The sequence below is a fragment of the Ctenopharyngodon idella genome, chromosome 14, assembly GCF_019924925.1.
Source record: "Ctenopharyngodon idella isolate HZGC_01 chromosome 14, HZGC01, whole genome shotgun sequence".
NCBI lineage: Eukaryota > Metazoa > Chordata > Actinopteri > Cypriniformes > Xenocyprididae > Ctenopharyngodon > Ctenopharyngodon idella.
In genome coordinates, this window is record NC_067233.1 from 31,266,018 (window position 1) to 31,338,106 (window position 72,089).

The following is a 72,089-nucleotide window of genomic DNA, read 5'->3' on the forward strand; positions in this document are numbered from 1 at the left end:
TGTAAACAAAATTCAGCAATGCACAGTAGCACAGATGCTGCATGAAGTGACATAGCATTTATGCATTTGCACTTCAATTACAATTGCATAAATAATGTTATGAGATTAATGTTTTAAATATAAAAATCTGAATATAGAAATATAAATGTTGGGAAGAAAAAAAAAAAAAAAGATAGAATAGGCCTTCTTCTAGATGGGAGACTAAAGTCACCAGTAGGTGGCAGCAAATATTAATGATTAAGTCACCGAATCCTTCAACCTATTCGTTCAAAACGGCTGATTCATTGGGAAAACAATAAAACATTGAAACATTGGGAAACAATAAAGCGCTAATTCTACACAGCATTTACTACACACAGCACAGCAGTCAGGCAATGGCAGTCTCTTGTAATGATTTTGCAGGCATGCGTGTTCAAACGAAGTGTACCTGCCTCACATACAACATTCCTTATGGTACCGTAACGACAATACTACCATTTAAAAAAAAAAAAAAATAATAATAATAAAAATTTTATAATGGCATCGCCAGTATTTTTAAGCTTTAGTATCGCAATACTACCGTAGTACCGGTACTGTGCAACCGAACTTAAGTAAGTTCAGTATTGATTCATTCCATCGTAAAAGCCATTAGTTATTCATATAGTTCATTTATCTATACAACAGCTCTGGAGGAAACAGTGACGTCATCGTCCAGGTCAGTTTAGTTTGCATATAATGGTGTCAATGAAGGCAGATAAAAACATTTTTGAATATCCCCAACTAAGCAAGCCAGAGGCGACAGCGGCAAGGAACCACAGCTGCCCCAAAAGGCCTCTCCCAGCATCAGATTCAAACACTCTGGTTGCTGGCCATCAGAGGCTTTTAGGATCTATATCCAATCCAATCGCTTCCATGTTAAAGAAGCTCAACGAACCCTTACCAGACAAATTCTCTCAATCAATCCTACAAGCTCACCATATCCACCTTAATTAACACCATCAATCCACTAAAATAGTGAAAATAATCTACCTCACTGCTGCTGCAGCAGCGTCTTCTCACCTGATCCCACAGGAGCTCTATCTCTGGCTAACCTTGCCTTCACGGCCGCAGTAGTGCTATCTTCATGCTCCCGCAGGAGCTCAGTTTGTTTGGCTGACCTTTCCACTGCAGCAGCAATGATGTCCCCTCTGCTCCCATAGGAGCCCAGTTCTATAGCTAAATTTGTCCACTGCCACAGCAGTAATGTCCCCTCTGCTTCCGCTGAAGCTCAGTTTTCTGGAGAGGGAGCCTTGGTCTCCCATCTGACACCGCGAAAGCCTCCCGGTCAGTGCTTCCTTCCTCATCCGGCGAGGTTTACCCATCCGAGGCCTTGAGCATTGGTCTCCTGTAGCCTTGGTCTCCCGTCGGACACCGCGAGAGCCTCCCGGTCATTCTTCTGTGCTTTACTTTCTGCCTGTCCACCAGTGAGGCTTACCCGTCTGATGTCATGAGCATTGGTCTCCTGGAGCCTTGGTCTCCCACCAGACACCGCGAGAGCCTCCTGGTCCGTGTTTCTTTCCTTGTCCGGCAAGGCTTACCCGTCCAAGGCCTTGAGCATTGGTCTCCTGGAGCCTTGGTCTCCCGTCGGACGCTGCGAGAGCCTCCCGGTTGAGCCTCTGCACTTTACTTTCCCGCCTGTGTGCTAGCGAGGCTTACCCATCCGATGCCATGAGCATTGGTCTCCTGGAGCCTTGGTCTCCCATCGGACACTGCGAGAGCTCTCCTGGCTGTGCATTCCAATTCTTTTCATCCTGCCATTGGCCAATGGGACTCACTCACCTGTTGCTGGGAGATGCTCCCGACGGAAGCTAAATGTGGGCCCCTTTTGGTTGGTCATTCCTAAACCACGCTGCCCCTCGTCTTTTGGTCAGTAGGACTTGCCCGTTCGATGCCGTGAGCATTGGTCTCCCGTCGGACGTAACCAGAGCCCTCCCGATTGGGTGCTCCAAATCACACGCTCCCCGTCAATCGGAAGGTTTAACTCATACTGCTCCTCATTTATCGGCCGGTAGGGTTTTACCCGTCCGATACCACGAGCCTTGGTCTCCTGAAGCATTGGTCTCCCATCGGATGTCGCGAGAGCCCTCCCAATCAGTCGTTCCAAATTTCAGCTACTCCTCATTTGTCGGCCAGTAGGGCCCCATCCGCCTGGTGCAGTGATACGCTCCTGTCAGTGGCAACATGGGCTCTCCTGGTCAAGTGACCAGGCTTCTTGAAACGCCAGCCCACCAATTCTCTGCGTCTTCTGGGGGATCTTTAGTCTGGTGGCTGTCCTTTGCTTTTTGGGGGGAGTACTCTGGGTTCAGGCCAAAATTCCGAGCTCTGAGCCCTCTCCACGGACAGCACGCCAAATACACATAACTTTACTCTATTTAATTATATGGATATGTGAACTTGTGAAATTATGTTTTATTAACAAAGTTTGGGAGGAGCAGGTTCAGATAATTAACCTAATTAACACAGGTGGAGAGCATTCAGTTAATCAACTCAACCAATGACAAGAGGTATACATTCAGCAGACTTACCTCTGTTCATATGAGAGATTATCAGCATCCCTTCTCCACCCCATCTCCTCACTTCTAGTTCTATCTACTTTCAGTTGAGTTTTACTGTTTTCGAATCCATTCACCCGATCTCCGGGTCTGGCGGTAGCACTTTTAGCTGCAGCTTAGCATAGATCGTTGAATCTGATTAGACCGTTAGCATCTCGCTCAAAAATGACCAAAGAGTTTTGATATTTTTCCTATTTAAAACTTGACTCTTCTGTAGTTACATTGTGTACTAAGACCGACGGAAAATGAAAAGTTTTTCTAGGCCGATATGGCTAGGAACTATACTCTCATTCCAGCGTAATAATCAAGGAACTTTGCTGCCGTACCATGGGTGCAGCAGGCACAATGATATTACACAATGATATTGATGTTTGGTGATGTTTTGTATATTTATATTATTATATTTTTTGTTTCTGTTTCGTTTCCCTTTTTTTAAAAATCTATATTATTAGTATTTAATACCTTTAATAATGTCTCAATAATGCTTTTATTGTAGGATGATATTTTTGTATGTCGGTTGTGCAGCTCTTTGGTCAGCACTCAAGTTGCTTTTAAGGTGCTATATAAATAAACGTGACCTTGACCCAATCCCTAAATAGTGCATGGCATTTGAGTGCACTATATCAGCAAGGAGTGAAAGAAATGAAGCGAGGAATTCAGATACTGATGTTTTACAGTGCAAGAGGAGCTGTTGCCGAAACAAAGCTTATTTTGGAAATAAATAACAGTCATAGTAACTTTAGTTTATAATTATACATATACATCTGTGCCAGCTTTTTAGAGTAATTGATGTTATATTAATGCAATAAATATAAATTTGGATTTCCATGTTAACCTAATTTGTGTACATAACCATTAAACTAACCATAATACATCAATAAGTGTACATTATTGTATGTATTTTTGTATTTATTTTTAGCATCTTTTACTCTCCTGCCCAAGCTGCTTTTTGCATCCAAACAAGAGATGTTCATTTAGCGTTAAGCAACATCACCCAACCATTATAAGAAATTAATTAATTAAAAAATACATTACCTTCTTTCTCATTTATTTAATTCTGGCATTATATTCCACCACGGCTGTTTCTTGTGATGTTTACCTCTGTAAAATTAGGTATTGGCAACAGTAGGTATTGACATTGATAGGCTTATCATTTCAAGGTATAATGTCATTGCTAAATTCAACTAATTTGTTCAGTCACACTAAACGGCTCCTGACGACCGGATGGGGCGACGACGACGGGGTCTACCTCGACCCCGGGGAGCAGGGCGGTCCGGATGTTCAACATGGAATTGCGTGAGGAGCGAGGGGTCAAGGATGTCATGACGGTTGACCCAGAAATGTTCTTCTGGGCCATAGTCCTCCCAGTCGACAAGGTATTCAATCTGGGGACCCTGTCGTAGGGAGTCGAGGATCGCCGAAGCTTGAAACGGCAGGGGATGTCGATGGTCGGATGAAACGTTGATTTAATGCCTCCTGAACATACTCCTCCATGGCCTTCTGCTCTGGGATGGACAATAGGTAAACCCTACCCTTGTGTAGAGTAGCCCCAGGCAGCAGGTCAATAGTGCAGTCCCATGGCCGATGAGGTGGTAGTTGCATTGCCAACCGCTTGCTGAACACATCCTGGAACGCCTGGTATTCAGGAGGAATTTCTACTTTGAGGTTAGTTTCAGGACTTTCAATGTAGGTCGAGAGGATAGGAAGGACGTTGGAGTCGGCGGAAGAAGATTGGAGATTCGAAGAAGACTTTCTGATAGGAGATTAACAGTTCTGGAAACATTCATCACTCCACTTGAGGATCTCACCCGTGTTCTACTGGATGTCCGGTTGATGTTGTGTGAGCCAGGGGCATCCCAGGATTATGTCCACGGTGGATCCTTCCAGCACCATAAATGTGATCTCCTCCGTGTGAAGACAGCCGATGCAGAGCGTCAGTGTGGGGGAGAAGTACCGAATGTGACCACGGCCCAGCGGTTTTCCCTGGATAGTTTGAATACGGAGATCCTGTTGGCAGCGTTTACGACGTACGTTTAGTTTCCGGAGAATCTGGTTGCTGATTAAGTTCCCTGCGGAGCCGAAGTAGATGAGGGCTTGCGCTGAAGCACAGGCGTGAGAGTTAAGGATTTGTACAGTGGTTCTGGTGAGAGGTGCAATACGAGCGGGCAATTGGATTGTACTCACCGCTGGGCGTGGTGGTCAGATGGGACAGACCGCGATGACATGGTACTCTCCCCCACAGTAAAAACAGAGATGTTGTTGAATTCTTCTTGAACGCTCTGCACGAGTCAGGCGATAGGAATCAATCTGCATTGATTCTGGTGCTGGAAGGGCGACCGATGGTGTGGTAGGCAGAGGATTGGCAGTGGGTTTGTGGAGCGCACATGCTGAATAGTGCTGGGCAACGCGTATGGTTTTTTGGATCAGGTTTTCCAGCCCTATAGTATCATCGTACATGACCATTAACTGTTTTACGTGAGGATTCAAGCCCTGGCAAAAGGCTGTTATCAGGGCCGTTTCGTTCCAGTCACTAGAGGCCGCTAGTGTACGAAATCAAAGGGGAAACATACTCAAAGATTCATCACCTTGACGTAAATTGAAGATTTGGTTGTGTATAGAAAGTTCGGCGGTACCCGGAAGTGATCCGAGGTGCTCTGCATTTAGTCTGGTCTTTTGTCAGGACACAGACGGAGGCAGAGGGATAAGTTTACACAGATATTTATTTGACAGAGGCACGAACACAGGTAAACGGTGGATGCAGGTGAGTCAATGAACAAGCACTTTCACTTTTCTTAACAGATGTTTGTCTTTGCAGGTGAAGTAATAGACGTGGAACGGAGAACTGGAGATGGAAGACGACAGGATGGAGCCACGGGAAACTCAGGTGAGTAGCAGGTAAGGAGTCCAGATAAGTATGACGAGACCAGACAATGATGTGAGGGAAGTGAGAGGAGAATCTTTATAGTGTCCTAGATGATAATGTGCAGGTGCAGGTGATTAGTACTCGGGAGACTGTGAGCGAGTGGGTGGAGCGTGATCTGGTGACGATGCGTTGGTGTTGGTGGGTGTTGGCTGTGACTCCGTGACAGGTAGGGGTCGGGAGTCAGAGTCAACTCCAAAAAACTGGAATCAAACACCCCTAGTAGAGAAGCTCATTATAGCATGTGGTCGCATTTTAGCGTCTTTGTTTTCATAGCAACGGAGTCTTGAGATCATGCACCATAAACCTGCATGTTTTTTGCTGCATTCATGGCATGTCGTAATTACCGTAGTCTCGAGATGACAACATGATGTTCTATTCCGAGCTGTTCACTTCATTGGAATTATGCATTTCTATGGAAACACTATCAACGCCTAAATGAATCTGCAGTGGTCAGGTGGTACAGCAGTCACATGTTACAAGTTGGAGCTCTCAGAAAATTCCAGTCTTACAAGCTGTAATTACGAGCTTGAAAGTAAATGACCTTTATTTAATTACAAAATGTTGTCAACACACTTTTTATATGCATGTTAAGCTAGAATCAATGGCTCTGTCCAGTAACTAATGATGAATGTGATATGAACTGCACAGTTTGCTGAAAAGCATTTTCAATTGCTGACGGTGGACTGTGCAGCTAAAGGGTATGTATATTTTTTTTTTAATTTGGATAATCTCTTAATATCTAATAAGGGTGTCCCTTATTTTGCCAGGTGACAACCCTACCTACTAATGTCACGGATTCAGGCTACGTCCACACGAAGCCAGAGCTTACCCAATCTGATCTTTTTTTTTTCCTCGTCTCAAGAAATATCTGCGTCCACACAAAACCACTGAAATGACTCAAAATGATGTAGTATATATGCCAGACCAGTATGTGGTGCTGTAATTCTGCCACAGAGATACACTTAAAACAGAGAATAAGACTTGGAGCATGCACATAAACCTTGCACGCTGTATACAAACTATAGTAAAGCTTAGAAATAACGCTTTATTTTGGCTCAGTAGCTTCTGCAGCATGAACACAAGCATCTAGAGTCTGCTATTGTTGTTGCTGTGGCTGTTTTGTGCTGTTAGCAGCGTCTGACTAGGGTCGACACGTGGGGTGATGACATCATCATTTCACAAAATATACGGATAGGCTGTCCACACGAAAACGCGAAGACGGCGTTTTCAGATTTATCCACTCTGGGACCCGGTTTCAAAAAATAGCGGTTTCACCTTCCGAAAACGCCGGATCCGTGTGGACGAAACGCCTATCCGATACAAAATTTGTGCGTTTTCACAGAAACGCGTCTCCGTGTGGACGGGGCCTCAGTCACCACACCAATCACACCAGCAACACCAGATCCGCCCACTCATTCGCAATCACCAGAATACTGATCACCTGCCCCTGCACCTCGTCACCAGTCACGCTTTATAAGCTGACCATTCCCTCACTTCCATGTCTGGTTTCGTCTATGTCAAGAGTCAAGACTCAACTGGATTACTTACCTGCCATCCTATTCCCACATCTGCCTTTGTCTTCAGCCTGTCATCCTGTTCCACTGTTAATACGCTTAACCAGTTTTCAAGCTACCTGCTACTCATCTGCAACAAACAAAGACATTCATTACCTTCGACTAAAGTAACCTGTGACTGTTTGACTCCCCTGCACTGCACTGTTGACTCCGTTATACCTGCAACCTGTGTAAATATACTTTTTTTACTTACCTCATCTGCCTTTGTCTGTGTCTGACAACTAACCTATCAACAAAAGAATAAAAATTAACAACAAAACTCTTACTTTACTTCTCTGGCTAGCACAAAAACTGAGGAAAAAGTAAAAGTGACCCCACACCCTACAGCTACAACCCCATTTCCAAAACAAATGTGGGACATTTTGTAAAATACAATAAAATTAAGAATCTGTGATTTGTTAATTTTCTTTAACCTTTATTTAACTGACAAAAGTACAAAGAAAAGATTTTCAGTTATTCAAGTAGAATCAGACAACAACGAGTCCGACCACAGACTGCAGAGCAGCTGTCTTGAATCAGGTGAGATTGGGCAAAAATTCCACTTGCAAAAATGCAACAATTAGTATCCTCAATACCCAAAAGATTAAAAAGTGTAATTAAAAGGAAAAGTTGTGACACAGTGGTAAACATGCCTCTTTCCCAACTTTTTTGGAGTGTGTTGCAGCAAAAAAAAAAAAAAAAATCTAAATTTGTTTATATTTACAAAATACCATTAATTTTTAAATAAAGTTTCAAGAGATTTAACAAATCACAGATTTTTGATTTTATAGCATTTTACAAAATGTCCCAACTTTTCTGGAAATGGGTTTGTATTAATAAATACTTACCCAACAACAAAAAAATGTGGTACAGTGCTGCTTATCAAAAGAAATGTTTAACATTTTAAGGTGAACAAAAAAGCAACAAGGGAAGGGTGCAACAACGAGCCAACTCACAACATCTGGACCTAAGAGGAGTGAGGGATGTCCAGTGCATAATATGACAGGATCTCTCAGCACCAAACACATGGTGTAGCAGAGACCAGGGTGGTTGTAACACTGGTTAGTTGTAACACTTCCAATTTCTCCAATCAGGAACAAGTTACAAATTACCTGATTCACTTCACACATGCTTGGTTTAGTCCTTATTCCACATGCGGGAAAGTAGAGCCCTGTGGCAGACACAGCAGATTTTAGAGGAGAGAAACTAATTTTAATGTAAGAAAGTAACTTTTTTTTTTTTTTTTTTTTTTTTTTTTTACTTCATTTATTTTTGTTATGGCAATTCCTGCTTTGTATTTAAACTCAATGAAGTTAAATTATGTTTAATGTGTGTCTGTGTAGATATTTTTCATGCAGGTTGTTAGTGCCAATGTTTTTTGGCTGTTAGCTAGTTCATGGCTACAAGACTCTGGGTTAGTTATAACATCAATGAAGCATGTTACAGGCTACCCCAAGTACATTTTTAGTTGTATTTATGCTTTATTATTATTATTATTATTTCAGTATGCCTAGGTCAGGGGTGTCTAAACTCGGTCCTGGGGGGCCACTGTCCTGCATTTTATTCATTTTTGTTACACACAAGCACACACACCAATTATGTTAAAAAGTCTAAGTTGAATAAAAAGCTTTCAAAACTGATTTTTTTTTTTTTTTTTTTTTTTAATCCTTATTTCATATTGTTACATCTCACCCCGGTGGATATCATAATGTTACATCTCTCACCCCAGGGTCTGTTACAACTAACCCAGACTATGGGATGAATTGTAACATTTCACTCCCTGTGTTTAAAACTAAACCACACATTTTCTGTTTGTGCTGCAAAGATAACAGCTATGTCATTTAATAACTGAAACTTGTAACTAGTTATTAATCACATTTTGAACGCACTGGCCTAAAAGAACTCCAATATACAGACAAAAATGTTACGACCATCCCCGATCTCCCCTAAGCACTCCCTCTTGAATGTCAGGTCTCTGCTTTTAACTGTCAGCCAGAGCACAGCCACCAATGAGCACTCTCGCTGGTAATCAGGCACAGCTGATTATGATGTTGACACATAAAATAAATACACACAAGTAAACACTGAACATAATGAATAGCCTACACAAGTGGTGGAGTAACACATTACAAGTAACACAAGTTACGTAATCAGATTACATTAGCCTACATAACTGTAAAGTATTGCTTTACTTTTCAATTTACAACAAAATGTCCGAATTACTTTTTCAAATAAGTAAAGTAAGTTACTTTGTTTTCCCATTTATTGACTGATACCTTTCCTGTCCCCATGTTGAGGGAAATTGGGAGTAAGTGCAGAGCTATTCTTGCAGGATTAGTGACCATCTCATTAGCCTGATTCGAATTTGCCATACGGGACAGGAAAACTAGAGGCATTTTACCATAGCACAGGTAGAACTTAAAATTTTGCAGTGCCAACAAAAAGGCTAGAGCTTCCTTTTCGAAGGTGGTAGAGGCTATTTGGCATCTGTTGAACTTTTTCAAAAAGAAGCACACTGGGTGTTGGTTTTTTTTGTTTGTTTTTTGTTTTAAGTTGCCAGCCAGTGCCAGTAAAAAAAAAAATAATAAAAATCATGGCCCCGCAGAATAATGTTACTGGAATATCTGAACATGCAGTATATATCAAAATAAAGAACAGAGCCAACAACATCAAAAAATGTTTTATTCTAGCTTAATGCACTATTTTTTTATCAACACTTGAATGTGGTTAAATTTCACAAAAAAAGCAACATTTTAAGCAAAAAAAGAAAACAAAGAGAGGAGAGAGAGAGAGAGAGAGAGCGCGCTTTTTTTTTTTTTTTTTTTTTTTTTTTTTTTGGTCAAAGACTAGATTCAGAACGATCAAAACATAAAGTAGATGGAGTTGATCGAGTCTATCAACACCCCCAAAGCTTGCACAGTCCTTCCTCATCCAGGAAACCGGGAAACATCTAATTTAGATTAAAAACCTCTTACAAGAGCGTTCTGTGAAAAATGCTCAATTCCTGGTACACAAACGGTTAGTAGATCTGAGTCCCGCCTCCTGAACTCGTCGCTAAATAACTGATTGGCTTCTTCTTCTTTAATTTAATTGCGGACTGGTGTCATGAGCCCATGCCACCACCTACTGTTCAATTTAATTCATTATATTCTATGCCTTTCTCTTAATCCCTTAAAAAACAAACAAAACACACACACACACACAAAAACGCTGGCGCTGCATGTTCAGCTGCTCCAGCTTCCACCCTCAACTCTAAATCCCTCTAGACCCAAACTGACACCTTACAACATAAATCTTTTTTTAATACTTTGCAAACTTTGCAGACATTCTTTACAACTTAAAAGTACTTACTCTGCTCAGTAATACAGTAACTTAAATAAGCACAAGTCATCCTGCCATACCAAATAAGACCACAGGGAGATACCAAAGGACTGAATTTAAGAAATATGCGGATCCATTCAAAATTATTGACATATAACACACACCACTGATCCTCTCAAACTTCTCCAAAACACGCTAGTTCGGAAAACATCCGTTATAAAACACTCACAGTACATTAATTTTGACAACTACGCGAATACATTGAACTGTGTTCATGCAGAAATACGATGTTATAGCGATCAGTGAGTCGAGAGCAAACATGCACGTTTTAAGCATCAATAATTGCGGACTCGCGCATGCCTATACGACTCCTGTATGTCACTGTAATCGTCTTTACCTTCATTACAATCGTCATCCATCAAAACCTTTTTAGCGACACAGGTTTTCTTTTTCCAACTGAGAGAGTTTGCGTTTTGAGCCACCGTTCAGTCTGTATTTCACAGCAACACGATGAGAAACAGACTGGGCTGAACCGAAACAATCGAAGAATAGCCTACGTACGAGAGAGGTGGTGCCTTGTTTTAAATGTATTTTTTAATTAATTTAATTTATTAAATGTAACGTATTAATAATTAAATCAATGAATTATATTAATATATTTAAATTAATTTTAATTTATCTCGCGGCCCACCTGGAGGATCACTGAAGCCCCCTAGTGAGCCGCGGCCCACAGGTTGGGAACCACTGTCCTAATCTCTATTAACCTCTATTCAATAGATATTCCGCATGTAAAAACACGAGGACCAATGAAATATTAAAAACTGATTATGTTGTAGTCAGTGTGTGTGTTTTTTTTTTTGTTTTTTTTTTTCTGAGCTTTTTTGTTTTTCTGAAACCTGTAGCTGTAGTTTGGCTTTTCTGCCAAAAATTTTGTCAGATAAATACATTTGCTTAGTTTAATATTTTATTTTTCCCTCATATTTTATTAATCCATTAGGCTATATTCAATTATGTTTTATTAATGCCAATTAATGCTCTACTGGTGGAGGCAAATGAAATGCCACTGAAGTTGCGTAGACTCTACGCCGTAAAGTTATACTGATATACTGGAAATATATGAAGAGTTATATTGGAAATCACATTAATACTGAAGTATTAAATAATTGATTGGAATATGTAAACAAAAAAGAAAGGGGATTTTCCAGAGGTTGAAAATGATCTGGAAATATTAGTAAAGATAAGGGATTGGGAGGAAATGGGCATGATAAAAACTGTTAAAAAACATATTCAGGGAAAATTTTTATTAAAGTCTACAAATATATAGGCTACAGATGGATCAAAAGATCCAACTACAGGAAATACAGGAATATGAGTGTATATTCCAGTATTAAGTGTAAATGTCAAAAAGATCAACAGCTAATTTATCCATACTCTCTAAAGTTAACAGCCATGGAGGAAATAAGACCTGATAGTTATGTTCTGATGCAGCGTCAGTACGTCATTAGCTATCAAAAGATCATCCAGAGAAGATTTGATTAATGAAATATTCATGCTCCTGTATCGTATTCAAAGGAAAGGAGGGAGAGTCGGACTCTGTTGGGTATCATCACATAAAGGGATTCATGGAAATGAAGCTGCTGATGAGTTAGCGAAAAAGGCTTTAACAAGAAATGAAGAGGATATTAGAGTACCACTAGGTAAGGGGGAAATAAAATAAGAAAGATATTAAGAAAGAGTGGCAAGAAATATGGGATAAGCTAAGAAGGGAAGACATTTATATAAAATAAAATAAAAAAACAGGTAGAAACAAATAAAAAAATATATATGACAGAAACAGGAAGGAAGAGGTTCATAATTTCTTTGTATGACAGCCTGGCCAAAAATAATGTCTGCACAATTTCAGGTTTCATTTCATTGTCACACATGAAACAATTGATTTTAAGCACAGCTACGCGATATGATTACATCTTTTAACACATTTTTAAAAATATTTGAATTAAGGTTGAAGATTGGCCACTACTCTATTCTTTTATGTCAACTGTGGGCTTTGCTGGAGTTGTTGGAGCCATTGATGGAACATTGATTCACAATTGCTCCAATTGTAAATACTAAAGCATTTCAGTGTCTTTTTATATATATATATATATATAATAACATTAAATTTATCAAATAACATTTGCAGACTCGCTATTGGCTGATTCAGACGTTGAGGTTGGCCATTTTGAGTTAACATCATTGTAGTCCTTAGTTTACAGCACTTATTCACCCAAAAATGAAAATTCTGTCACCATTTACTCACCCTCAAGTAGTTCCAAACCTGTATGAATTTCTTTGTTCTGCTGAACACAAAGGAAGATATTTGGAAGAATGTCAGTGATATCTCACCCCCCATTGACTACCATAGTATGTATTTTTCCTATATGGTAGTAAATGGGGGGCGAGATCTGTTTGGTTAAGGCGGGTGTACACGGTGCGAATTCTGATGGTCGGAAGATCGTCACGAGTGAGTTTATCTGAAAATCGTATGGACGCAGTGCTATACGACACGATTTTACGACCTGCCGATTTCCGTGCTCGTAAGGTACTCTGCTTGGCTCGTAATTCATCACACACGATATGAGCCGCGACCATATGAGCATCAACGATTTCCACACGATTGAAAAAAATCACCTGTGAGCCCGTACGACAGCAAAAATCGCACCGTGTATGCCCGCCTTTACTGACATTCTTCCAAATATCTTTCTTTGTGTTCAGCAGAAGAAAGAAATTCATACAGGTTTGGAACTACTTGAGGGTGAGCAAATGATGAAACTTTTTTTTTTTTTTTTGGGTAAACTATCTCCTTAATGCCTGTTTCACACAGTGCATATGTGGTGTGTGTGGCTACTCTACTCTAGTACTACTTTTTACTAAGAATTTTTTAACACTTAAGTCAAAGCTAAAGACTAAAGACTGCTCAGAGTAAAATTTTAGTCTTAAGTGTGTCAAAATTCTAAGAATGACATAATTTTACTCTTATTCTTAGACTTAAGAATAAGTATGATTCATAAATGTTCCTAAGTGTCAAGACTAGGTCTCAGCTCCTAAATTATTTAAGAGAGCTGTAGAGGTCTCTTAACCTAGTTAAGAGTAACAAGATGGCAGCAAAGAAGAGGAGACACGCGCATTCCAATGAAGATATGATGTATTGGAGTTATATGATGACATGGAGTTGATAAAATGATATAAACTTGATTGTCAATTCTTTTTGTAACTGACCTAATAAGAAATATAATAACTTTAAAAAAATGTAATAAATTTAATTAATATGTTTAATGCATTTTAATACATTTAAAGGTTCTGTATGCGATTTCTCAAATTTGTTGTTGAACACTGTTGATATTTGAAATCAACCCAAACAAACACACCCCTCTCTTCATTGCTCCGCCTCCAAAACTCACACTCCAATACTAACCACCCTGCTCCAAGTCGGTCTCGAACTCCGGCCCGATCACTGCTGTCATGCAAGGCGAATGCACTGACAATGATGCTAAGCACCTCATTCTCTAGCTGTTGCCAGTGTGCAGTAGTTTACCTGCAAAACTCTCACTATCTGGCCACTGTTACACACACAATGCGAGTGCATGTCTGTTTATCACAGCTGACACACAACAAAACGCTTCACGAATAATAAAGCGCAAATGATGAACGAATGACAAGAAAGCACAAAAAATGAACGTACTGTACACAACAGTACAAAAAATGAACGTAAATACAAACAAGAGTTTGTTGTTAATCGCCAACAGCACAGCAGCTCCAGACAATCAAAACCCAGTGTTACTTACATGAGAAGGAATCAAAGCAGCCTCCGTGTCTGTTTTCAGACCTTCCCTCTTAGCTCTCTCCAGCGCTGGAAAGCTTATCTAATATAAACGCGGTCCTAAAGCGCTTGCCCAGTCATAAACCTTCATTGCAGTGATATTCTTTTGAGCTCTTTAGTATTGTGTAAACTTACTACACCAAACATAGCGGCCAAAATTGATGTGCAAAGGTTTTTTTTTTTTTTTTAAATGACCCTACAAATTTTGCTTAAATCATCAAAATATGAGGAAAATATTTTTATTTTAATGTTTATATCATTTAAGTGTTTTAAAATATGACAATGACTACAACATAATCAGTTTTTAATATTTCATTGGTTCTCTCTTGTTTTTGCATGTGTTTATAATCACTTTGGATGACAGCCTGTCCAAAAATAATTTGAAATCATTTGAAATTACTTTTTATTATCACACATGAAACAATTGACTCTAAGCACAGCTACACGATATACTTACATCTTTTAACACATTTTTTAAAATATTTGAATTAAGGTTGAAGATGTCAATTTTCATATGGCTGGACATCACATTTGGCCACTACTCTATGGCACTTCATTGACTTTCCAACTGACCATCAAACCATGCGACAAAAGCAAGCCACTTTTATGTTGATAGTGGGCTTCCCTGGAGTTGTCGGAGCCGATGATGAACTCGTGTTCACATCATCGCTCCAACTGTAAATGAGGAGACACATATCAATAGAAAAAGATTCCACACCATCAATACTAATTTGTGATCATTTTGCACAATGCAATGCAATTTTTAAAAATAAATTAAAATATTAAAATGTTTCAGTGTCTTTTTAAAAAAATTTTTTTTATATATAATAACATTAAATTATTGGTGTTGTGCTGCTGTGACTTCACCCTTGCAGACTCGCTATTGGCTGATTCAGAGGTTAAGGGCGGCCATTTTGAGTTGACATCATTGTAGTCCTTAGTTCACAACACTTAAGTCAGCACTTAAGAATCAGTCTTATACTTTACTAAAAGTTGCTTTTAGCTTCTTTATAAAAGTATCTTACTCTTAGAAAAGTCCTACTCTTTACTAAGAATTTTTTGACACTTAAGTCAAAACGTAAGACTATTCTTAAGAGCATTTCTGAGAAGTTTTATACATACAGGCCCATTTCTGAGATGAAAAGCCGCTCAGAGTAAAATTTTAGTCTTAAGTGTGTCAAAATTCTAAGAATGACATAATTTTACTCTTATTCCTAGACTTAGGAACCTTTATGAATCATACTTATTCTTAAGTGTCAAGACTAGGTCTTAGCTCCTAAATTATTTAGGAGAGCTGGAGAGGTCACCTAACCTGGTAAGGAGTAACAAGATGGCAGCAAAGAAGAGGAGACACATGCTTTCCAGTGAAGATATGATGTATTGGAGTTATATGATGACATGGAGTTGATAAAATGATATGAACTTGATTGTCAATTCTTTTTGTAACTGACCTAATAAGAAATATAACTTTAAATAAATGTAATAAATATTACTTAAACAATAATTAATATGTTTAATGCATTTTAATACATGTAACGCCTTTGAATAAACTTTTTATAACTTTAAATGTAACAACTTCTCCCACTCTACAAATCAATGCTCTGACTGTAGAAATGAAATAGTAATTACCTTTTTTGGTGAATGGAAAAATGCAGCAGTGCACCAGTGATGACTCTGACCCATCAGTCCATAGTAAGCAAGCTCTTAAATAGTACTATTGATAAACTTACCACAAACATAGTGGCCAAAATTGATGTGCAAAAGTTTTTTTAAATTTTTTTTTTTTTAATGACCCTACAATTTTGCTTAAACCATCAAAATATGAGGAAAATATTTTTTATTTTTATATTATTTAAATGTTTTAAAATATAAGGGAAGAATAAAACACTAAATTAAGCTAATTTAATATTTTTTTAATATTTCATGGTTCTCTCGTTTTTACACGTGCTCATAATTTCTTTGCATGACAGCCTGGCCAAAACTAATTTGAAATAATTTTAAATTTCATTTCATTATCACACATGAAACAATTGACTCCAAGCACAGCTACACGATATGATTACATCTTTTAACACATTTGTAAAAATATTTGAATTAAGGTTGAAGATGTCAATTTTCATATGGCTGGACATCACATTTGGCCACTACTCTATGGCACTTCATTGACTTTCCAACTGACCATCAATACATGCGACAAAAGCAAGCCATGTTATGTTGATAGTGGGCTTCCCTGGAGTTGTTGGAGCCATTGATGGAACTTGTGTTCACATCATCGCTCCAATTGTAAATGAGGAGACATATATCAAGTTGACATCATTGTAGTCCTTAGTTTACAACACTTAAGTCAGCACTTAAGAATCAGTCTTAGACTTTACTAAAAGTTGCTTTTAGCTTCTTTATAAAAGTCTCCTACTCTTAGAAAAGTCCTACTCTTTACTAAGAACTTTTTTGACACTTAAGTCAAAAATTAAGACTATTATTAAGAGTATTTCTGAGAAGTTTTATACATACAGGCCCTGGTATTTGTGGTAATGTCCAAACTTTCTTCCAGGGAATGTCACATAGGCCTACAAGCCCATTTCAGTAAGAAATTACATAGGCTATGGCATAGAAACAGACTCCTCCTGAAACAAGACTCTAATTTTCTTCTTATTTTTTTTTTTTTTTTTTAGATGAAGAAAGGCACTGTTTACCTACAAATGTCTTACACAGATCCACTGAGTGACAAAAAGATTAAAAAGAAAACCCTTTAAAAAGCATAAGAACTCCTTGTGGCACTGCATCAGCCACAATTGCAAATTCTTTTGGAGTAACAGGAATTCCATGCTTTACTAAGAACTCAGAATAATCACAAATTGAGCAATTCTGATTGAAAAGTTGAGATACAAAAACATTTTTCATTTTAAACCAACTATCAAAGAAGAGATTTATGTTTATAGGTCCCATTATTCCAAATTATATATGAGGTCTAAAATTGTGTTTAAAGATGAGGGACCAAGCTTAACATTTGCCTATGAAAAAGGGATAATTTGATAGGGATTTTCATTATGTTATAATTATAGGTTAATAAAAATTTTAAACCTTGTTGGGAAAAAATAACATTAGGGATCAGATTCCATTTATATGCAGGCTTATTAATAAAGTTCTTTATCCAATTTTTTTTTAAAGCTGTTGTTTAAATAGGTAAAATCAAGAAGGTTTAAACCCCCCTTTTCAATGGTGTTCATAAGTAGGCCTACAGATTTTCTGACAAAATGAGTTTTATTCTTCCAAACAATGTTGAGGAGCCAGCGCAAACTGGCTGCACGAGCGCTGATGACGACATAGCTGTTTCACGATTGGCTGAATTCACCGCATGACAACAATCACGTGTGTTTCGTGTTTATTCTGAAACCTTCAGTTACTAATGCGCACAAATCTGTATTTTTATAACAGGTAAAGCTCTTTTCATGTAGTCTCAATGTTATATTTTGTCATGTTTATCAAAATATAACAGATAAAAACGTAGACCCCACTTCTTTGATATTTAAATAGTATATGCTTATGTTGAACTTTATTCTTGTACAGACACTGTAAGCAATACATAAAGTATTGAATGAAAATGCTTCTGAAACATCTGTGTATTTGACAAACATTGCATTTATTTCACTTCAGCTGTGACATAATATGCAAACGTCACTACGGGAAGCAGAAAGTGTCCTACTTCACGTCTCAGTTTTCAGCTCCTCCCCTACTGCACCGATAGGCTTGTTGTTCGAGATGCATCGGCGCTGCGCAGACTGATCGGCGTGTGACATCAAAGTGACATCGCGAGAGCGTTTGGAGAGCGTAGGACTCGTTATGCTTTTGAATCGCTCTCGCGGTACTATGATGTCATACGCCGATCGGTCTGCGCAGTGCCGATGCATCTCGAATAAGCCTATCACGAGACAGCAGCAATTAGTCACGTGCTCATAGTCACCGTTCGGGAACAAGAGACAAACACCGATGGGGAGTTTAATCAGGTATGTGATTATTTGCCAACATTATCCACATTTACAGCAATCGTCTCTTTTGTTTTGACTCTTCTGTCGTATTTAGCAAAGCGCTAGTGTAGAGCTACCGATTTCAGCAGAGGAAAAATAAGAGCTATCTTCATTTTTTCATATGGTATTTGAGATCTGAATAAGTCATAAGCGGGAAGTGCCAAACAAAAACGAAATCTTACAAAGCCACAGTGTGTCTCTGCCCTCAGAATTAATTTGGACACTTAAGACACACAAATGTTTACGACTGTCTTTGTATTGTACAAAAGTTCAAACCAAGTAGCATGTAGCATGAACGATGGCTTACATTTCACAAAATGAAGTTGGGTAGGTTACACATTAGAAAACAAAATTAAGGCAAAAGAATTACGGCACTCCGTTGTTGTCAAACGTTACTGTCTAAACAATTTTATGATGATGATGATGATGATGATGTACTTGACCTGTTGTTAGTCTGATTGACACCCGTGTGTGAACCTGGGGAAAAATGACCATTTACATCCACTAGAAATCGCCACTGTGCTTAATGTGCAAAATGTCTCAAAGTTAGTTCTAGGAAAGTCTCAAGCATAATTTGTTTATCTGTCTGCCTATCTAAAGAATTTATTATTATTATTTTTTTTTTTTTGTAGTACTAAAGTTTCTAATAGTGCCAGTAAATTTCTAACTGTGTCTGGTGAAAATAACAATTCAAAGCGAATTTTAGTGCTTAAATCTAGCAACTTTTGTCACATGTAATTTCACTGACATCATTATAGGACAGAGACAAAACAAGAGGACAATTAGTCCTATATTAAACATCACTGAATCAACCTACACATGAGGTTACAGTGATGCAATTAAATTTAAGGGTTAGATCATGTAGAAATAGCTCCCTAAGATAACAATTGCAGGTTACCACTTTTAAATAATGTACCTGTACCATAGATTTTATCATGTTTTTTTTTGTTTTTTTCCCCATCACACTCATTTTCAGTAGCCCCTCACTGCAGAACACACAAGATCCAGGAGGCGGAGACGGGTAGGTTAAGGGATATGTAAAGTGGGAGGAATTGGATCCAGATCCAGGGGGTGGAGATGGGGGTAGGTTTAGATCCAGGTGTCGGAGACGGGTAGGATTAGGGATTATGTAAAGTGGGGTCTCGTGTTCTGCAGTGAGGACCATCTCCTCATTTTGGTCACTTGCAGCCACTCTCTTTTGAGGCAGTGCCAGAGCCTGGCCTCCCATTTAAAATACTCTACACGTGCTCCTGTTTGGGGCAACTGTATGTGTATAAGTGGATTATTCAGTGATAAATTGCATTTGAGTTGCGATCACTTTAATTTTAGGCTCACTGAAAGTGACATGAATCAGTTTTAATAAATTATTACATTTAAACGTCATACTTAAAGCAACACTATGTAGTTTTTCAACCTTAAAATAATGTCTCTAAAATTATTTCAGTGGTAGAACAACTCTTAACCAGACGAATTCTACTGCCACTGCTACCTGAACAGCCTCCTAGCAGCTAAAGTCACACTGTAAGTTTCGTGTTTAGGGTGGAGTTAGCCAACAGCTAAACGATCTAATATGCAAGTATAAAAACCATGCGGACAACATTTTATTCTATTATACAAATTACACCCATTGCAAACAATGCTACATATGAACTATGCAAGCAAAAAAAAATAGGCTAACATACTACCGTTCTTTTTGTCATTGTACTTTTCAATTCTGGAGTAACAATAAATAAAACTATGTAATGATATTTGTATAACATAATGTAACATGGGCTACTTTACCTGGTTGGTGGACATGGTTTCCAAATGAGGATTCTGCATTCGCCGGTTCCATCAGCTTAGTCAACAAATTCATGTGTATTGCACTGCCCACAGGGAAGCTTATATAGTGACAGTATTTCAGACACTGGTAACAGACAATTGCACTTATCAACCACATGGGGGAACCGTGAGCAATTGTTCCATGGTGTTGCTTTAAAGGGTTAGTTCACCCAAAAATGAAATTTCTGTCATTAAGTACTCACCCTCATGTCGCACATCCGTAAGACCTTCGTTCATCTTTAGAACACAAATTAAGATATTTTTGATGAAATCTGAGGGTATCTGATCCACACATAGGCAGCAATGTCATTGCACCTTTTGACGTCCAGAAAGGTAGTTGAAAACATGGTTAAAATAGTCAACATGACTGCAGTGGTTCAACCTTAATGTTATTAAGCGTCGAGAATACTTTTTGTGCACAAAAACAAAACAAAAATAACGACTTTATTCAACAATTTGAACCCTTGTCATATGCAGTGAACTCAGTGCAGGCTTCCTTGTTTACGTCCAAATGCCGGCTCATTATTGGACGGATCCTGTGTCAGCTTCACATGCATGCGTCGTGCTGCTCGCGTATTCAGCTTCAGCCAATACTGAGTTGGCGTTCGGATGTAAACAAGGAAGCCTGCACTGAGTTCACTACGTATAACAACGGTTCAAATAGTTGAATAAAATCGTTATTTTTGTTTTATTTTTTGAAAAAAGATTGAAAAAATTCCAAGGTACCATTTTGTTTTTTTGAGAATATATTACATCTAATATAATACATTCACAATAAAGAAAGCAAACGCTGCGCAAGCGTCACTACAGGAAGCAATGTCCGACTCAACTTAGCTCCATTTCCAGTTCCTCTGTTTGCAAATGGCAAATCTAACTGATCACATTTGAAGTTGAACAAACCTTAGGATGTTTGTGAGGCCATTGCCTGGTGTAAATGGGTCTTGATATAGGCCACATTTAAAAGGTCATGTGAACAGTCTCAACAAAAAAACTACCAGAATCTGCAGAAAATCAGATTTGGGTGAGAGAAACAACTCCATCCTTTTTGATTGAGTAGCTATGCTTTTTAATTCTTCTCATTTCGTCAGTTATGTAGAATAAAATTATTCACATCAGAATACTGCTGAATGAGAAGCCCTACAGTGATAAATGTGACTGATGAAAATTTTAGAACGCAACCTATAGAGTTTTAAATGAATACAGTCCTGAGAGCAGAGTTGTCAAAAGTACCGACTTCGTTCCCTAGTCAGTACTGAAATTTTAAAAATGTGACGCTTTGAGCACTGTTGAGCGGATTTGTAAACACCTCTTATTGGCCATTGTGTTCACGGCTCATCGGATATGTCGATGATTGGCTTCAATGATCAACGCTGTAAAAACGTTGTAAATAGTCATCAAAGAAGCGTTTGAAAGCAGGCCAGTTCACTGATAGACGCCTGCATTCAAACGCTCCTGCTTTCAAAACGCCTTAAAATTCAAACACTTCCATGTGCTTTCAAATGCTGCTGTGCGTTGATCACTGTAGCCAATCACAGACATACCCGATGAGCACGTCAACACAATGGCCAATAAGAGGTGTTTACGAATCCGCTCAACAGCGCTCAAAGCGTCACATTTTTAAAATTTCAGTACTTTTGACAACTCTACCTGAGTCCTGATTGATACTAAGCCAGAGAGAAGAGTAACGATTTGTGTATTATGGTCTTGTTGCAGGTGTTGAATCTCTTCATATTACAGCGGTTTACAGTGGTAAAGTGAAGTTGAGCAGGGAAATGTCCAGCACAGCCATGAAGAAGAAGGTGAGTTTAACCACACTGTTATATAACACTGACTGTTGATGTTTCACTTTAAGTTGTTATACAACTTTTAACGTGTGCACTGTCTATTAGGGCCGGGTGATATGGCCAAAAAAATCGTATCTTGGTTTGTTTGTTTGTCTAACATTGTAATATTAGAATCTAAAAATAAAAATAATGTTTTTAATATAATAATATAATAAATAATAATTTAAGCAGAAGTTAAATTCACTGAACTAAAAATAAAAATAAATAAAAACAAAAGCACAGACTAATTATATTGGGCTGTTTTGATTTCCCCATTACAATAATCACTTTAGAGTTACGGCTCTCACAAAAAATACACTTATAAATTTAAAATTCTTCATATGGCATTTTTATTATTCAACAAATATTTTAGTAAAATGGCACAAATATTTTAGTAAAATTATGGCGCTCATATTCTATTGCACTCCGTCTGTTAGACGTGAATTTGCGTGGCAGTGCTCGTTCACTGAAGTGTGAACTGTGAAGTTTAGTGGAAATTAACTCGCTTGCCTTAGGCTCGTCCACTCCTGACAGCAAAATGGAAATATTTGCATGACTTTGGCCAGATTTACTAAACGGGGCAAATTAGCATGAGTGCAATTCCACAAATTCGACGATGGGAGTGGCAAGTTTTGCACGTGATCTACTGCTGACATGCAAATTAAAGAACACAGACGCAGTCAAAACATTTACATAATGACCAACACAATCTACTAAGAGCAGAGCAAATTAGCGTTGGGTCGCAAATAAGCAGAGCTGATGCTCAACAGGTGCAGGTCGACACAGGTGCAACTTGTGACGTAATCTGACAAACACGTACGTGTGTGTGTGTGTGTATATATATATATATATATATAAAAATAAATAAATATACAGGATCTCACAGAAGTGAGTACACCCCTCACATTTTTGTAAATATTTTATTATATCTTTTCATGTGACAACACTTAAGAAATGACACTTTGCTACTATGTAAAGTAGTGAGTGTACAGCTTGTATAACAGTGTAAATTTGCTGTCCCCGCAAAATAACTCAACACACAGCCATTAATGTCTAAACCGCTGGCCACAAAAGTGAGTTTGATACGCACTCCAAACCACTGAATTGAATACAAAATATTGTATTGTACAATATTTTTTTTTCAGGATTCTTTGATGAATAGAAAGTTCAAAAGAAAAGCGTTTATTTGAAATAATCTTTTGTAACATTTTAAATGTCTTTACTGTTACTTGTGATCGATTTAATGCATCCTTGCTGAATAAAAGTATTAATTTATTTAATTTCTTTTAAAAAAAAAATAAAAAATTCTTACTGACCCCAAACTTTTGAACGGTAGTGTATAATGTTACAAAAGCTTTGTATTTCAGATAAATGTAATAGTAATAGGGCTGAAACTAATGATTATTTTTTGTTGATTAATCGAATAATCTAACAATTATTTTTATCTCCCAGTTAATCTATTGATTATTTTCTGAATAGTTGATCATTTGGTTAATTTACCAATAAATAACCAATAATTTACCAATAAATAAAAACTGTAACTAGTCTATGATATGAACTTTTACCTAATGATATTATTTATCACAAAAGATGTGGTTTATGCAGTGTAGGCCTAATTAGGAAAGGTGTTTACAATGGCTGCTTTCACAGTCACTTTTACAGCAGCAACTGCTTACAAGTGTGAATCCTGAAATGTTTTGTTCAGCTGAAGTTACAACCACATTCTAAAATATAGTCGCAAGCGGCATTCATCGGGGTCCAAGCATAAATGGCCCATGTGGATGATAGTTTGGGTTTGATGAAGCAAGTTAGCAATACATGCTGGTGTCAAAAGGGACTTCCAAAGGAAATTACTTATTCAGCCTGCAAAAATTATTTTAATAATTTAATATATTTCTGCCTGTGGCCCGAGATGTTGGGATGCACACCATGATACTACAGAGGATAAATTGTTTGAAGAATAAATTAATGGAGCCATAGATATAACAAATAAAATGGCATTAATTTTAAATTGACAGCAATATAATTAATCATGTCTGTTTGCTTGACATATTTTCAGTATTATTAGGATATATAAATCTCACGAGTCAGTGACAGAAGAGAGGAAAACATGATGCTTTGATAAAAATACAGCAGTCCTTTTACTCGACACAATAAAAAAATCTTTGGCACAGGAAGGCTCAGGAAAAACCACAGGAGCACTACACACCAACCATTCAATAGGCAACACCAAAGATCTGAACTAAACTGGGTATAAATACAAAATGAGGCACTAAACTAGAAACATCAATTAACTAATCAGAAACCATGTTGACAAACAAGGGCATACTCATAAACTATGACAACCAACATAAACATTAAATGATCTATAAGCATTACACAGTTTTGAGCTTTGTTAAACTTTATGAATCTATAATGAATTTATATGCATTTAGTCAAATCAATATATTGAACCATTTACACAGACTTTAAACTGAGATCTAAAAGGATTTGTTATCCTGTGGCTTCCTCTGGTGGACAATATTAGTATTATGGCCTAGTATCATGTGTATGAAGTTCTGTGAGATTTGGATTCATACATTCAAACTGAAAAAAATAGATGTCTTATCCTGTGGTTTCCTCTAGTGGACAACGTTATTACAACATGTAGTCCATTGGCCATTTTGAGTTGGCAAAAATTTCTCTTTCTAACTCCTCCTACCTGACTGATGAATACGAAATTTTGCATGTATCCTCTACAGACACTTGTGACAAAAAGTTATCAAAAGAATTTTAATTAGTTAAACCGTTTAGAAGATAAAAGCCCATTCATTTTGTAGCCATGGCTCCATACACTTATTAAATTATATCTTCAAAACCATTTGATGAATCCAAATTCATTTGACAGCTTTTTATCGTCAGGGTCTCTAGATGATACATACAAAATTTGGTGTTAATTGGACAAATGGTGTCCAAGAAAGAGAAGGAGTTTTAAAAATTGTTTATCAAAAAGTTAAAAATGGCAGAATAATTTTATGCATGGCAAAAATTTGAGATATATGTTTTGTTCAGCTTGAATCGGAGGAAAAAAAGAGTTTTGATTGTAACCTGTATGGTTGTGGAGATATAAGCAAAAACGTAAAAATACTTATTATAGCGCCACCTATGGTGAGTGTGTGCACCTGAGTAGTGGGGGGCATTTGGGACCATCCTGCCAAATTTGGTGTTTCTAGGACTTACGGTTTTGGTTGGCCAGACACTTTTAGGGCAGAAAAAGATTAATAATAAGAAGAAAATCAGTAAAAATACAGTAGGGTTCCGGCACCTTTGGTGCTTGGACCCCTAATAACTAACCATGTGGTAATAGCAACAGTATCAAACATGACCGTGTCCATAAAACCATTAAGTTTTACCACAATTGACAGCGTGTAGTTAAATAAATGATTCCTGCTGTCCACTCGTGAATGTGGTGCAGAAATGACCGTCTGCTCTTTTTGCAGGTGCTGTTGATGGGTAAAAGTGGATCAGGAAAGACCAGTATGAGGTCAATTATATTTGCCAATTACATCGCCAGAGACACTCGCCGCCTTGGAGCCACAAGTATGACATTTACAAGAAACAGTTAAAAAAATGCAAATCCTGTCATGTTTGATTCAAAGTAATTTTGTTCCAAGCCTGCATGACACCTCAAGATACATTAATTTTTGCTTTAGTGACACCATACTCTGTTTGACCTTGCGTGTTTTATGATCAGAGCTTTATGTTTAGCAGAAATGCAAATGAGATTTGAGAGCTGCAGAGGAGGAGAAAATTTCCCAAAACATTAAAACATTTACTGGTCATATGCTGATTATTACAGACAGACTGACTGACTGACTAAAAAAATCCTATTTTAGGACAGTTTTCTGCATTGGCTATTCTGCTCAGTGGCTTAAATCATAATTTGTGGTACTTCTTTTAAATTATACTGTATACTTACATAAGATATTAAATAATTTTCAAGACTTGGAGAGTTGCAGATGTTAATATGTCAACATACATTATCTTTCATGACACATGTTGTGCCTGGATCGTAGATCAAATGTTTAAACAAATCAGTATCATTGAAGTGTTTATTGATCAGTGAAAGGTCAAAATGAATGCAGCCGTATTAAGCAAAAAAATATGAGACTGACAACCGTCGAGTCTAGTGCTGTGTAAAACTTCACTGCAGTAATCCAAATACTTACATTGCCGTCTCATCGTTTTGAGATACGAAAGCCCTGGGATGTTTTCTTTTCAGATGCTCTTGCATATGTTTAACCAAATCAATATCATTGATGTGTTTATTGATCAGTGAAAGGTTAAAATCAGCTGTGTTTTTCTCATTTCAGTTGATGTGGAGCACTCTCATGTGCGATTTCTGGGCAATCTGGTGCTGAACCTATGGGACTGCGGTGGGTGAGTGTCATGAGACCCCCTGTACGAAAGAGCTTTGTTGGATGGCTTTTGTGAAGATGCTTACTTTTTTCGCTTCATCTATAAATGTGAATTGTACAGACAGGACACTTTCATGGAAAACTACTTCACGAGTCAGAGAGATAACATCTTTCGCAATGTAGAGGTGTTGATCTACGTTTTTGATGTGGAGAGCCGAGAGCTGGAGAAAGATATGCATTACTACCAGTCGTGTCTGGAAGCTATCCTGCAGAACTCGCCTGACGCAAAGATCTTCTGCCTGGTACACAAGATGGACCTCGTCCAGGAGGATCAGAGAGATCTGGTATGACATTAGCATGAATTTCCTTTTTTCCTTGTTTATCCCTTGACTGTTAATTTCAAGAAATGACATGTCCGGGTCACACTGAATCCCAAAAATGGCCCCATTTTATATTTAATGTCTGTAACTACGGTGTACTAAGATTAAAATGAATCATTTCATACAATGCAGTTATTATGTGCTTATATTTTACTTATGTTTGTACTTATTTTAAAAATCTCTGCATATAATTACAGCTCTAATTAATTTTTGTAATTACATCTAAAATTACACTGTAAGTTCATCACAAATTACACACTGTTTAACCCAAACTTAATCCTAGCCATACCTCCAAACCTGTCCCTATCCTTACCCGTATCCAACTCAATAGCAACAAGTGTTTTGCAATACGACATCAATACAATAAGTACATTGTACCTACATTTTTTTTTATGTAAGTACATAGTAGTTAAAGACACCACCTAATAAAGTGGCTTCCCAGGAATCAATAGAAAAAAAAAAATTAGAATATATATTTTGCTTGCATTAAACCAAGCCTGTTTTAGGACCATTAAAGTATTTTCTTACATAACAAAAGCATGTTCCCCTCAAATTCTCATTACTGAAATGAAATGCACCCCTCCATTATTGTAATGAGTCCGAAGCAAGTCCATGCAGACTGTCTTCAGACTAGTAAAATACATTGAAATTGACACAAACCATGTTAATTAATGTCTTTTATTTTATTTAGATATTTAAAGAGCGTGAGGAGGACCTGAAAAGATTGTCTCGCCCACTGGCCTGCACCTGCTTTAGAACGTCCATTTGGGATGAGACGCTGTATAAAGTAAGACCATGTGCATTTCTCTGCACCTGCTCATTAATATTAATATCCAAAGTATTGTATCTAACAGATGAAGTTTAAGATCAGAGTATTTATAAGATATAAGACATTTGCAGAATGCAGTGAGAGGAAAAAGAGAAGCAGCAGCGGAAGTCCTGAGTCTATTTTATATGCTGTGCCTACTATATGTAACTGGAAGGGACAAGGAAAAGTACCTATTGAAGTTCTTTGTACTTCTCTTACAACCATTTAATGATGCACTCAAGACAGGTCTTTTTAGGTCACCATGGTCCTTGTAAGGCACACGGAATAAGCAATTGTGGTTTTAATATCTTTAAGAGAATATCGCAGGTCTTGCATTCTCATGTCTGCAGAGAGGGTAATAGACATATTTTGATACCAAGGTACATCACGTAATTAATTCTGAAGGAAATCGTCCACTTGATCTTACAGCACAGAAGGAGCTTGCATTTGAAAATAATCAAACATATCAGGGTATATGGTAGAAATCAATAACTTGTAAATGAATATTCATGCAACATAAGGAATATAACAATTAATGATGACAATTAATAACTAGAATTCATAAAGAAAAGATAAGATTCATAAAAAGGAAAAATAAAGAATACAATTGAATAAATTAGAATATGAGTAATTTCACATACACACAGACAGTCAGAAAGTTCAGTATGATGATATCTGTGTTTGTGTCTGCAGGCATGGTCCAGTATCGTCTATCAGCTCATTCCTAATGTACAGCAGCTTGAGTGCAATCTGCGCAACTTTGCTCAGATAATTGAGGCAGATGAAGTCTTGCTTTTTGAAAGAGCTACTTTCCTGGTTTGTACCAAACTGAAACACTATGCTTACACACGCACACAATACTTGCATATATTCAAACTTATGCTGCACAATTTGGGCCTGACCTCATGTTGTGATTATATTGCCCTTTTTTTTTTTTTTGCCCAGTTTTACATGGGCAAAAATAAATAAACTAAAAATCTTGTTTTAAATGTATTTGTCAACTCTATAAAACTAAATTGTAGGGCTACTACAACTAAACTAAAGGCAACTGAAGTGACAACGGAGTCAATTCAGTACAGACTCATCGGCGCTCGGCCTGTGATTTACATGAAGACGTCCAAAAGGTTAAAAGCTTTCCTGAAGATTAGAGCGGAACCGATCATTGTGAGTCAGTCTAGACCAGTGGTTCCCAAACCTGTCCTGGAGGACCCCCAGCCCTGCATCTTAAACGCCAAGCACCAAATGTCTGAAACTGTAGTTCTTTGGATAGTGAGCAGGTTATTTCTGTGGTCATTTTTCTGACACCTTTATCTTAAATAACAATTACTGTTTGACAGGTGTACGGCTTCAGTCAAACACTGCAAACAAAACAAAAAAACAAAAGGGAAAAGCAAAGTGAACATGAACAAAACTTACTGTGTGAAGCTGCTTTACACCGATTGCCTCTGAGTTATTTGACATGTATGCTTGTCTTGTCAGGTGATCTCTCATTATCAGTGTAAGGAACAACGTGATGCTCATCGCTTCGAGAAGATCAGTAACATCATCAAGCAATTCAAGCTGAGCTGCAGGTCAGTCAGATTCCATTCATGTAGTTGTAAGCGCTGAACACAGCATCATGGTAATTTTGACCTTTCTTACTGTCCCACAGCAAGTTGGCGGCCTCTTTCCAAAGCATGGAAGTGCGCAACTCTAACTTTGCTGCCTTTATTGACGTATTCACTTCCAACACTTACGTCATGGTGATCATGTCAGACCCGTCTATACGTAAGCATCAGCATGCAGGAATGGCAATGGTTTTTGCCACCAAATAATCTCACATTACACTCAACTGTGGTTTTACATGTGGGGAAAACATTTATTTTTGCCAAATATTATCTAAATTAAGTTGGGTAATACTAGTCACGTTCATTAAATAAGTAATTGATTAGTATGTTTCAACTAAGTAGGGCTGAGCGATTTTTCAGATTTTTTTCGATTAATTTAAATTTAATGTTTTGTCTTGATTTTATTATTTTTAAATTGAGAAATTGCAATTTTGAATAAAAATGTTAGCAAATGTTACAATTAGACATGTTGACAATACAGCGTTAAGAGAAGAAAATGATCTGACCACAAGATGACGGGCCTGATTAACTGCTCTCGTATGAACTTAGAACATATCACTAGTCTAAGCGGCTGTTCACTCAGAAATGCGTTATTGCATTGAGGAAAAAAAACAAAAAAAAAAAAAACAAGACACGGGCAGTGGAAAGGGGAAAAAGCAAAGTTGCTAAACGCAAGTTGAACTTTTTTTTTTTTTTTTTTTATATATACTTGAGCGCTGCATTTTGACTATGCTGTGAAACAGCCAAACAAGTCCACCAAACATAAAAACAATAAGAAAAAATAGCGCAATCAAATGAAAAAAAAAAAACTGTAAAGAACTACTTTTGTATGTTTGATATTTAATGTTTGCATGATGGTGACGGGCAGAAAGCTGCTGGTTTTTTCTGGTTTTACAAAACATTTTCTGTTAATAATAGCCTATTACTGGTGTTATTTATTGCTATTACTTTTTGATTAAGAAATATTTAGCTTTTTTCCTATTTTATATTATTTCTGAGCATGTAGGATGTTTAAAATAAGTTTGTACAACATTTGCCTTCATATTTCATGCATATTTTCTGCAAAGATATTTAACAAATAAGTTATTTGTTTTACATTTACACCATGTTGATCACTTCAGGCATGGTGCACTTGGAATAGAAGAGAATGTTATCTGAATCATATTGTAGTTAAGTTTTTAAGTTGGCTAGTTAAACATTAAAAAAATCGAAATCGTTGGTCAATTGGTCAATCGTTCTGAAAAAATCGAGATTTTATTTTTTTTGCCATATCGCCCAGCCCTAATTGTAAGGAAAATTATTTATTAATAGTACTTGAATTGTGTTCTAAATCTACTTGAGAGGCAGACAGTGCTCAGAGTAAGACCATGAAATGGCCCTCCATGTTTGGCTAATCAATTCTGTAGTTGGCAGTGGGCATTTGTCAGCAAATGATATGAAACATGATATGATCACATTTTCTGGGTCCTGTTAAGTTTCTGCATTTTGAAGAAACTGAAGCTTGATTATGGTGACTAGGACATTAAGCCATTAATTACAATAATCTAGTATTGAGGACAGGAATGCATGAACTAACTTTTCTGCATCAAAACAGACAGCATGTTTCGTTACTTAGCAATATTTAGCTATTATATTTGTAGGAATTTGGTTTTCAAAATACAAATTCCTGGGTCTTTGAAGGGCAGTGAAACCATGAAACACATTTTTGAGATGTTAACATATATATTCCATTATTTTGAATATTAAGGGTCAAGTGGTTAATTTTCCATGTTTTCAACTATTTAAAAGTTGAAGCCATGTTACAGTGTGCATTATATTAACATGGTAACACCCTCCGATTGATCTCCATTCCATCTCATCACTGTCATGTTTGATACATTAGCATATTCCATTTGTATCTTCTGCCATTTTTTTTTTTTTTTTTTTTTTTTTTTTTTTTTTTCTTCTTCTATTTTACTTTTATTCAAATGGCATTGATGAAGTGGTATGTCTGATCATTGACACAGTGGTTTATTTGAATAAAGAGAAGACAAGAATGAAAGCTGATAAAATGGACAAAGAATAGACAAAAAAAAAAAGTATAGTAAGCCTTTATTCTCCTGCTTCAAGTATTTCAAAAATGCTTGTAAAAAATGACAAAAGTGAATGACCATAATGAAAAAATCAGAACAATATGGGACCTAAGATTGTGGTGTTTCATACTTAACTTGTGTTGGATTTGACAGTTTCTCATTTACAAAGATTTGGCAGCTTTCAGAGCCTGCATGTAACTAGAAACTATCCTTCCTTGCATTTCAAAACCCCTCCAAATTGTTCTTTCTCCATCTGCACTGCAAATGAGGTTTGAGAAAAGCGCATTGTGACCCAGAGTAAAGCCTCTTACTCTCTTCCAGCTTCAGCTGCTACCCTCATCAACATCCGGAATGCCAGGAGACATTTTGAGAAGCTTGAGCGTGTGGACGGGCCCAAACACAGTCTACACATGCGTATGCGCTAGACTGCCAGCGTGGAGAGTGTGAGTGTCTGGACCAGTCCTCACGTTTCACTGATTTGCCTTAATTGTTTCTTTAAATCAGTTTACATTTGTTTGGCACAACATGGCGAGAGGAAAAAAAGTCTTTTAAAACTTGGCAGTTTTAAGGCCTATAAAATCAAGGGTAAAAATTGTATATTGAATATTTAAATTGATCATGTAGTGACTTACTATAGAATTCTGTGCTTTTAAACTGTGATTAGAATGTTTGGAAACATTTGAATAACAACAGGATTAAAGATAACCAAAAAGTTTGGTGGCTGCTGTTTTACTGACATGTTCATACTTTTTCTTATGTACAGGGTGGTGAGTGAACTGCTGGGAATCATCAAGAAGAATTCCTCCTGTTTTGCTGACTTCACATGCATCTAGTGTTTTCTGCCAAGGAACTAATTCATCTGATATTAAAAGGCACTCACTAATCACTTTCCTCACTAATGTTGCAAAGGAACTTTAGTTCTTAATATATGATTTGTGCCATAAGGTGGCTTGCAAGTTACTGATAGCCAGGAAAACTAGATCATGAAGTCAGCATTCTTTGCCTGTCTTTTATATATTGTCTTATATTAAGCATTATCGGCTTGCTGTACTGTTTCCAAATGTCGAGCAGTAATCTGTGTGACTAAAATTGGTCTAACTTATAAATTAACAACTTGATCTACAAAATCATCTATTATAAATATTCTCAATAAATACAGATTGTTCTGTAATAAATGTCTTTCTCTACAACGAAACCAGTTAGTTAATACATTTCAATGAATCTGTGTTTTGTTTTGTTTTTTTGTTTGTTTGTGTGTTTTTTGAAAACATTTGAGAAAATGTGTAGAAACGGTGGCTTCATATAACCCTGTCTGAAAGTTTAAAATGGCTTAAAAGGCATAACATTTTTATAATGGTTTACAGGTCTTACATTTGCTAAAAAGCTTTTTATGGGAAAAGTCAGAGTTCAGAACAGGTTAAATGTCTGTACTGCAAAGTTTGTTGGGTATAGCTTGAAAGTTCTTGGATGGGTTAAGGTCAAAAGTTTTGGTATTAGAAGAAAAAGCAAAAAAAAAACTGTTAGAATTATTTATATATATATAAAAAAAAATATATATATAAATAAATAAATAAATAAATAAATAAATATATGTATGTATGTATGTATGTATATATGTGTAATTTTTGCAATTCTCTATTGAATAATTTAACCGCAGTTGGCACAAAAGAATTTTTGTAGCAATTTGATTTGCACATCAAAATCCTCAATCCTCTCCCTGAGTAACATGTAAAAATTCTCATGTAAAATGTGTCATCAGCAACAATTTTCTTAGCAATTGTCTTAAAATAGATGCCTCATATAGCTCCTGTATAGGTCGATTTTCTTCCCACTCTACAATTTTTAGAGCAGTATGTACAATGTGAAATTTGTTTAGACAAAAATTGATGTTGGTGGCTTGTGAAAACTTTTAAAGTTAGATAAAAAGCTTGAAGTCTTAAAGGCACACTGTAGTGCCTTGGAACACGCAGCTTTATTCACTGTGTTGATGTAATTTCCAATGAAACAGGTAGACCGGGTGGGGTATATCTAGAAGCTCCTCCCCTTTTTTTCAAAATAGCCAATAGTGTTTCGCCTAAATCACAGCTTGGCCAGAGTTGTTGAGCTCGTAATACCCAATTTTGCTCATAATCTCTAATCGTTTCTCTTCCATATTGCTTTAAAATATAGCATTGTTTGTAGAATTCAAATGTGTCCGAACATTTTATGGTCTGTGCCAACTCGCGCATATGATCTGCTCTGTGCTCTCGTGTCTCTGGACCGGAGCAGACTGTGTTCGTGCTGCGGTGGTTCACGTGACACTAACGCGAAGACGGACTTCATTTGTGTCAATGGAAAGCATATTTACACTGAATCATTCCCTATTCTCTATGTAGTGCACTATGTGCCATTCATCATATAGAAACTAGTAAAGTGTCTGTTTATAGTGTATAAGGGGTGGGACTTCAGATTCTAGAGAGCATTTGATTGGACAGAAGATTTGATGAGAAGCTGAAGTCCGCGGTGATGTCATGAAAATCCGTGATCCATTTTAGCGGAAGTGAGAGACTGTAAGTTTTGAATGCTTATATCTCCTAAATGCGAATTTTTTTCATTGTTTTGGAACACACAGCTTATTCATAACCTTAAGGCTAATATATTCATACTAAAAGCTAAAAAACTTAAGTTTTGATTTCAGGAGGACTTGGTAAGGTTGGTAAGACAAATAGACATGAATACCATCAGATGCCTCAAAATGTGTCTTTTTCTCCCTATAGCACAATCTGTGCAGTCTCAAGCCTAATGACTTCTTGGCCACTGAAGCGGCTCAACCTTTCAACAATTTCACAAGGTGGGACAGAGTGCGTTTTGATTTTCTTAGTTAGGGGCCTAGCCCTTGTTGTAATTGTTAGTCGTCTGTCTATGGCAACCCTATCAACGGAACGTGAGAAAATGATGATTGAATACTATTGATGAATAGTAACTGGACCAATTTTTGAATCTCTATGACCAACTCTATAGCGCCACCATCAGTTCAAATATTCACTTTTATAAAGGTTATAACTTTTGAACTTTTGGACTGAGCCACATATAAATGACTGAACAGTTTTTTTTTGTTTGTTTGTTTGTTTTATTCATCTTTGTACAAAAGATGTCACAAACTTTACAAGGTCGACCCAAAATTAGTTCAGAGACTGTATCTCAGCCAAACTTTGAGCAATTGAAACGAAAATTTGGAAACAGCACCACCTACAGGTTATGAGATCTGACAAATGGCTATTTTGGCTCATAACTTTTAAACAGTTTGTCAGAAAATCATAATCTCAGTGGATTCCTTGTGTCATGCCGAGTCCGAGGATACTGAATTTGCCAGGATCGGATGAACCATCCCACCATTTTGAATTTTGTCATAAATTGCAATATCTTTTAAAAATTTGACATATTACCACAACAATTAGTATATATCATCATCAGAAAGCCCTGAAGGTACCTGAGAAGTTTGAACACAGCGCCACCTAGTGTTCCAGAGATGTAAGGAATTTTGCAAAAATGCTTATAACTTTTGTAGACATTGTCAAATTTTTTCTGTTGTTTTGTTCCCTGGTTTATGCCGATTCTGACAATGTTTCTTTTGTCATTTTACTTAAATGTGACTGTCCACCGTATTAAAGTAAATTAAAAAGTTTTTTCACTACTACTCCTACAAATTTTGCCCAATTTTGTCTAAAATCAGCTCAGATGGTCTTTGGACCAAGCCGCACAGAAATGACTTAACAGATTTTTGATATTTGCTACCGTTCCCAAGATATTCATCTCCGATTGTGATCTTGTCTGTGTTTGTTACCTTGTTAGTTAGCTTGCAATGCTTTTGATGTGCTCATTCTCACACTGAAAGCTGTCCTCAGCAGCCTAGTGAACGTGCATCCTCAATGTCTGAAGCCAGAGGCCTGACGAGCACCTTACCCAAAGATTGTGGGTTTGAATTCAGGGTGGAGCAGTTTTATGAAATTGTGTGTAATGTTGTGTTGTTTTGATTCCTTTATTATCCAGGTCAGCATTGTACGGATCTTTATTCCTTTTGGATTAGAAATAAAAGTTTTTTTCATTTTTATTTAAACTTCTATACATTGAGTTGAAATCCTTTGTGCTCTTCCTGCTCCATATTGTGCTACAGCCCCTTCAGGGGCTTGGCCCCTTATTGCTGCTTGCAGCTATATTTACAAAAGTCTTGATTTTTGTACTTTTTTTATTTTTTTATTTTTATTATTAAACCTATTTTTTTTTAACCGAGTTTCATACAGTATGGATTGTTCATATTCAATGGTACCCATCTTTGAACACATGTCCAGTGCTGGGACAGAAACTGTGAAACCAGGGGCCTGATGTATAAACGCTGCATACACAAAAAAGGCATTGAAATGGCAAGCACATATTGGGAATTGTGTGTGTATGTGTGTGTATATATATATATATATATATATATATATATATATATATATATATATATGTATATGTATATATGTGTGTGTGTGTGTGTGTGTGTGTATATATATATATATATATATATATATAAAAAACAGCGTAAATATGTGCACGCCGTACGGACACTCTAGACCATGCATACACACTCTTTTATTGAAGTGAGCGAAGTAGCCTAATGAAGTAAACAACTATTTTAAATCTGTTTTCCATTTGAACATTTCCATTTCTACATTTAGATTAAATATGCCACTCTCATTAAGCACTGAAATTACATGAAATCATTATCCAGAAGTTACAACATTTTTATATAATTTAAATGTACATGTAGTGGACTGCTTTTGAACAGTTCCTCTGGCATGCTGTATTTTAATGTTTAAACTAGCGAAGATTGCTTGGCGCATGATAATTCTGCTTTAATTTCTTTAATTTCACTTCACTCAGTCTAAGCAGATGGCGTAGCAACATAATGGCATAATGACACTCGCTTGGTGATTGAACAGTCCATTGGCCGGTTTGAATAAGTCCGATGACAGTATGTACAACCTCTGCTGCACATACTGTACAGACAGACAGTCTAATGACTCGTGGTCTTTCCAATATCATAAAAAAATACCATCATTTGAAGGATAGAGTTTGAAGGAAACAGTAAGATACACGTTTTATTTTTAAAATGTTTTGTCAGTGATGAGTTAGTCAATAATTTACCATGCAAAAATAAGGCCTATTTGTTTCTATTAAAAAAATATAAACATCCTAACATATATGTTTACCTTATAGGCAAAATTGCATAAATTTGATTTGTTTAGAACAATTAAAAATACTATTTGTAACCCTGGACCACAAAACTAGTCATACGTCGTACAGGTATATTTGTAGCAAAAGCCAACAATAGATTGTATGGGTCAAAATTATCGATTTTTCTTTTATGCCAAAAATCATTAGGATATTAAGTAAAGATTATGTTCCATGAAGATATTTTGTAAATTTTACCGTAAATATATAAAAAAATTATTTTTGTGAGTAGATATGCATTGCTAAGAACTTCATTTGGACAACTTTGAAGGCGATTTTCTCAATATTTGGATTTTTTTTTTTTTTTTTTGCACCCTCAGATTCCAGATTTTCAAATAGTTGTATCTCGGCCAAATATAGTCCTATCCTAACAAACCATACATCAATGGAAAGCTTGGAAATCTTAATTTCAAAAAATGGACCCTTATGACTGGTTTTGTGGTCCAGGGTCACATTTGGCCAGTGGAAAAGAATGAGAATAACCATTCTCTAAAAACTTTCTATGAACAGTATTTTATACAATTAATGATTTATTTGATTTAGCTATTTATTCTAAAACAAGGTTACTGAATGATTTTTAGTAATGTAATGTGATGGCACAAATGGCATTTAGACTCATATTTTCTTAATATCGTTAAACGGTATCACGTGGATGGGACTGAAATGAAATGCAGATGACGTTATGCATAGTAAATCTAGGCGTTGTAAGCTCCATATATGGTTATTTCGGGGAGGAGATGGGGTGGAGATGCATGTACGCATAATCATTCTCTGACTGAGTTTTAAAAAAGGAATTTTGTGCAGGTTGTGGCGTAAGCGTGGTTTTATAAAACTAAAAATGTGCGCAGATTGTGCATACGCAAAATCCGGCCTTTGTGCGTATGCACACTTTTAGGATGAAATCTATGGAAAGTTTTATACATGAGGCCCCAGTTGTGTATGGCTCATTCACACTGAAAACAGGCCCAAAAAACAATGATTTGCGCTATCTTTGTGTGAGCAATGACATAAAATGATCATGTTCAAAGTTTTCCTATTCATTCTGAGGGTTAAATTTGGTTCAGAACATGCTCAAATGTAGTCCAAACACCCCCACTTATAAGCTACTGAAAGTGAGAGTCGTTTGCCAATGAGAAAATCCTGAGCTGATTCAAGAGCAGTGCTAGTAAAGACATGGTTTAAAAAAACAAACAAAAAAAAAACACTCTGTTATGACAGTTTAAAAAAAAGTAGCCTACACATATCATGACTGACCTGAATAATGTAAAGCATTTCTATCCCTTTCCTAATATTTGGGCTGTGCAGAAAACAACTGTGATCACACATTTCATTTGTACAATCAGTACAGTTGGTAAAGTCTTTAAAATAGATTTATTTATATTTGTTTATTTTTAAATAATTAACCCCTTTACCGGAATCATGAAATCATTGGAATACATGGACATTGAGAAGTTAAAATGGTCGTATTAAATGTACAATATAATGCATTTCTTTTAATGACAAAGTTGATATAACAAGCAAAAAGCTGCATCAAGGATTTGCAAGCATCAAGTCCTGCAAAGAAAATTATTTCCTAATGATTGTATGACTCATGAAAGGTGTGTTAGATAAGGCTGTGATAGCTAGTTTAACTTTACATTGTGAGACTAAGAAGCATTTAGAATCAAATAAATATGATGCAGCTTCAAGTCTATTTGTTTGGTCTTTTCAACAAATATGTGCTTGCAAAGTTTTGCAAGACAGACAAGATTAAGAAAATGCCCTTTAAATAAACATCTAACTAAAATAAAACTACAAATGGAAAAATTGAATGAAATATTCTACATTTTCAGACCACCATTTTCACAAATCATTTAAATTTCACAAGAAAATAAAAGAAACTACTAAAAATGTAAAGTGGCAATTTGATTAAATTTTAAGCCAAAAATCTATGCACATTTGTATTTCAAACATAAAGATAAACACAATCAAAAATGTCTATTTTGTCAATATGGCATTCTTAAGGGGGTGGGGGGTCTAATATACTACACAGTATATTAGACAGTCAAAATATCAGTTATAGCGTGCTTCTATAATTATCCCTCTGCTCAATTATGCTGACCGCTACTCTAGGATTTCTGTTTTCATCCATTCATCCATATTTTTTTCAGCTGCTTGTCCTAGGTAGAGTCGAGGGGTACTGTTATCAATAAATAATACATTTTAAATAACATAATAAAAATAGTATTACATACAATCTACTCCGCTTTCATACAACACAGTGAGCCTTGCAAGTTTATGTGAATGGAATCTGGGGCCTCATTTATAAAATGTGAGTATGCACAGATTTGAACTTAGAGTGTTAGCAAAAATCCATGCCAACGTTCAGATTTATAAAAATGGTCTTCGACATGGAAAAGTGCTTAATGCCGCATCAGGGTCTAAGCAGACATACGCGCTTTTCCTTTTGGTAGAGAGTCGGTATACTGCAGGTATTTGGAAATCTAAGCAATTCTTGCTGCTCACCATTCTCAAGTAAAGGATTTGGACGTTGACTGATGCTATTTTATATGTTAATGACATTAATTAGGCGCCATTTACAAGGCAAAGATCTGAAGCCATTCATCTGCGCACAATTGTGACCGCCCTGTTAGTCCTCCCATCTCTTTTGCTTTTTGGGAAAAGATGTATACTTGTAATATTTCAGTTCTCCAGCATATATTTCCCCATGATCACTTCTCACATGTAGAGGGGCCACTAAAACGGGGGTTTTCAACTCTGGCCCTCGAGGTGCATTTTCCTGCACAGTTCAGCTTAAACCTTGATTAAGCTCACCTGCCTGTAGCTTTCTAGTGATCCTGAAGAACTTGATTAGCTGGTTCAGGTGAGTTTGATTAGGGTTGGAGCTAAACTCTGCAGAAAAGTGGACCTTGAGGACCAGAGTTGAGAAGCCATGCACTAAACACACAGAGCAAAAGTAAATCAATCAGAATATATTAATATGATTATAGACATTCCCATTTCATTAATTACTGATAGTTGGATGAAACCTCTGAGGCTGACAACAGTTTAGAAAGCAGAGCAGCGCTCATTCTTTTCTGTGGGAGGTTTCCGTCCAACATTGAATCTAGGCTTGATTGAGTGCTCTGATATCAGCTGATTTATTTCATTCTGCTTGTAGGTTCCCAGTTTTTGAGTGAGCCAAGGTCCTTTAGGTTGACTTACAGCTCCTTGAAAATATTTGATACATGCCCGACCTATTAAATACATAACCTCTGCAATGTTCAGCAAGACACAAACTCCAGACACTGTCAGCATGAAGATAGTAAAAATGGTTTTCTCTGTAGGACGGGACACAAAACAGTCCACTGTATTGGGACAGGGGTAGGAGTCACACTTCACAAGACGAACCATCTTGATATCTGGATAGATTAAGTAAAAAATGTACAAGAAAACCACCTCAAAAATGATGCGGAAAATGATGCTTATCATGTAAGTCCACCACAGAGCACCAGAGATCTTAAACTTCTGGATCTTTATGGTCTGAAATTCCTTTTCACTTCCCCGACCGGACATCTTGAGGATCTTTTTCTCTATGTGCCGCCGATGTGCGACATGCATGGCGACCAGCAAGGCTGGTGTGGACACCAGAATGAGCTGCAGAGCCCAGAGACGGATGTGAGAAATGGGGAAGAACTGGTCGTAGCACACGCTGTTGCAACCAGGCTGCTGAGTGTTGCAGGTAAATCCAGACTTCTCGTCTCCCCACACGCTTTCAGCTGCCACTACCAGCACCATGATACGGAAGATGAAGATGACGGACAGCCAGATGCGTCCAATACCTGTCGAATGCCGGTTCACACCACTGATCACAGCATAAAACGAAGCCCAATTCATGGTTGGTTTGAAGACTAAAGAGAAAAGAATCCAAAGCACAATGACTTTTATATGGTTCTTGACAGATTCAGAGAGATCAAAACACTCCCCACCTCTGAATTGAGTTCTTCTTAAACTAGCCAGAAAGTTGGTTGAGTGAATATGCCTAGAGTGCAGAGCTGAAGAAGCTCAAATATAAGATAGTTTTGATTTAACACTTTTTAGTCACTACATTATCTCATTTCTCCATTTTTGTTATTTCAGTTTCAATGCATTTACACTCTTAAAAATAAAGGTTCTTTATTGGCATCTACGGTTCCATGAAGAACCTTTAACATAACCTTTAACCATCTTTCCATTGGACAAAAGGTTCTTTATAGTGAAAAAAAGTTCTGTAGTCTGTATGTTCTTCACACTAAGAATTATTTTAAGATCTGTTCCCTGAAAGGTTGGGGACCAAAAATTGTTCTACTATGACAACACTGGGAAAAACAAAAATTCTTTTAGAACTTTAATTTTATGAGTGTACCTAAAATGTAGAAAATAGTCATAATAAAGGATTACTCCAACTTTTGACTGGTAGTGTAATTAACATATTCAGATGTCATACACAACAGCTTTAATCACTTCAGCTTATAAACTGCCAATTACACAACATTAAAGATTAATAGTTAACACTTTAGTATAAGGAACACATATTCACTATTAGCTGCGACTTTTCCCTCAATAAACTCCTAATTTACTGCTTATTAATAGTTAGTAAGTCAGTTGTTAAGTTTAGGTATTGGGTAGGATTAAGAATGTAGAATAAAATCATGCAGAATAAGGCATTAATATGTGCTTAATAAGTAGTAATAAGCAGCCAATATTCTAGTAATATGCATGATAATAAGCACCTAGTTAAAAGACCCTAAAATAAAGTGTTAACAATTAATGAAATCCTAACAATCAATGCAAAATAATGCTAAACCAAAAATTTTTCCTGCCACAAAATTCTGAATCTGAACAAAAAATTTACCAGGTTCAGCGTGCGAGAAAGCAGCTTATGCTGTACCAGGTTCAAATATGAAGAACAACAGACTATATTCTTGGCATTTAGATACGGTTGACAAAAATACAAATATGTTCTGGTCATTTTGGAGCTGGTTAAGAGCTTGGGCGGTGGTCTAGCACCAAATATCGTCACCTGACACGAGACAACCTGGCCAATAGCAAGCTTACAGTCGACCCACACAATAACCTCCACATACACAAGTACAGGATATTTGCTGTGGTCAAAGCAATTAATCTCTTCAAACTACATAAAAAAATCTAAATTCCCACTTGCAAAAAGGATTTCAATTTTATGTAGTCCAAAATTGCTAAATGAGTACTGAGCAGTCAAATGAACATATTTGATAATGGTATATGAAAAAATCTATAAAGCAGTTTACCTTCAGCTGAAATAATAAAGAGACATTTCCAGGAAACAGCTAATGGCCTCACTAATGATCACCATGCCCTTTTGCAAATGCAATGAACTAACACGCTACTAGCCACAACCCTGCACTGTGGCTGTCATATGCACTTATATAACCCATTTATACACAATGCTGCTCTTCATGGAGGCTAACAAGACTCTTCAGAATTCAGATCAAACGCCTTGATTTCCGCCCACCCAGGGCAAAAGAAAGAATCTGTGTGGACACAATGAGCAGCAACATTATTCATTGTGCCTGGCAGGGAGAGGAAATGAGGGGCGTTTCTGACCCGCTCTCACTTTATCAAACACAGCACAATTTATCAAAGAAGGTTGAGTTGTTAAGAAATAACACTGTCAGGCTTTTGTGTATATTTCTAGGTTCAAACTGTGGTGAAATCATTCATTTTATGTAAATGACAGATTTTAGACAGAATTTTATAGAAGAAAAAAAAAATGCCAGTGCGTTATGCCAGAGTTATCTGAAGATAAGATCACAAGATCTGAAGATGGGACACCAGTAAAATAATTATTTGTAGATTTCTGCATTTTGTTGAATAGCTCTAACTTTGGCATACAAGTTCCCGATCTCTAGGGAAAACAACTATTTTACAAGTTGGCAATTTCAGATAAATTCATACGATGCAAATTGTATGAAAACAAATTTTTTAGAAAAAAAGTAAGCATAAAGGTCCACCTTAAACAATCACTTGGGCGTAAGCAGACAAAAATGTACAAATTCATATGGATTAGCCAGCAGTTTGCAAAAAAGTAAAATAATTGCCAGGAGATTGTCTGGTTGTTGTGACATGAAAAGTCCTGACATTCATTGTATAACTGCCATCATGTTTGGCAAGTATATCAAAGTTCATCTGATCAGTTTGACAAGCAGAACAACATTTGAGGCATAAAAAGAAAACCAGCTTTTTATTGGTTGCTTATCCAAATTAAACTTTAGAACACAATCAATCATATTTTTAAAAACCAAAAGACAATGCAAAAACAGTATGTTCAACAGGCACCTCTTAAATGTGCTTCAGTTTAAAAAGGCTGATATAAATTTAAACCAGGTGTTTCAATCGTTGGCCCTTATGTTATTTTTTTTTTATTTTTTAAATGGCTCTTCAGGCGTTTTGTCCTTAAATCTGGCTGTCAAATCACTTTGTGATGTTTCAAATCTCTAATCAGAAATGCTGCTTCCAATTTAACTACTGTTTTCAAGCAATACAATCTTATGCATCATTACTCCACTACACATGTAGAGCATTTGCTAGATATGAGGGAGAGAAAGGTCTGTCCATGAATCAGTGTGAATATTTCCCTTTAAACTGTCATCATGTGTGTGCACATTCACATTAGCATCCACTCTCTGCACAGAAAACCTGAAGAGCAAAAAGATAATTAAGGAACTTTTTTTATTATTACTCGTCTGTTCATGAAAACAGCATGTTGCATGTTGTAATTACTGATTTGTTTTCTTCAAATTAAAGTTCTTTGAGGTATGAGAACATGCTAGTTTGTTGAGAAAAATCAGGTTAACGTCCAAGGTGGTGTACCAAAAGACTTTTGTAAGTGTCCCATGTTGACTGCACTGATGCTGGGACAATTTATATCTGTGTATTCATTTCAACAAATAAAGTTTCAGTGAGATTTTTCAGAAAAAAAACAAAAAAACAAAAAACAACAACAGGCCACACAGTCAACTTTAAAATTCTTAGAAATAATTAGACATTCTTCTATCATAGAACTTTTTTTTTTTTTTTTTTTTTTTAATTATGCATTAAACATCTAAACCAAAAAGAACGAATTCTACAGCAATGAACATCACCAAATATTTTCTGTAATACAATCTATCTTGTAACAATGTACATTGTACACAAACTGAAAACGAAAAACACAAGTGAAAATAAAAATATATGGGGCTACTAAATTTGCATAGTTATAGGTACATATTGTGAAGTATGTATAAGGTCGCAGAGAAAGGATCAACAACAAAAAGGCATAGGTTTGGTGATGACTGAACACATAACATCATTTCCTGTTTTGACGGTAACAGGAAATCAGATACTTCTCCCACTCTGAGGACTGTTGTCGTGTCTGTTTTTGGATATCACCTGGGAAATAACATCAGAAAGGTTACTATAAAGAAGTTCTGTCCATTGTGTTATCTTCTTGTTATATAACACCCACTTCTCTTCAACCCCTTGTGCTTGTTACATCTGTGTATGGCAAATCTGTTTTGAGCAAGTCTCACAGAAAGGGAATCACCTCTCCTAAAAGAATCAAACACAAAGGACAAACATTAGAAATTACTATTGATTAAACTGCTGAGACTGGGAATTAGAAGCCAGGCAAATGCATTTCACAGTCAACTCTAAAGGGAAAAAGTCTCGTTTGATACAGACCACAATTTGCATTTAATCATTGTACCTTCATTACGACATGCTCCTTTAAGTTTAAGTTACTATCACCTCTGCTATGACCTGACATTAAGTAAATGAATTGATGCCAAGTTATTAAAATAAATAAATAAATAAAAATTGTAAAATAAAGGCTGGCACATAGTCCACAGCATGCACTTCATGATTTATTTAAAGACTTGGAAATGTGAGGTAAAAAAAAAAAAAAAAAAAAAGTTTCTGCAACAGCGTTTTATTAATTTTGTAAAACTCAAATTTAAAAGATTCCAACCAACCACACACACACGCGACTTTAGACTGATATCAGACAAGGAAAAAATTCGTTTGATAACAGTAGTTTGCTCAGGTAGGAATAGTCAGCAACATTTTTTAGATTGGATTAGTCAGAGTCAACTGTAAGGCTTGTCAAAATAATTAAAATAAGAATAGGGTCGACTTACCTCATGGCACCCATCTTTCCCTTTTCCATGAAGAGTTCAACTTCTTCTTCTGGGTAAATCCTGGCATAAAGAGTCTTGTTCTGCACTTTACTTTTGAACCAGCTGATTGCTTCAAAAGACCAGGTTTCTCCATTTACTGGCCTCACCTATAACATACAAGTTAAAATACAGCTTAATACTTTAATAAAAAAAAACTACAACACTGAAATACAAAACTAAAACTACAATAATATTAATACCATCACCCACATTTGCCAATGAGACCTGCAGCGCTTGCACAGGTCTAGATGCAATTTCTCCACTCATTTCCTTAATATCCCGAAGAGACACGCAAATGTCATCTCCATAGTCAATCCTCCTGACTTCCACCTTAATGTCTGTGCAGAAATGATCATCAATGACTACGTTTACCTGCACACTCAGTGTGATTATGAGATTTAGCCAACATTGAGATTAAACTTTACCTCATGTAAACACAATACTTTGATCACATTGGTGCGATTAAGTTCATAATCATAGTACCCAAAATAATAGAAAAATGTGGTGTATGCCAATTTGAATCACAATAGGCATGTAAAAACATTAATGGCATCTATTCCACTCTGACTGAAGTGCACATGGGGTTGTGAAGAACGTGATTGATGCGGTCATGCCTTCTTTACTGCTATGTTTACGAATCTGTGCATTACATTTTTGGGCTGCTAAAGAAATTGACTTCATGTTGACAATGTTGCACGACATGAATATAATGCAGTATACTGATTACGCATCACTTAATTAAATCCAAAAAGTCCATAGAAATGTATTTGCATTTGATGCAAGTAGATTGTTTATTGGGGTATGTGTTGAACGGCGGTAAAAATAAATTTACTCTGAATATTGGAAATCACATTATTGATGCACATGTAAACATATTTAATATTTCCATCAATGAAAAAAAAAAGAAAAAAGAAAAAAAAAGGGAGGTGTATGGAGTTACTGCTAAAATTAAAAATTAAACATTAAAAATCAGTTTGTCATGAAATTATGAACAGGATAATGAAAATATAAATTTTTGGGTGAACTGCACTTTTAAAATGGCTTTGTCTTACCTCTACTCAACTGACATATTTTGATCACCTGGCCACGGCACCATATCTCCTGCTTGGGAAACCACGCCATGACATAAGCTCCAATATCTGGGATGCTTTTCATCTCTGCAAAAGATCTACTGCTATTCCTACTTCTTAATAATAAAGAAAACAGAAAAAGAGAGATACTAGTACCTGAACTGTACAGACACAGAAATAATAAAATAAAGATTTGCCACTCTACTTACAGCATGATTTCAGACAGTTCACAAAGTTTTGTTTCCTTGTGTTGGATGAAGAACTTGTTTGGGTGAACAACGTGGGTGATAACAACTGGTATCTCCTCAAATTTGCGACTCTGAAACTCTGGGATTTGGACATGTACACAGTCATCATCTTCAGGTTCATCAGTCAGTGTGCTGGAGCCTTTACAGCCTTCCAGAGGACACGACTCTTCTTTTGAGGGACAGACGCTTTGGCAGAAGAGGTCATCTTGAAAAAGAAAATCAACCATTTCATTTGGGAATGGCTCTGCCTTTGAGTGATTTGTCTCTGAGAAAATATTCCCAGTGTCCCACAATTCACTGTTTGTGGTAATCATCCAGTGGTAGGTTACACAATCAACGCTGATGCTTTTCTCTGCAAATATGGGTTCAGAAACTTTCCCCTCAGAAAAGACCTCATTCTCCACATCCTTCTTGGCACTGGTGACAGCCATGACTCTCTGATCCACAGATGCTAATGCGTTAATGTTTTGTTGCTGCATCAGCCTCAATGATGCTGGAGTTATGTTTGTCCTATATTTGACTTCGTTAGCTGATGAAGCCAGTTCAGACACTTGTTTTGAGTTTCGACTTGTTTTCAGAAAGTGAATGAGCTGAGAGGATGACAACTTTTGACGACAAATTTCGTCACTTCCAGTATTTTGCTGAATTGTGTTATTTGGATTAGGATAAATCTCATTTGGGTTGAAGATCTGATTGTGATTGCCTATCGCAGGTATTCTCTGATGCATGTTGATCTTCTGAACTGCAAAGCCAACATATGTCATAACAGTTTCAAGTTCAATGATGCTTCTATCATTTGAGCAATTATTTAATCATTAGTTAAAAACATTTTATAACATAGACCAGGGTCAGAAATTAACCAGGGCTAAAATCTTACAAAAAAAGTCAATAAAATGCTCAAGATATTTAAATGTAGAGACAAAAAAGTATCAGTATTCACTAGGGCTGCCCCCAATAGTCAACTAACCAACTAGTCGATGAGAAGAGGCTTAGTCGACCAAAATTTTATCAGTCGCAGAAAAAAAAAAAAAAATCCACAGAAAGTGGCGAAGTCAAGCAATCTGTGACAGACAGATCGTTAACAGCTGGTCTATGTGGTAAATACAGTACATCAGGCAGGACATACAAATGCTCGCCTGTCATTCATCAACCTTAAATATGACTTGTCATCTTAAACATGTAAGTGGTAGCAACTTTACATGGCCACTCGCTTTAACATTAAAAGGATTAGTTCACTTTCATATAAAATTTTCCTGATAATTTACTCACCCCCATGTCATCCAAGATGTTCATGTCTTTCTTCAGTCGAAAAGAAATTAAGGTTTTTGATGAAAACATTCCAGGATTATTCTCCTTATAATGGACTTTAATGGCCTCCAAACAGTTGAAGGTCAAAATTATAGTTTCAGTGCAGCTTCAAAGGGCTTTAAACGATACCAGACGAGAAATAAGGGTCTTATCTAGTGAAATGATCGGTTACATTTTTTCTGTAAGTAGAATAGGGAAGGCGTAGGACATACAGCGTAAGCTTTTTGAAGAATACGAAAGTACGGTTTTGGCGGAAGCACTCGGAAGGCGATCATTTGTTTATATAAAGCATATACATTTACATTTTTTTCGAAAATGACCGATCGTTTCGCTAGATCAGACCCTTATTCCTCATCTGGTACCGTTTAAAGCCCTTTGAAGCTGCACTGAAACTGTAATTTTGACCTTCAACCGTTTGGAGGCCATTAAAGTCCATTATAAGGAGAATAATCCTGGAATGTTTTCATCAAAAACCTTAATTTCTTTTCGAATGAAGAAAGAAAAACATAAACATCTTGGATGACATGGGAATAAGTAAGTTATCAGGAAAATTTTATATGAAAGTAAACTAATCCTTTAACCTAGAAAAATGTGGACTATTCAAGTGTTTGTGTGGAGTGTGGAAACTGAATAGTAGCAAGCTTACTGCATGACAGCTAACATGGAGGCGCTGGTGCGATCACTTGCACTTAAAATACTCCGTCATGTTTGGTCATACAGATAAGAGTAAAACATCTTTTGAATCTGTGAAGAGTCTTTTATTTGTATGCACAAAACGTTGTGCTTTTGTAAAATAATAAAAGCAAAAGTGTGCCGTCTCTCTGTGAATTTGAGCACGCCAAAAAGAAAGAACCAAAACTCCATGTAAACTTGCCTCACAGACATGAAAAATGTATCTATAAAAAGCAAAATGTCTACTTTTAAATGAATCAATTCAAATGGAAAACAAATATTCTCAGGTTATGTAATCTGTATAAAACGCGCATTTAGGTGCATCCACTACTGCAGAGATGATGAGTCAGTATCAACGACTTCATCACTGCAACTGAAAATACAGAAAACCCTAGTTTATCAATTATTTGAAATGTTAAAGCAGTCTCCTTGCTGTTTTTCCCTGACGCATTTATAATCATTACTTCTGCCGGTGCACTGTGGCAAGCTTTATGCGTGCGCTTGAACGCTGATTAGGCTATGTAGGCATTAAAGGCTCTTTATTATGATTTATATGGTTTATTAATAAACGTGCGATTATTTGACTAATCACTTAAAATGGAGGACTACTAGTCGACCAGAAAAATGTTTAGTAGAGGGAAGCCCTAGTATTCACTCTCTTAAAGGCAGGTGCAGCTGACTGTAGAGCTAATATGAAGTCAAAATCTGTTTAATCTAATGTTGTGTGTTGTGCAAGTTACAGATAAGATTATTTCTTTCTTTAACTCAAGGTTTTTAATGGGGAAGCAGTAATTTTTAATTGCCTTTGCTTTGGTTTAATAACACATCTTGAATTTGTGCTGGTCAGACAAAGTCTGACTTTTGTTATAAATATTTGGTCATAAATACTTAAATGTGTTTAGAAAAACAATATGCTCCTATATCCATGGGTTTTAGGCACGTGACTTTTTGTTATGGCCACCATCTTTAGGACCTAGGCATAGCATCTCCTTGGTGATCGGAAAGATGTCACACACCAAAATAGCACACCACTGACGAAAAGCAACGATACTGAACCCTGGCTGTGTTCCACTCCAATTTTAGACATGCACTCTCAAACTTCCCTAAGAACTTCCCCTCGGGGGAATCCCTGCCACCATTTTGAAGTGCATTCCACTTTGTGAAGTAAATGAGGGAAGTTTATATGGGCAGACCCTCATCCCCTCGATTTTGACCGAGGGAGCGAGTCTACTCCGATGCACCCTTCAAGCAGCTCTATATCCAACAATTCAACTTGATTGTGACGTCACAGCAGATCGCGCTTTGTTGTTGTTGTTTGTTTTTTTGGGCCAAATAATCCTGCATACGTCACAGCAGATCGCGCTTGACTGAAGTGTATGATATATTAATTATTTTGAGAATTAATCACATAATAGTGTATAATATATTAATTATGCTGAGATTTAATCGCATAATACTTGTAGCTACCTTATGTTTACAGTCAAAGTTTATACTATTGTTATTTTTTTCTCGTTTATGTAATTTAAATTTTCTCCAGCAGCTCATACACATAGGATATTATATATTTTCTCTAACAAATTATAAGAATATAGAATGGTGCATAAAACAACAACAAAAAAAGGTTCCAAGGGCTTCAAGGGCTTTTCGGGGTTAAAGCGAAAAAAAAAAAAAAAGAAAAAAGAAAAAAAAACACATATGCAGGGTAATTTGGCCCCCAAAAAACAAACAAAACATAATTTGAAAATGATTTTCCTTCAAACTACCTACATACCTGCAAACTCAAAAGAGGTTAAAAAGGTGACGTGTACAAACTAAATTGTTGTGGGGGGTCTGGGGGCATGAGAACATTTTTGTGATTTTAACATTTAAATGAAGCGTTTCTGACAAGAAAATAAATGGAAAAAGAATTTGATTTCAGTAAAAAAAAAAAAAAAAAAAGACACTAGGGCTGGGCATTGACAAATTTCACAGTTGGATTGGATTTCGATTCAGGAGCTTGCAATTTGATTTTGATTGGATTAACTTCAATTCAATAGTAATTTGGGGCCTGGTACATGGCAAATTTCCTCAAAGAAAAAAAAAAAAATCTCTCTCAACTAATGCTGTAAATTATACAGGAGCAACAGTTGGTACATCATTATATTATTAAAAGGTTAAAATTAAATCGATTTGTAAGCTATATAACGAACAAAGAAGTGTTAAAAATAATGTTATAATACATTTTTAATTAATTATGTTTTTACTCATTTTTTAGGCTATATAAACATTTAAATGGTGGCTGTCATAAAACGGATTTATTCAAACTAAAAGTGAAGTGACGTGGTGAAGTGAAACATACATTCAATATTGAAGCACATGTTAAGTACAAATACAAGGGATATGCAATAGCCTATAGTGCATATATTTAGCAAAATGCTCCTCTATAAGTTCATTTTTGTAGCTGACTAACGAGTTTTTAGACACTGAATGGCTTTTCTGAGGTAGCCTAAATGGGACGGTAAATGTGACATTTTTTACAATCTGTTTTATTGATGTCTTTCCGCGGTTGAAACACTCATTGAGTGATTACATGAGACATGATACGGATTGCGTTAAGTTGTACTGTATCTTTCAACATACTTTCAGAGGTTCATTCATGTTTATTTCATGTTGTAACTACTAAAGTGGAAGAGATGATCTGTTTGTGCGCTCTGCTTGAACTGATGGCGCCGGATGTGTAGATGGGCGTGAAATACGGGAGACTCCTGGCAAAAACGGGAGTGTTGACAGGTCTGTGGTCAGTTCATGTGCTCTCTGCGTGAACTGAAATGCTACAGCGATCCGTCACGCCACAGAGCGCTAAGAAAGATCGCGACAGCTTGATGAACAACAGGTGAGCCAGGGGATAGCACAAAATTACATAAATCTCTAAAATTACTACGCAATAGGCTAATGTGTGTGTGAAGTGAATGAGTGTAAACGGAGCACAGCGCAAATCAAACAGCCGTGCTGTTTGTCTCTCTCAGAAATTAAAGCTTTGTCAAAAGTAGGCTAATACATTAATAAAATACTGCATCATGAACATTTTCTAATATTTGATATGCATTTAAGTGTTTTAAACGTTGTGAGATGATATGATATGATATACGATATGATGCACAAATGGGTGAAAACTATGAAATGAGCAGCGCGTTCGTAAATCAAATAGCCGCGTTTCTCTTGCGTCTCTCAGAAATCAGCTTTGTCAAGAGTAGGCTGCTATCAACTAAAACACTACATCATACACACTTTCTACTATTTGATGTCTATTTAAATGTTTAAAACATTGTACGATATGATAAATTAACGAGTGCAAACTGTATGAATGAAATGAAGCACGATAGCAAGTCAAGACAAATGTACGACTATATTTTTTTTCCGCAGCCAAATGCCACACGCCGGAGATCCAGCATGGTGCTGGAAAACTTTAAGCCCTGGGCTTAGTGTGTTTCATTTAAACCTTATGCATGAGTTCCGCCAGTAGTGGGCACTCGTGGAACGTAAGCATTGATGACATCCAAGTCCACAAGACGGAGGGAAGTTCGCAAGTATGGGGCATACATTTTGGAGTGGATGCATGGTGTTCACTACAGTGGACAGATATTTGAAAGCCATTTTGAACCATTTAGGTTATAGTACCATGTCCTGACCACCAAGTGGTGAATACCCAAAGCCTTGTCTACGATTCCATTTAATTAGTGTCTTTGAATCTCTTTGTTGTTTGAACATATTGCATCATATATTCAAAAAGGTGGAGGGAAGAGGAGATGCACCAAGTAGCTCAGGAATAAGTGTTAAATCCTTTAATTTTCAGAAAACCAGACAGGTACAAAAAATATTTTTTTCAGCTTAATAGGATGTAAGAAATACTTTTATTTAGATTTTAACAATATTTTTCTTGTACATTTTTTTCTGTGACAGAAAATACATCTGTCCACTCCAGTGGACGTCATGCGCCAAAGGGTATATTATGCCTATTGGCCTATAAATGGATTCCTCCTTATTTGTATGTTTTAGTTAAAATTATGAAATAATTTACACTTGAATAGTTTTATTAAACAGCAATATTAAAATAGTCTTCAGATTTTAGAATTTATTTCAATGCTTAGGCCTACAGTCTATATTTATTTATTAGGTCATATAAAAGCGTAGGCATATCCGAGGACAGGGATATGTGTGCATGATTGCATTCGAGAGTGTGTGTGCTTGTGTGTGTACTTGTGCTCACATATGATACTGGTTTTAATAGTTTAAAAAAAAAAAGAAAAAAAAAAGTTGGCCATTTTTAAAGTAATGAAATGAGTTTCGAGACATAGGGTGCTTCTCAATATCCCTCCTCGTTTCCTCGCTCCTCCGTCCTCCATCCTATGATCCGGAAACCGATCAAGCTCAGCCATCTTGAAGGACATCTCAATTCGCTAATTGCACTGCGAGGAGGCGAGGATTGAGGAGTGAGGAAGCTTCCTGAGGAGTCACGAGCAAGGATACACAGGTGTATTCTTTGCGGAAGTCTTTCTTGTCGAGAAACGCGACGCACGTATACATTCTCCTCCCCCTTCATATCTGTCACAATAATTGAAATGTATGCTTTACTTTTGCAGTTTAAATAAACTTTAAATCTCACATATTTCAACGGGGCATCATGCTTTATTAATATATATATATATATATATATATTTATATATTTTTAAATAACTAAACTTTAACAACATGTGGGTATGTGGTAAGTGGGATGTGGGATCCCTCGAGTGCAGCTGATGAAGCTTTGAAGTGACGCTAAAGGGAGCGAGGATATCATTACACTTGATTCAATTCCTCCATCCTCGTGTCTTTTCCTTGTGTCCTTCCCTCGCATCCTGAAGGGGTGGAGCTAAGACCCAAGGAAAGGAAGCGAGAAAAGGAGACGAGGATGCACAAATAAGAATTGAGAAGCACCCACAGAATGTTATGTTTTTCAAATGTCCTCTATTGTTGTTGTTGTTATTTAACATTCCAAGACATTTGATGCAAAAGCCTCTAAAAGCCACATCTGTCAAAAATGAGAAAACAATATTGAGTGAATGCTCTCCGTACATACTATACATTCAAATACTCTCACTTCAAACCCGCTAAATCCCAGCCTCATCCTATTCAGAAGTACCAGTACTTAGGTATGTATAGGATTAATATGAATGATAAATAACATTAATGAATCTGTTAAGTAATGTCTAAAAATATAATAATAATCTGTCTAACCAGCTCCGATAGTGTATGGAATATTATATTAATTATCTAAATTTTATAAGCATGCATCAATGAAAATTGATTTCATTATTATTATTATACTTGTATTATCCACACTGCAAAATACTTGTTTGTTTATTCAAGTATGTATGGGCCTATGTAAAATAAACATTCATCTTTGTCATAATAATTCCAGGTGCAGTTTCCCTCTCAGCCAATAAAATTCCATGTAGCATTTTCATCGATAAGTCGTCTATTCTGATTCGTTGATAACGTTTGACAGCGTTTAATCCAGAAGCGAATTAATTTCTAGTGCAAGAGCATGGAGAGATTTACGAATGAACAAAACACAGTTTGAGCGCGCACAGTTCATAAGAGAGCACTGTATATTTGAGTGTGCGCGTACAGTTTTGTGCGAGAGCAAAGGAAATCGCGCAAGCGCATTACATGGATGTGCTCTTGCGTCACAATAATGCGGTCTCTACATTTGTCAGTAAAGACGGGTGGCATGGTGGCAACCCTACGATAGCAGCAATCCATTACTAAGAACACTCAAAGAGTTTGTGGGGATATTGTAAAACTTAATTCATTTCTTTGTGATTTGCTGTAATCACAGCCCACAGCAGAGCAGATAGACGGCATGTTGCAAGTCGGTCCTACAAATAGCGACCGCACCACTTTGTGACGTCTAGAGCCTGACCGATATGGGTTTTTGGGGGCCGATGCCGATACCGATATTAGGAAGTAAAAAAAGTCAGATATCGATATATCAGCCGATATTCTTTATGTGTATATTATAGTTCAGTACCATCAAAAGTTCACACTTCCCATTTGTGTGTCCAAACTTTTGACTGGTACTGTATATTAAATACCATACATACATGAACATAATATATATACATACACATTTTTTGTAATGATCACTCAAATGTGGTGATCAAACACTTATACTGACGTGATAAAGATATGTAATGAAGGCAGGGTATTTAACAATTTAACAATAAACTTTATTATCCAAAATAAGCCTGGCATCAGTGCACTGAACAGTAAACTTCACTTATTATAAATAACTTTACAGCACAAATAGAACAATATATATATAACTTGAATTAAGAAAATAAACAAGGTAACTGTGTAAGGCAAGCAAGCTACTGCCAATCCAACAGGGGCAGGTTTATGCAGTCAATGGCTTATTTTCTGGTAATCAAATGAACATGCAGAACATGAGGATCATATTCAAAGTCTTTTTGCAGTTTAATATTCACAGACACTAGTCTACATCACGAATTCATTTAAGTGTTCTGACCTGTTTTTTATTTATTCATCAAAAATATGACAAATTCCGTGTTATACAGTAAAATCCTTTTTATCACTGGATTCCGTGATTTCGTCCGCATTTTCTGCATCGCGGAAATCCTACTAATGTAGCAAATGAGTATGATAAGCTCATTGTAAGACTAAAAGATGGGAACATGTTTATTTACTTTATAGCAGCGCGTTTCACCAACTAGATGACTGACAATGTAGCGTTAAACTACTAACTTTTCAATCTGCTACGTTAACTTACTGTACTGACAAACTATGCTAATTTAGGATATGTGATGTGAGCGATGTGATATGCATGAGTGACATGGCAGTTTTAAGGGACGGGGCTAATGTTATATTGGCTGGACTTATATTGAAAAAGGAAACTTATGGGGGGGGGGGGTCATAGTTTATTAACTGTACAGTAAGTTATGCATTTCACAAACTAGTTAGCAACTTACCGTTAAGACAACGCTTTGACTCTCGTGAAGACACCGCTTGACTGCTTGCCGCTGCCCGAACAAGAGACCTCTGCTGGACAAACTACGTAATCACACCATTTACAACCATTTTATCTGCGTTATATGTTCTGTAAAAATAAATGTTCATATCTGTGGCATATCGGCGCCATATACGCCGATGCAGATATATCGGCGACAGGCTCATTTCGGCCGATAAAATCGGCAAAACGATAGATCGATCGGGCTCTAGTGACGTCACATGAAATCCATGGATATACTTGAGTAAAAGTATAGATACAATATTAAAATATTACTCCAGTAAAATTACAAGTACTCATTGTTGGATTTACGTGAGTAAAAGTACTTATCAGCATACTGAAATGTACTTTCAATTAAACATTAAAAGTAAAAAGTAGTGATAGATTAACCATATTTTTATTCTAGCCAGCACTAGTCAGACTTGTCAGCACTGATAAGAAAGATTAGTGCATACATTTATTATGTATTGTAAATACTTATTATCAGTATCAAAACATTAAACTTACTAAAACATCAATTTAAATTACTGATAATTCAAATGTGCAAACTGGTGAAATAATATGCCATATAGTATTTTTAAAATGGTGAAAAACAAAATGTGCGCAAATATGTGGCGACAAATATAAAAATACAGCATGGGGCAAAATACGTTAACATTTTAAGAGGAACGCTACTAGTTTAATATCATTTGAAACTGCTACAACAGCGAAGACGCATGCGCCATTTTTTATTTTACCTAAAATCGCCTTCCTATAGGCCTACGCGGCACACGACATGAGGACATCTCTACATTTAAGCATTTCAATGCATGGGCTTAAATAGCTTGCACGTTTACAGCAGATTTAAATTTAAATAAATAACAGACCTAAATATGATTTCACTTACAACAACCAATGCTAAAATTCATCAGTAACTTACTTTTCGCTCCATCAATTACACGCAGATTCAAGCGCTGACGATTTCCCAGTTCTTGGCTCATTTTGAACTGAACATTGAATCAGTGAGTTGTTGACTCAAGAACAGCAACAGTTGATCAATCTGATTCGCGAACAGGTTCAAATCGAAAGAATCAACTCATTCACGAAACGGACATCACTCTTGCGTCATCAAGTGGCATTTCTTCTATTCAAATAACAAGAAACGATATGTTTAAAAGAATGTAGTCGAATAACAGTGAAGTAAAAGTAAGAATTTAGCAAAATAAAAATACTAGTTTTAAAAAAAAAATTACTAGTACAAGTAGAAATACTTACTGCCCACCACTAGTTAGTTTAACTAACAAATGCCTACAACATGGTAAACTGTTACCAGTATCAACTTTTTACCTTTTCTGCGGAGTTTCTTCGTTTTTCTGGGTTGAATTTCTTTGTGGATGTTCACCGTCTAGTGTTGTAAATAAGAATCGTGTTTTCTCGGAAGGATGTTCATCTTTTTGGATCAGTCTTTTGACGAAAATCGGTAAAGCTGAGGAAATTGGAGTTACCGCTTGTTTACCGCAGTTTATTAAAGCCAAAAAAAAAAAAAGCTAAAGAAGCCCTGCAGGTTTGTTTCAAGCAGAGCCGTTTCTAAGCATAAGCGAGCATGGCGGTCCAGCTGGACTCGTGACTGACTGATTAAATTCACCACGTGCACTGCTGAGTAGCCTACATTTAAGCATCTTAAAAGACATACTCGATTTATATATATATAGAGAGAGAGAGAGAGAGAGAAAGAAAGATAATAATCAGAAATTATTGTATATTGAAATTTTACATTTAAAAAATGGCGGCATTAGCGAATTAAGTCATGCTGTGACATTTAAATATCATTAGGCTAATATAAAATTGAAGCTCTAAAAAAGGTTTACCAAATTCTAATTTGTTATAAGGCAATTATAATATATAGATTCATATTTTGTTTTTGTTTGTACATGATTTGAATTCACTTAATATAGCAAAAGTAATTTAACTGGAAGTTTCATGCTTTACATTACAACACTGAAAGAGAATTTAGAAAAAAGAATTGACACTTCAGCAGAAAAATTAAAAAGTTCGGCCTAAACATTTTTACAAAATACAAACCCGATTCCAAAAAAGTTGGGACACTGTACAAATTGTGAATAAAAAAGGAATGCAATGATGTGGAAGTTTCAAATTTCAATATTTTATTCAGAATACAACATAGATGACATATCAAATGTTTAAACTGAGAAAATGTATCATTTTAAGGGAAAAATAAGTTGATTTTAAATTTCATGGCATCAACACATCTCAAAAAAGTTGGGACAAGGCCATGTTTACCACTGTGTGGCATCCCCTCTTCTTTTTATAATAATCTGCAAACGTCTGGGGACTGAGGAGACAAGTTGCTCAAGTTTAGGAATAGGAATGTTGTCCCATTCTTGTCTAATACAGGCTTCTAGTTGCTCAACTGTCTTAGGTCTTCTTTGTCGCATCTTCCTCTTTATGATGCGCCAAATGTTTTCTATGGGTGAAAGATCTGGACTGCAGCCTGGCCATTTCAGTACCCGGATCCTTCTACGCAGCCATGATGTTGTAATTGATGCAGCATGTGGTCTGGCATTGTCATGTTGGAAAATGCAAGGTCTTCCCTGAAAGAGACGACGTCTGGATGGGAGCATATGTTGTTCTAGAACTTGGATATACCTTTCAGCATTGATGGTGCCTTTCCAGATGTGTAAGCTGCCCATGCCACACGCACTCATGCAACCCGATACCATCAGAGATGCAGGCTTCTGAACTGAGCGCTGATAACAACTTGGGTTGTCCTTGTCCTCTTTAGTCCGGATTACATGACGTCCCAGTTTTTCAAAAAGAACTTCAAATTTTGATTCGTCTGACCACAGAACAGTTTTCCACTTTGCCACAGTCCATTTTAAATGAGCCTTGACCCAGAGAAAACGCCTGCGCTTCTGGATCATGTTTAGATATGGCTTCTTTTTTGACCTATAGAGTTTTAGCCGGCAACGGCGAATGGCACGGTGGATTGTGTTCACCGACAATGTTTTCTGGAAGTATTCCTGAGCCCATGTTGTGATTTCGATTACAGTACAATTCCTGTATGTGATGCAGTGCCGTCTAAGGGCCCAAAGATCACGGGCATCCAGTATGGTTTTCCGGCCTTGACCCTTACGCACAGAGATTGTTCCAGATTCTCTGAATCTTTGGATGATATTATGCACTGTAGATGATGATAACTTCAAACTCTTTGCAATTTTTCTCTGAGAAACTCCTTTCTGATATTGCTCCACTATTTTTCGCCGCAGCATTGGGGGAATTGGTGATCCTCTGCCCATCTTGACTTCTAAAGACACTGCCACTCTGAGAGGCTCTTTTTATACCCAATCATGTTGCCAATTGACCTAATAAGTTGCAAATTGGTCCTCCAGCTGTTCCTTATATGTACATTTAACTTTTCCGGCCTCTTATTGCTACCTGTCCCAACTTTTTTGGAATGTGTAGCTCTCATAAAATCCAAAATGAGCCAATATTTGGCATGACATTTCAAAATGTCTCACTTTCAACGTTTGATATGTTATCTATATTCTATTGTGAATAAAATATAAGTTTATGAGATTTGTAAATTATTGCATTCCTTTTTTATTCACAATTTGTACAGTGTCCCAACTTTTTTAGAATCGGGTTAGTAGTTCAAATGTATTAGTGTTGTTAAAATAATTGTTTGCATGCGTATTTATAATAATTGTTTGGATTGAGATCTGGACTCTGACTTGGCCACTCGAATCCTGTGTATTTTGGCTTTATGCTTGAGGTCACTGTTTTGGGAAAAAAAAGTCCTGCCGACTTTCCTGTATTTTTTCCTTTAGCCTCAATCCTGCAGGAGCTGCTGCAGAGCAGTGTTGCCAAGTCCGCGGTTTTCCCGTGGAATTGGGCTACTAGGGACTTTGAGCAGCAGCATTCTGGCGTTCTGTTGCGCATGCGCAAAGTTAACTGCTACTTCTTGACGTTCTACTGTAACCGTCTACTACGGGAGAATAGCCGATTTGCCGTAGTCGATAATACGGTATATACAGGTTAGATAAATAAATGTTATGTTCTATGGTTATGTGGTATTTTAGTTGTATCTGTATGTCATTTAATGCCAAAAGCAACCATTCTCTTGCTTTTATTTACATGTAATGTATTATTTACTATGTCAAATGATTAAATGATCCACGCCGTCCTCTTTGTTGTTGCTTAGCGATTTTTGCGTTCTTTAGCTATGGCAGTTGACAGTTTTATTCCGGTTGCCATTGCCGTTCCATCAACAGCTGTTGCTTAAAGTCCCTATTTTTACACAGTTGCTGCGGGTTGTTTTTCATGTCCGCAGGTTGAAGTGACCCCAAATGACACGATATTTATCCCCTGGAATGTGAATTTTACCTGGGGAGCCCCACCAAAAACGCGGATTTTATTCCCTGGAACTCGATTTTTACTGTGGGACCCCCGTGAAACGAGATTGGGCTAGTTTTGGGCTAGTTTTGAGTAGCAATTGGGTGGGTTTTGTTGTGATGACCTGGCAACCCTGCTGCAGAGAAGCATTGTCACAGCATGATGCTGCCACCACCATGATTCACTGCAGGATGGCATGTTTCAGCAGTGCTTAGGCCCCGTGTCCACCAAAGTGTTTTTTCCAGCTGCTAGCATACTTCTACAATTGTTTTCAATGGAAGCGCTGTGTTTTTTAAACGGCAGGAGCGTAACGAGGCTCTGAGCATCTTTTTCACGCTCAAGCGCTGAGAGCTCTGCGTTTTTTACCGATCGCCTTGAGTTGAAGAATGTTCAACTTTGAGTAAAACGCTGCGCTCATCACTGTCACTTTTCATTCAGCCATCCAATCAGAGTGGCGAAGGGGCAGGACAAATACAACACTGACCAACTGTCAAAACATTCTTGCTGTACAACAACATCAACAAGCAGAGAACGAAACAAAATGGATGAGAAATTAATATTGCTGGTCTCCGAACATACAGCAAGTACTCTACATTGCGTCAACATTTTAAGTCTGAAACAAATTACCTACAAATTCAATTATAAGTAACAGTGCCACGGATATTCCGTATCATAGCAACAAAGTGTCTCAACTGAAAAAAACGTAGCGCTACCGAAACGCTCTCAAGCGCTCACAGATAGGTGTTTTAAGCAGAGCGTCTAGCATTTTCAGCTGGCTAAAAACACTTTGGTGGACACGGGGCATTATATGTGCAGCCAATGAGCACCGGTACACAGTGCTGGCACTTCTATATTCTGTATATAGAATGGTGCATGCTAACGCGCTTTCGAGGCTATACAGTGGAACCTGAAAGTATGCAGCGCTTCACTTTTTCCACATTTTGTTATGTTACAGCCTTTTTCCAAAATGGATTAAATTCATTATTTTCCTCAAAATTCTACAAACAATACCCTATAATGACAATGTGAAAGAAGTTTGTTTGAAATCTTTGCAAATTTATTAAAAAATAAATAAATAAATAAATAAATAAATAAATAAATAAATCACATAAAATCACTCATTTCCTGTTGCCAGCAGGTAGCGCTATGACTAACTGAATATTGTCTAGTAGAGGTCTTCAGGCCAGGACTTTTATCACACATGTGAAGTTTGGGGCAGGTTGGACATTGTATGCCTGAGTTACAATAGCTTCCTCTTTCATGGCGAAACATCAGATTTTGTCAGTCCGCCATGGACACAGCCTTCAGCGAAAACTCAAGATCTTTGCAATTTAACATCGCTAAGGCCTTAAGATTAGACTGACCAAATATGATGTTGTTGTAGTTAAATTGCTACAAGGAGTTGATCACAGTGTAAAACATTACATTTCCTGTTGCCCGCAGGAGGCGCTATGACTGTAACTGAATGTTGGCATGTAGATGTCTGTGTGGCAGTCGTCCATGAGGGGTTGCCGTTTTTACTTTCATTTTGTTGTTTGTTTATTTTGATATATTAAAGTGATTTAAACGTTCGCTGGTTCCCGCCTCCTTCCCCGAACTAACCATGTTACAGTCAATATAATTGTCATGTTATTTTATATTATTATATATTATCTGTTATATAATAGATAATATATAATAATATTATAAAATAACATAATAGACTTGTTCCGGGTGGTCCCTTCCGACTGTATGCCTGTCCGTGTCACAGTCAGGGTGAACGCAACAGGCATGTAGCGGTTGTCATCGCTGATATGCATCATGGCGGTTGTCAAGAAAAGAAAAGTAGATGCAGAATGTTGTGCTTTTCAAGAAAAAATGGACAAATGATTATTTTTTTGTTTAAGTGAAAGGCAAGCCAGTCTGCCTAGTTTGTGGGGATGCGCTTGCAGTGATGAAAAAGGTCAATATCGAGCATCATTACAGCTCGAAACATGCTAAACTGAATGGGTTGCCTGGTCAAATGTGCGTGGATCAAGTTAGTGCTCTTTGGCGGAGTTTGGATGCCCAACAAACAGTTTTCACAAGGACGCATTCTGACAGAGACAATGTTACTCATGCAAGTTTTGTGGTGAGTGAGCTAATTGCTAAGAAGCTGAATCCTCATTCAGAAGGAGAATTCGTGAAAGAGTGCCTTGTTGCCGCTGCGGAACTGCTAGCACCAGACAAGGTAAAACTGTTCCAAAGTGTCAGTTTATCTCAGAGAACCATCACAGAACGAATTACCGATATTGCACAAGACATTGAAACAACACTGAAGGACACCACAAAAAAATTCCAGTTTTTCTCTCTGGCCTGTGATGAAACAACAGATATAACAAATACAGCGCAACTAGCCAATTTTGTGCGTGGGATTACTGCTGAGTTTGATACTAGTGAGGAATTGCTGTCTATGCAAGCCATGCATGGCACTACCCGAGGTGAGGATTTATTTAAGAAAGTTGTTTTGGCAATAAACAGATTTGAACTACCATTTGAAAAGTTAAGTGGTCTTGCCACAGATGGAGCTCCAGCCATGCTTGGCACGCAATAGGGATTAACTGCATTGGTCATTGGTCTGCATTCACATGGTCAAAAAAGAAATGAGTCGTCTTAGTCTCGATCCAAGTGATTTAGTTTTATGCCACTGTATCATACATCAAGAGAGTCTGTGTGCACATTCCCTGAAGCTCTAAAGTGTGATAACAACTGTCGTTTCCACCACAAATTTCATCAAAAGCAGAGGGCTAAACAGCTGCCAGATCAAAGAGTTATTGAGTGATCTCGGGTCCAAATACGGAGATCTTGTGAGGTGTGATGGCTGAGTTGCGCAGATATGCTCGCACGGTTTTACTAACTCAGGGAAGAAGAACAATTCATGGAGATTAAGGGTAAATCAGTGATGGCAAGTGGCTGTGTGATTTGGCCTTTATGGTGGACATAACCAAGTACCTGTCAGAGCTGAACGTCAAGCTCCAAGGTCCGAACCAGCTCCTCAGCTCGCTGCTTTCAAATGTGAAATCATTCAAAGTGAAATTAAAGCTGTGGCAATTGCAACTGGAAAAGGGTAACACTTTGCATTTTCCTACTCTGCAAGAACAAAAGCCTGCAATGACAGCTGAATATGCTGGTGAGTGTGCAAAACTGCTTCAGGCATTTAACAAGAGGTTTCAGAACATGAAAAGTAAACAAAAGGAACTGCAGATATTTGCTACGCCGTTTAATGTGGAACCATCTGATGTACCTGATAACCTACAACACGAAATAATTGAGCTGCAAAGCAATGATGAGCTCAAAGCTAAGTACAACAACCTCACTCTGCTCGAGTTCTATAAACTGTACTTATGTTCTGAGGATTTTCCCTTTCTGAGGAGACATGCACTGAAGTTTGCATCTCTGTTTGGGACAACCTACTGCCTAACTATCTCACTTCCTGTTGGGTTTTCAGTTTTTGAACCCAAGTACTTTTTTGTAGGTATTGGGCTGTTACATGTGTCTACCGAATTTCATACTTGTATGTGAAAAGTAGCGCGAAGGGCGCTTAATTTAAATGTTTTAGGTGGCGCTATCGAGTCATTTCGCCACACCTAATTCTGAAACCCATATTAGGGTAAATTTTTCAGGGTAAATTTTTACCACTTCTGATGCGTGTGCAAAGTTTCATGAGTTTTCAAGCATGTTTAGGCCCTCAAAAATGTAATTCATTTCGGAGAAGAAGAATAATTGACTGAGCAATTACAATAGGGTCCTCACACCATCGGTGCTCGGGCCCTAATAAACAACAGAACTCTTACTTTACTTCCTAACTAGCAAACACAGGGTACCCATCTCCCTACTGCTCCAACACTCGTGGGCAAGCTTTGCACTACAGCCACAACATCACTTCAGCTTGGTGACACACCAATAAGTCAAGTTACCTTTATTTATATAGTGCTTTATATAATACAGATTGTTTCAATGCAGCTTTACAGTGATAACAGGAAAATTATATATTTCAGGTATTGTTCAGCTGAAGACAGTTCAGTGTTGATGCAGTTCTGTTGTAAAGAACATCAATTATTAAATTAGCTCATTTAATCTATAAAGCAGTTCTGCAGAAAACAGTGATGTTGTCATCCAGCTCTGTTCAGTTCTCATACAACAGAGTCAGTACAGTCAGATCAATAATATTGTTGAATATTAAGTGTCCCCGAGTGGCAAGAATCCCATACTCCATCAAGTGACAGAAAGGAGAAAAAAACTTTGGGAGAAACCAGGCTCAGTCGGGTGGCCAGTTCTCCTCTGTCAAATGAACGAACATGTTGTGAATATGATTCCGGCAGCATCACAGATCAGAATTCAGACTGGGATCAGTAGCATTCAAATATTCATCTAGTTCCTTTTGATTGAAGATCAGATTCATGACACCACTATGAAGCCAAAGCTGGCCATAGCATCTGTGCGAAGTACCTGTCTGATTCTTGTGGTCTTTGCTGAGGATCTGTGCCTATGGCTGTCATGTCGACGAGGCCTTCACAGAGGATTGTTTAGAGGATTGTCTGCTGCTGTTCAGGGCTGAATTTTGGTCATGTCTAGGTGCAGGTCCACCATCTGATCTGAATATGGATCAGATCCGGCTGACTATGGTAACCTTGGGATAAGGTTGAGACAGACAGACTAATATAGCGTAGATGCCATTCTTCTTGTGATCATCAAGTACATTGGGTGTTATAGGAAGTATTCCCAGTTCTGGTTGACCTAATTTATGCAGCCTAACAATCATTTAACTGATTTTGTTATGGCCCGTGCCTTAAGTGTTTCTTCCAGTGTTGCCAATTGCTTCAAAAAAGTTGAAAGTAGCTTTCAAAAAAGTTGAAAGTAGCTAAAACTGATCGCTAAATGTTGCTAGATGACGTCATGCTGGTCCACTGATCTGTATTACTATAAATATAGACCAGTGGGCGAGTCACGGACTCTAGATAAGGTTTGTCCAAGAAGTTGCTAGATTTGTTGCTAGATTTGTCGCTAGGCTTTTGAAAAAAGTCTCAAAAGGGGCGGGGAAATCGCTAAATCTAGCAACAAAATTGCTAAATTGGCAGCACTGGTTTCTTCCCCTGCATGTGGCGTCATGACTCTGCTATTCTCGCTCTGTTTGAGTCTGACGTTTAGATCCGCCCCTATGCACCTGCGTCTCGTTGCATGCGATGCTGATTAAAAATATTAAGGACGCTGAAGTAGAGCATGGCAGGAGAAAGGAGATTCAGCAGCAAACAAGCCTTGGTTTGTTTTCCGTTTTCTTTGTGTTCTTTCTTAAATGTGGTTTTGTTAATATTTGTTGCCTGTATGCTTTGGAGTTGTCCTATTGTTGTTTATTTGGATTTATTATATTTTATTTTAGAAATATCTTCATTTTTTTCTTGTTATGATACGTGTTTCCTTTTGTGGTATGAATAGATTCATTATTTAATAAATGTTTATGCACCGTATTTTGGTTTTATACTGTCCTTCTTTATTACAATCCCCTTCATGACGAATTTAAATAGGGATGTAGTAAGGTTCGTAGATACGGGAAGAAGGAGGCGGTAACCGGTGAACGTTCAATACACTTTTAATATTGTGACGGAACAGCTGCCTCTCCCTTATTATCAGCGCCACCCCGTCCTTTTAATCGCCGCCCTTCAGGTTCCCGACTGGAGCAAACAGCTTAGAACCCAAGAGGCGACACTTTGATACTTTTTGGGTAACAGCCACTAGATGCCGCTCCGGTAGCGCAGCCGCCATTATGGGGTGAAAATACTAACTGGACCACAGAATCCATCTTAGGCACATCTTAGGCAAATCGGCGAATTTCACTGCCAAATCAGAAGCGCAATAGAACAGTTTTTTAAATTAAGTCACCAGTAAATTGTATGGCTCCCACAGAAAATGTTGTATTGTCTTATATATGTTTTATTTTACCAGTTGTGGAATCCAACCATTCAACCATCTGAGGTAACGTAGTTAGCCTACTTTATTGAGTATTTCCATTTTATGCAACTTTACACATTTATTAATAGTAAATTAACAATTAATAAATTTAAGATCATCATGTTTGCAGTGAACAATATATTTTAGACCTAGTGGAGTAATAGTAATAATCTAGGTCTGAATTGAAATAGGCTATATTGTACATTTTAATGGATCAAGCTATAACATAATGATCTTATAATACGTGATGCATTGCTGTGTCCGTTATTGCATAATTCACACTTTTGGACACTTTTGCTTCAATGGACATTAGACAATACTGCAAAATCAAGCTGTTATATTCATATATTTATTGTCCAACATTCCCAATTTTTCTGATGCATGTCCTTAATTTAATTTCATATGTTGGTAATAATTCAGTGTTTATAAGCCTTTTAAAGAATTTTAACCCAAACTGACTGGGTTTCTAGAGAGCAAAGGTTTTGTGAAAAAAGTGGAAGACTTAAACACAAAGTGTGTAAAATAAACTGTTAAAAGGATTTGATGATCACTAGTGATAGTATTTTATTCTGTGTTGTCACCATTCAGGTTGGATTTCAGCTTTAATGTACGTTTTTTTTTTAACAAAGCAGCTGATATTGCCATAGAAACTAGTGGAGCCGCTGTGCCGAAGCCGCCACCCCTCGCGCCTTGGACCGAAGAGAGAGAGAAGGACGTGCGGCCGCCGGACCCCATCCTATCTGCTCACTACCCTTCCTTCACGTTTCCCTGGCACAACGAGGACACATGTCCCCTGTTTGTTTGGACACTTTATTTCCTGTTTTTTTCTGTTTATTTCTGTTAAATAAAAGCCTCTCCGAGGCCTGACGCCACACCCACTGTGTCTGTCGTTTGCTCCTCCCGCCACAATATATAAAATAAACAAACAACAAAACGAAAGTAAAATGCCGGCAGTCCCTCACGGCCGACTGCCGGCCACATAAACATAATATAACATAAAGTCCAGGCCTGGTCCTCTCTCGTCCTTCACTGTCGTCGCTCCTCCTTTTATGCTTCTGGAGCTCCTCCGTGAGAGATACGAGAACTGTGCAACATGCAGCTGATGCTCATTGTCACTCGCGTCACCGGCCTCACGCCGTTCCCTCACGGCTCTCGCCTCGCCCTGCTCGTCACAAGGGGTTCGTAACATCAATTGGGGGCTCGTCAGGGATAATTTTGTTGAGCTGATAATAATAATGGTGGTGCTAAGCGATCTCCGGGTAGGTAGAGTAATCCAGGGGGACCATGTCTAGTGCCGGTTCTCACTACAGTTTACTGATTTATTGTTTTCTTTATTATTTTAGTTTGTTGTTTTGGGAGGTATTCTGGGGGGATTGGAGGCTTTCCTCTCAATTAGTACCCTCTGAAGACTAGAGAAGTCTTAGTTAGGTGGGTAGGTAGGTGTAGGTCTGGAGTCATTTGTACTATTGTATTATGATTTCTTTTTGCTCATCAATTTATTATAGTGACTTTTAATTTAAATGAATTTGTAAATCAACCGAGTGTTGCAGTGCTAGAAATTTGTAGAAAGGACGATTTGTTCCTTATTGCTAGGGATGCACCAATACCATTTTTTAAGGACCGAGTACGAGTACCGATATTTTTTTTCTGGTACCCGCCGATACCGATGTCTATACATTTATTATAATTTTTTTTTTTTTTTTTTTGGTGATGTGGCAGTTTTCCAAGCACAACACAGTGAGACTAATGAATGTAGGACAGCTTCTTTATTATTACTCCAATGAAAAATGTAATAATTTTTATGTGCTTGTCACATAAACTTAAAGCACAAATTTCAGTGTCCAGTAACCTTCAAAGGACATAATTACCAAAGTCATAATAATAAAAAAAAAACATCAAGTCTTTTTTAACCTGCCTATATTTATATTTATATTCATTTAAAATCTTTTGTTGTTTTATTAACATTTAATTAGGCTATTTTAAGACCGAATCCATGGATGTAATATACTGACACATATCCTGTTTTCACCCAGTGTTTACATCAACTTAAGCCATAACGATTGTATTTACGTGAAATACTCCACACGATGGACATTTTGACAACTATAAACATTTGTTCCTACAGGATGTCCCTAAATCAGCAGAGTCATTTGCAGCTGTTATGGATGAAGAGGAACACTCTCCACTGCGTTCTCCTGTTGGCGATCCAGGTACTCCGTATTCCGGTGGTGGTGTGGAGGTAGGACCACCTCTTACTTTGATTAAATTTGAGCCTTTATCACTCTCTACCGAAGTGTCACCAGCATCTCATGTTGATTTGAGGCTTATTTCCAGGCATTTGAGCGAATAGCTTCTGCTTTGAAGTGGCCAAGTGAGGTCTGGTCATTAAAGTTACAATTTGTGCAGTATAAGTGTTCAGAATGAGACTGTGAAAAATGTCATTCTCCGTGCGTGTTGTAACCAAAGTCAAGTCAATTCAAGTAAAGTCACCTTTATTTATATAGCGCTTTTTTAAAATGCAGATTGTGTCAAAGCAGCTTTACAGTGATAACTGGTGAATAATTTTGTCCAGCTTAAGTAAATTCAGTATTGATTCATTCAGTTGTGAAAATCAATAATTAGTTCATTTATCTATATATCAGCACTGGAGAAAACAGTGATGTCATCGTCTAGCTCAGTTATGTTCGCATACAATAGTGTCAATGCAGGCAGATCAAAAACATTGTTGAATATTAAGTGTCCCCAAATAAGCAAGCCAGAGGCGACAATGGCAAGGAACCCAATCTCCATCAGGTGACATCAGATGACAAAACAGTGATAAGAATGGAGAAAAAAAAAAACCTTGGAAGAAACCAGGCTCAGTCGGGGGGCCAGTTCTCCTCTGGCCAACAGCGAACAGTGCATGATTATGATTCAGGCAACGTTACAGGTCATAAGTCCGATTTGGATTGCAACAGTCAAAATAGTTGAAGATTGTATTCATCACGCCAGTATGGGAATCTGTGCCACTGGCTGTTGTGTCGTGAGGCCTTCACAGGGATGATCTAGTTCAGTGGTTCTCAACCACATTCCTGGAGGCCCACTAACACTGCACATTTTGCATGTCTCCTTTGCCTGACACACCCATTTTAGATCTTTGAGTCACTACTAATGAGCTGATAACCCTAATCAGGTGTATTTAATTAAGGAGACATGCAAAATGTGCAGTGTTGGTGGGCCTCCAGGAATGTGGTTGAGAAACACTGATCTAGTTGACTCAATCTCTGCTGACACTTCACGGCTGCGTTGTTGTTGTGTCTAGGCACAGGTCCTCCATCTGATCTGGATACGGCCTGGATCCGGCTGACTACGGTAAACCTTGGGATAAACAGAAAGACTAATATTAGCAGGTTGAGAGAAATCTGAAGCACAGAAGAAACAGAATCATAAATCCAACAAAACACAAACTTGAACTGGTCTAAAGATACTGAGAGGCCTTAGCATAGTACCACATACAGTAAGCAGACTGAGCAATCTGGCAATGAATAGCTGAAGAACCAGTGTTTAAATACTGCAGGCAGATAAGTTGATTAGAAACAGGTGAGTCACATTCAGCAATCAGCCACATAGTGGAGAGCATGGCCATGCCCCAGGATACACCAACTCACAGACACACAAACACAGAAACAAAAACTATATCCCTGACTGTACCCCCCTCTCAATGGGAGCCACCAGGCAACCTGCCAGGCTTGTCGGGATGGGCTCGATGGAAGTCCCTAATGAGAGAGGGATCCAGGATGAAAGAGCGGTGCATCCAAGTCCTCTCCTCAGGTCCATATCCCTCCCAGTCCACAAGGTATTGGAGACCTCGTCCCCGATGGTGGAAATCCAACAATCGCCTCACAGTGTAGACAGGAATATCATCCACAATCCAGGCGGGTGGAGGGGGATTGGTTGGCGAGCAAAGTGGACTGACCTGAACTGGTTTTAACTGAGAGACATGAAATGAGGGATGAATTCTCATGGTTCTAGGCAATTTGCCCGCCCTTGATTATTGTTGTGTATCCAGATCAAAGTCCTGATAGCCCAAATCCAAATAGAGTGTGCTCTGCTGACAGACCCCCAAACAGACCAAAAGAACTTAGAATTGATATAAATGATTTAATTCTACAAGGCATACAACGACAGCAGACCAGGATCTTCAAGAAAGCCAAAAAAAAAAAAAAATGGCATGGGCGACAAAGAGCCAGAGAGATTACTCGTCTGCTTAGAAAACAGCAGAAAATAAATCTGAAATTGATTTTGCTAATTAAACAATGTGGCGAGGGGGGCGTGGTTCCGCGAGGTTTGCAACGGGAGTGAGAGTTGGGAAACAAGTGGTGAGTAAGTGGGTCAAGTTCAAATGACGAACACCTGTGTCTTGTTTCAGTAATTGCCGTGGAGAGACCGCATAAAAGCCATCTGGAAGTGAGACGCAAGGAGAGAGAGGGACAGACTGAGGACTCGTGCGTGTGTGATACACCGGAGAGAAGTCACGACATTTGTGAAAGCTGTTTATGGTAGTCTCAGTCAAGCCGACCCTGTCCTCTTCCTTCCTAAAACATTGAACTTTGTTACACTGGTGCCGAAACCCGGGAAGGAAGCAGGAGAGCCGCCGCTGTCATGCAAACTCCGTCAAGTACGCCGTTTGCTGATGTTATCTCATCCCTCGCCGTCCTTCACCAAGAACAACACCAGGCATTGCTGGACCTGCGGAGCGACCAGGAGCGTCGCTTCCAAGTGATTGTGCAGGCACAACAGGAGGACCACGAGAGGTTCCGGAGCTGGATGGACCGGGGTGGCTCAGGTCAGGACTATGCTGCCGCTCCCAGAGCTCCGCCCAGGGGGGCGGGGCTGACCATGACGGGGACCGATGGTGCGTCCACTCCCCCGCTCTCTCCACGCCAATCGCTTAACCCACTTCCTGCCACTAGGGCGGCAGGGAGGCCTGGGCCGGCCTGTTGGCGTTGTGGGGACCCGGACCACTTTATTGACAGGTGTCCCATGATGGAGGTCGGGACATTGATCCCGGTCCCGGACGTCCCGCAGGTTGCCCCCGATCAGGCTGGCCGGTACCAAATACCTGTGAGTATTAAGGGGGATACCTATCATGCTCTGGTGGATTCAGGATGTAACCAAACCTCTATCCATCAAAGCCTGATTCAGCCCAGGGCATTGGATACAAGCCGCATGGTTCAGGTACGGTGTGTACACGGGGACGTGGTGAAACATCCTCTAATGTCGGATGTTATCCAATTTAAGGGGAAAAAGCATAGTGTAGAGGTTGCAGTTAACCCGCACCTCCGACATCCGCTAATTCTGGGAACTAATTGGCCTGCTTGTAGTGAATTATTGGGATGCTTATGTGCGGATGTCTCTTGTGAAACAAAGAAGGAAAGGAAAGGAGGGCGCTCGTGCAATTGGGAGAGGCTGAACAGGGACCACTGAGGTCTGATCCAGAGGAAACGAGTGACATCGAGAGGCTGATCCTCTCGGAGCGCAATGATTTTCCTCTGGAACAGTCTCAGGATGAGTCATTAAAACATGCTTTTGAACAGGTCCGTTATATCGACGGTCAACCTCTCCAGGCTGCTCATGCGCTTTCCTATCCCTATTTTGCAATTATAAAAGACCGGTTGTATCGAGTGACACAAGACACTCAGACAAAGGAAGATACAACGCAGTTATTGGTACCAAAAAGCCGTCGGGAAATGCTTTTCCAGGCGGCTCATTGTAATCCTATGGCTGGACGATTTTTTTGGCCGGGCATTCACGAGAACGTGCGCAGGTGGTGCGCGTCTTGTCGTGAATGCCAGCTGGTAAATCCACCGGCCTCCACAAAAGCGCCGTTGCGCCCTCTTCCATTAATGCAGGTCCCCTTCGAAAGAATTGGAATGGACCTCATCGGGCCATTGGAACGATCAGCAAGAGGGCATCGTTTTGCATTAGTGCTGGTGGACTATGCAACACGATATCCTGAGGCAGTGGCGCTCCGTTGCGGACGTGCTGTTTTGTTTGATCTCCCGAGTGGGGATTCTGAAAGAGATCCTCACTGATCAGGGCACGGCGTTTATGTCACGAACGTTACGCAAGCTATACGAATTGTTGGGCATTAAATCGATTCGTATCAGCGTCTATCACCCACAGACCGACGGGCTGGTCGAACGTTTTAATCGCACTTTAAAAACCATGATTCGTAAGTTCTTTCATGAAGACGCCAAAAATTGGGTTGGAACCCCTCTTGTTCGCTGTGCGCGAGGTCCCGCAAGCCTCCACGGGGTTTAGTCGCAAGCTCTCAAAGAGAGAGACTAAGTACAGCACCATAGAGAAGGAGTGTTTGGCCATCAGGTGGGCTGTCCTCACCCTTCGCTATTATCTCCTCTGTTCGTACCACGCCCCTCTGCAGTGGCTCCACCGCATGAAGGATACCAACGCGCAGATCACTCGTTGGTATCTGGCATTACAGCCCTTTAAATTCCAGGTGGTCCACAGGCCGGGTGTACAGATGGCTGTGACTGACTTCCTCTCCAGAAATGGGGGGGCTATGTGGCGAGGGGGGCGTGGTTCCGCGAGGTTTGCAACGGGAGAGAGAGTTGGGAAACGAGTGGTGAGTAAGTGGGTTAAGTTCAAATGACGAACACCTGTGTCTTGTTTCAGTAATTGGCATGGAGATACCGCATAAAAGACATCTGGAAGTGAGACGCAAGGAGAGAGAGGGACAGACTGAGGACTCGTGCGTGTGTGATA

At 37.8% G+C, this 72,089-nt stretch overlaps 3 protein-coding genes and 1 long non-coding RNA gene across 10 annotated transcripts; 1 reads left to right on the plus strand and 3 right to left on the minus strand.

Annotated features, from left to right (window-relative positions):
* Positions 1–6,198: 6,198 nt before the first annotated feature.
* On the minus strand, positions 6,199–10,893 carry LOC127494477 (uncharacterized). Its single transcript, XR_007924890.1, has 2 exons — positions 10,765–10,893; positions 6,199–7,137 (listed from the first exon to the last, which is right to left on the minus strand). It is a non-coding gene; the product is annotated as an uncharacterized LOC127494477 (long non-coding RNA).
* Positions 10,894–18,004: 7,111 nt separating this feature from the next.
* On the plus strand, positions 18,005–32,384 carry rraga (Ras-related GTP binding A). 2 transcript variants are annotated; one of them, XM_051860388.1, is made up of 11 exons: positions 18,005–18,230; positions 21,786–21,871; positions 25,375–25,474; positions 26,248–26,314; positions 26,414–26,636; positions 27,364–27,459; positions 28,174–28,296; positions 28,960–29,051; positions 29,132–29,247; positions 31,481–31,602; positions 31,923–32,384. In XM_051860388.1, the coding sequence occupies exons 2-10, from the start codon at positions 21,845–21,847 to the stop codon at positions 31,582–31,584; spliced, it is 948 nt and encodes a 315-aa protein (XP_051716348.1). In that variant the 5' UTR covers positions 18,005–18,230; positions 21,786–21,844; the 3' UTR covers positions 31,585–31,602; positions 31,923–32,384. The 2 variants fall into 2 exon arrangements, with proteins under 2 accessions (XP_051716348.1, XP_051716349.1); XM_051860389.1 differs by lacking the exon at positions 18,005–18,230 and adding an exon at positions 19,252–19,272.
* A 3,343-nt stretch (positions 32,385–35,727) lies between these two features.
* Positions 35,728–41,824, minus strand: gjb1b (gap junction protein beta 1b). The gene is made up of 2 exons (XM_051860390.1): positions 41,701–41,824; positions 35,728–40,302 (listed from the first exon to the last, which is right to left on the minus strand). Exon 2 carries the CDS (start codon positions 40,286–40,288, stop codon positions 39,461–39,463), a length of 828 nt encoding a protein of 275 aa, XP_051716350.1. The 5' UTR covers positions 40,289–40,302; positions 41,701–41,824; the 3' UTR covers positions 35,728–39,460.
* An 814-nt stretch (positions 41,825–42,638) lies between these two features.
* LOC127494448 (tudor and KH domain-containing protein homolog) lies at positions 42,639–56,577 on the minus strand. 6 transcript variants are annotated; one of them, XM_051860367.1, is made up of 9 exons: positions 56,295–56,577; positions 55,888–56,091; positions 54,931–55,012; positions 45,905–46,685; positions 45,678–45,808; positions 44,836–44,963; positions 44,587–44,732; positions 43,917–43,999; positions 42,639–43,840 (listed from the first exon to the last, which is right to left on the minus strand). In XM_051860367.1, exons 2-9 carry the CDS (start codon positions 55,897–55,899, stop codon positions 43,758–43,760), a joined length of 1,446 nt encoding a protein of 481 aa, XP_051716327.1. In that variant the 5' UTR covers positions 55,900–56,091; positions 56,295–56,577; the 3' UTR covers positions 42,639–43,757. The 6 variants fall into 6 exon arrangements, with proteins under 6 accessions (XP_051716327.1, XP_051716326.1, XP_051716331.1 ...); XM_051860366.1 differs by having other exon boundaries at positions 45,678–45,811; positions 56,295–56,576; XM_051860371.1 differs by lacking the exon at positions 54,931–55,012 and having other exon boundaries at positions 45,678–45,811; positions 45,905–46,148.
* Positions 56,578–72,089: the final 15,512 nt, after the last annotated feature.

Bases quoted from the DNA above. Each gene is read 5' to 3' on its own strand.
- rraga (XM_051860388.1), top strand. From the start codon at position 21,845: ATGTCCAGCACAGCCATGAAGAAGAAG. The intron at 25,475-26,247 runs GTATGACATTTA...TTCTCATTTCAG, and splicing joins TCGCCGCCTTGGAGCCACAA to TTGATGTGGAGCACTCTCAT. The intron at 29,052-29,131 runs GTCAGTCAGATT...ACTGTCCCACAG, and splicing joins CAATTCAAGCTGAGCTGCAG to CAAGTTGGCGGCCTCTTTCC.
- gjb1b (XM_051860390.1), bottom strand. From the start codon at position 40,288: ATGAATTGGGCTTCGTTTTATGCTGTGATCAGTGGTGTGAACCGGCAT.
- LOC127494448 (XM_051860366.1), bottom strand. The intron at 44,733-44,835 runs GTGGGTGATGGT...TGTATGTTATAG, and splicing joins TGCAGGTCTCATTGGCAAAT to GTGAGGCCAGTAAATGGAGA. The intron at 44,000-44,586 runs GTAAGTCGACCC...TGATTCTTTTAG, and splicing joins GGAAAGATGGGTGCCATGAG to GAGAGGTGATTCCCTTTCTG.